The following is a 72,089-nucleotide window of genomic DNA, read 5'->3' on the forward strand; positions in this document are numbered from 1 at the left end:
GTCCATAGCTAGTAGCTAGATGGCTTCTTCTCTCTCTTTGGATCTCAATACAAATTTCACCTCAATTCTCTTGGAGATCTATTCGATGTAATCTTCTTTTGCGGTGTGTTTGTCGAGATCCGATGAATCGTGGGTTTATGATCTAGATTATCTATGAACAATATTTGATTCTTCTCTGAATTCTTTTATGTATGATTAGTTTATCTTTGCAAGTCTCTTCGAATTATTAGTTTGGTTCGGCCTACTAGATTGATCTTTCTTGCAATGGGAGAAGTGCTTAGCTTTGGGTTCAATCTTGCAGTGCTCGATCCCCGTGACAGAAAGGGAAATGACACGTATTGTATTGTTGCCATCGAGGACAAAAAGATGGGGTTTATATCATATTGCATGAGTTTATCCCTCTACATCATGTCATCTTGCTTAAGGCGTTACTCTGTTCTTATGAACTTAATACTCTAGATGCATGCTGGATAGCGGTCGGTGTGTGGAGTAATAGTAGTAGATGCAGAATCGTTTCGGTCTACTTGTCACGGACGTGATGCCTATATACATGATCATGCCTAGATATTCTCATAATTATTCGCTTTTCTATTAATTGCTCGACAGTAATTCATTTACCCACCATAATACTTATGCTCTTGAGAGAAGCCACTAGTGAAACCTATTGCCCCGAGGTCTATCTTCCATCCTATTAATCTTCCAACACTTAGCTATTTCTATTGCCGTTTATTTTACTTTGCATCTTTATTTCTCTTTATCATAAAAATACCAAAAATATTATCTTATCATATGTATTAGATCTCACTCTCGTAAGTGACTGTGAAGGGATTGACAACCCCTTTATCGTGTTGGTTGCGAGGTTCTTATTTGTTCGTATAGGTGCGTGGGACTCGAGCGTGATCTCCTACGGGATTGATACCTTGGTTCTCAAAAACTGAGGGAAATACTTACGCTACTTTACTACATCACCCTTTCCTCTTCAAGGGAAAACCAACACGGTGCTCAAGAGGTAGCAAACATATATTTAGGTTCAACACTAATCCTGAAGGTAGAGGGAGTACGTGATGGTGATCTTATCAACCTTGGAATCACTTCCAACACACATCGTCACCTCGCCCTCAACTAGTCTCTGTTCATTTTGTAACTCCTGTTTTGAGTTACTAATCTTAGCAACTAAACTGGTATCAAATACCCAGGGGATACTATGAACACTAGTGAAGTACACATCAATAACATATATCAAATATACCTTTTTTCACTTTGCCATCCTTCTTATCCGCCAAGTATTTGGGGCAGTTTCGCTTCTAGTGACCATCTCCTTTCCAGTAGAAGCACTCAGTTTCAGGCTTGGGTCTAGCTTTGGGTTTCTTCATGGGAGCAACAACTTGTTTGCTGTTCCTCTTGAAGTTCCCTCTCTGTCCCTTGCCCTTTTTCGTAAAACTAGTGGTTTTGTTAACCATCAACACTTGATGCTCTTTCTTGATTTCTACCTTCATCGATTTCAGCATCACGAAGAGCTTGGGAATTGTTTTCGTCATCCCTTGCATATTATAGTTCATCACGAAGTTCGAGTAGCTTGGTGATAGTGACTAGAAAACTCTATCAATCACTATCTTATCTGGAAGATTAACTCCCACTTGATTCAAGCAATTGTAGTACCCAGACATTCTGAGTACATGCTCACTGGCTGAGATATTCTCCTCCATCTTGTAGGCAAAGTACTTGTCAGAGGTCTCATACCTCTCGACATGGGCATGAGTCTGAAATACCAATTTCAACTCTTGGAACATCTCATATGCTCTGTGGCGTTCAAAACGTTTTTGAAGTCCCGGTTCTAAGCTGTAAAGCATGGTGCACTAACCTATCAAGTAGTCACCATACCGAGCTTGCCAAACGTTCATAATGTCTGCATCTGCTCCTGCAATAGGTATGTCATCTAGCGGTGCATCAAGGACATAATTCTTCTGTGCAGCAATGAGGATAATCCTCAGATCACGGACCTAGTCTGCATCATTGCTACTATCATCTTTCAACTTTTCTCTAGGAACATATCAAAAATATATAAGAGCTATATCATGAGCTATTGATCTACAACATAGATATGCAAATACTATCAGGACTAAGTTCATGATATATTAAGTTCAATTAATCAAATTACTTAAGAACTCCCACTTAGATAGACATCCCTCAAGTCATCTAAATGATACGTGATCCAAATCAACTAAACCATGTCCGATCATCACATGAGATGGAGTAGTCATCAATGGTGAACATCTCTATGTTGATCATATCTACTATATGATTTAGGTTTGACCTTTCGGTCTCCAGTGTTCCGAGGCCATGTCTATACATGCCAGGCTCATCAAGTTTAACCCGAGTATTCCACATGTGCAAAACTGTCTTGCACCCGTTGTATATGAACGTAGAGTCTATCACACCCGATCATCACGTGGTGTGTCTCAACACGACGAACTATAGCAACGGTGCATACTCAGGGAGAACACTTATACCTTGAAATTTTAGTTAAGGGATCATCTTATAATGCTACCACCGTACTAAGCAAAATAAGATGCATAAAAGATAAACATCACATGCAATCAAAAATATGTGACATGATACGTCTCCGTCGTATCTACTTTTCCAAACACTTTTGCCCTTGTTTTGGACTCTAACTTGCATGATTTGAATGGAACTAACCCAGACTGACGTTATTTTCAGTAGAATTGCCATGGTGTTATTTATGTGCAGAAACAAAAGTTCTCGGAATGACCTGAAACTTCACGGAACGTCTATTTGGAAATAATAAAAAATCCTTGCAAAAGATGAATACCAGGGGGCCACACCCTAGCCACGAGGGTGGGGGGGCGTCCCCCTACCTCGTGGGCCCCCTGGAGCTCCTCCGGCCTCAACTCCAACTCTATATATTTGGTTTCAGAGAGAGAAAAATCAGAGAGAAGGATTCATCACGTTTTATGATACAGAGCCGCCGCCAAGCCCTAAAACCTCTCGGGAGGGCTGATCTGGAGTCCGTTCGGGGCTCCGGAGAGGGGAATCCGTCGCCATCGTCATCATCAACCTTCCTCCATCACCAATTTCATGATGCTCACCGCCGTGCGTGAGTAATTCCATCGTAGGCTTGCTGGACGGTGATGGGTTGGATGAGATTTATCATGTAATCGAGTTAGTTTTGTTAGGGTTTGATCCCTAGTATCCACTGTGTTCTGAGATTGATGTTGCTATGACTTTGCTATGCTTAATGCTTGTCACTATGGCCCGAGTGCCATGATTTCAGATCTGAACCTATTATGTTTTCATCAATAAATGAGTGTTCTTGATCCTATCTTGCAAGTCTATAGTCACATATTATGTGCTATGATCCGTTAACCCCGAAGTGATAATAATCGGGATACTTACCGGTGATGACCGTAGTTTGAGGAGTTCATGTATTCACTATGTGTTAATGCTTTGGTCCGGTACTCTATTAAAAGGAGGTCTTAATATCCCTTAGTTTCCATTAGGACCCCGCTGCCACGGGAGGGTAGGACAAAAGATGTAATGCAAGTTCTTTTCCATAAGCATGTATGACTATATTCGGAATACATGCCTACATTACATTGATGAATTGGAGCTAGTTCTGTGTCACCCTAGGTTATGACTGTTACATGATGAACCGCATCCGGCATAATTCTCTATCACCGATCCATTGCCTACGAGTTTTCCATACATTGTTCTTCGCTTATTTACTTTTCCGTTGCTATTGCTATCATCACTACAAAATACCAAAAACATTACTTTTGCTATCATAACCTTTTGCTACCGTTACCACTATTATCATATTACTTTGCTACTAAATACTTTGTTGCAGATATTAACTTTCCAGGTGTGGTTGAATTGACAACTCAGCTGCTAATACTTGAGAATATTCTTTGGCTCCCCTTGTGTCGAATCAATAAATTTGGGTTGAATACTCTACCCTTGAAAACTGTTGCGACCCCCTATACTTATGGGTTATCAAGACTATTTTCTGGCACCGTTGCCGGGGATCATAGCTCTATTCTTTGAGTCACTTGGGATTTATATCTGCTTATCATTATGAAGAACTTGAGAGATCCAAAAACCAAGATTTATCCCTCAACTACGAGGGGAGGTAAGGAACTGCCATCTAGCTCTACACTTGATTCACCTTCTGTTTTGACTAAGCTTGCGACACCCAAACCTGCTTCTGCTATTCGTTCTGATATGTCGCATGTTATTGATGATGCCACTTCTGCTATGCATGATACTTATGATGAAACTACTTCTATGCTTGATACTCATGTGCCACTTGGTGAATTTCTTGATGAACAACTTGCTAGGGTTAGAGAGAATGAAAATATTGAATCTGATAATATTGATGAAAGTGATGATGAAGATTCTCCCTCTAATGAATATGAATCACCTATTATTCCTGAGGGTTATGTTTTTGAAAAAGAAGTTGCTTTAGCTATTTTAGCTTGCAAAGATAGATATGAACTCAAGAGGTTATTAGCTAAATGGAAGCGGCAATCTCTTAATGCTAGAATGAAATCTGGCCCTGCTTTTGCTACTTCACCTATCTGTGCTACTGATAAGGATTATGAACTCTCTGTTGATCCTGATATAGTTACTTTGGTTGAATCTGATCCTTTTCATGGCTATGAATCCGAAACTGTTGTGGCACATCTTACTAAATTAAATGATATAGCCACCCTGTTCACTAATGACGAGAGAACTCGCTACTTTTATATCCTTAAAATATTTCCGTTCTCATTGAAGGGTGATGCTAAGATATGGTTTAATTCTCTTGATCCTAGTTGTGTGCGTAGTCCCCAGTATATGATTTATTACTTCTCTGCTAAATATTTCCCTGCTCATAAGAAACAAGTTGCTTTAAGGGATATATATATAATTTTGTGCAAATTGAAGAAGAGAGTCTCCCACAAGCTTGGGGGAGGCTTCTCCAATTACTTAATGCTTTGCCTGATCATCCTCTTAAGAAAAATGAAATGCTTGATATCTTTTATAATGGACTAACCGATGCTTCCAGAGATTACCAGGATAGTTGTGCTGGTTCTGTTTTCAGGGAAAGAACACCGGATGAAGCTGAAATTCTATTGAATAATATGTTGACAAATGAAAATAATTGGACACTTCCTGAGCCAGCTCCTGAGCCTATTCCTAAACCAACTCCGAAGAAGAGGGGTATCCTATTTCTCAGTCCTGAAGATATGCAAGAGGCAAAGAAATCTATGAAAGAAAAAGGTATTAAAGCTGAAGATGTTAAGAATTTACCTCCTATTGAAGAAATACATGGTCTTAATTTACCGCCTGTTGAAGAAACATATGATCTTAATCCATTACCTATTGAAGAAATTCATGGTCTTGATAACCCTACACAGGTAGTAAAGGTAAATTCTCTCTATAGATATGATAAAGCTGAAATTCCATTTACTAAATTTGCTAGCCCATGCTTAGATGAGTTTGATAAATTTATGGCTAAGCAAGAAGACTTCAATGCTTATTTTGGTAGAGAATTAAAACGCAGTGCTGATATGCGTGAACACTTGGGTGATTATATGGCTAATGTCAAAGGTGAACTTAAACTTATTAGTAAACATGCTTCTATGGTTACTACTCAAGTAGAACAAGTACTTAAAGCTCAAAATGATTTGCTCAATGAGTTGAATAGTAAGAATAATGATAATGCTATTAGAGTTATGACTAGAGGTGGTAGAATGACTCAGGAACCTCTGTATCCTGAAGGCCACCCTAAGAGAATTGAGCAAGATTCTCAGATAAATAATATAGATGCACCTAGTCCTTCTAAAAGGAAGAAAAAAATGATAGGACTTTGCATGCTTCTAGTGAACCTATTACTGAAACACCTGAGAATCCAAATGATATTTCTATTTCTGATGCTGAAACACAATTTGGTAATGAACCTGAAACTAATGATAATGTTAATGATAATGTTCATGTTGATGCTCAACCTAGCAATGATAATGATATAGAAATTGAACCTGTTGTTGATCTTGATAACCCACAATCAAAGAATCAATGTTATGATAAGAAAGACTTTGTTGCTAGGAAACATGGTAAAGAAAGAGAACCATGGGTTCAGAAACCCATGCCTTTTTCCTCCCAAACCATCCAAGAAAAAGGATGATGAGGATTTTGAGCGTTTTGCTGAAATGATTAGACCTATCTTTTTGCATATGCGATTAACTGATATGCTTAAAATGAATCCTTATGCTAAGTACATGAAAGATATTGTTACAAATAAAATAAACATACCGGAAGCTGAAATTTCCACCATGCTTGCTAATTATACTTTTAAAGGTGGAATACCTAAGAAACTAGGAGATCCAGGAGTACCCACTATACCATGCTCCATTAAAAGAAACTATCTTAAAACTGCTTTATGTGATCTTGGAGCCGGTGTTAGTGTTATGCCTCTCTCTTTATATCATAGACTTGATTTGAATAAGTTGACACCTACTGAAATATCTTTGCAAATGGCTGGTAAATCAACTGCTATACCTGTCGGTATTTGTGAGGATGTGCCTGTTGTAGTTGCAAACTTTACTATTTTAACGTACTTTGTTATTCTTGATATTCCCGAGGACGATAGTATGTCTATTATTCTTGGAAGACCCTTTTTGAATACTGCAGGGGCTGTTATTGATTGCAACAAAGGCAATGTCACTTTTCATGTTAATGGTAATGAGCATACGGTACACTTTCCGAGGAAACAACCTCAAGTTCATAGTATCAACTCTATTGGAAAAATTCCATCGATTATTATTGGAGATTTTGAATTTCCTCTACCTACTGTAAAAAAGAAGTATGATATTCTTATTATTGGGGATGTGCATATCCCCTTTGAGGTAACATAGTGTTATTCGAAATTTCTCTGGTTCCATGTTATTCAGAATGAGTTCGTTAACAAGACTTGATCAACCTTGTTAATGGATTCCTTTTGATGAGCATGAGATGGATGAAACTAGAAGGCACAACCTTCTGTACCCTCCTTTTACTTTCTATTATTTATATTAAATAAAATAAAAATAATTATTATTTTTGTCTGTTATCTGATTATCAGTGCAATATAAAAATACCCCGAAAATAAAAGTTCTCCAAATGCCCTGAAATTTAAATATGATTTTTTCTAGAATATTTGAGAATATTTGGCACTGAGAACATAGCAGGGGGGTCATCCACCTGGCCACGAGGGTGGAGGGCGTGCCCCCTGCCCGTGGGCCCACGGTGGACCTCCTCCACTTATTCCTGCACCCACACACTTCTTCTTCCTCCCACAAACACGAATATCTAGTTCATACCCGAGTCCAAGCTCATTTTGCTGCCATTTTCGATCTCCTTGCTCAAAGCACTTCTCACAAAACTACTTGGGGGGGCTGTTCCTTGGTATGTGACCCATTGGTCTAATTAGTTTTTGTTCTAGTGTTTTATTCATTGCAAATTTATGCTGCCTAGGTGACCATGTTCTCGAGCTTGCATGTCAAATTTATATGGTTCCAAGTAGTTTTGATGCATGATATAGGCTCTAGGCACTTGTAGGAGTAGTTGCTATCAATATTATTGAGCTTTGTTCACTTTTATTTTGAAGTTACTAAAAAATTTAGAATTTTTCAGAAAATAATGAAGAGATTTTTGAGGGGCTCATCGAGCCGAAGCTCGAAGGAAAAGGCACAGAAGCCCAAATATAATCTGCTCGTGTGAATGGCCTTCTGATGATTTCTTGAGAGCAGCCGGGATTTATGAAGATTTTTATGAATTGGCTGAGAATGCAGGCCTCACCGCCTTCCTCCACGACCGGCGCGAATAGTATCTCTTACTCACCAATATTTTTGTGCAAAACTTTCATTTCCATGCTAGGAGCTCACCACTTGCGGTGGAATTTTATTTATATGATGAGCATAAGGAGATGTCACTTTATGATTTTTGTCGGGTTTGTTTGATCCTTTTCAATGGCAGCATAGAGAAACCACATCGTGACGATGTGGATGGGTTTATTGATACCATCACTGTAGGGGAAACGAGGAAGGTTTCCGATGCACGAATCACTAGCATACATTTTCCTGTTTTATGCTACTTTGCAATATTTGCTAGTCGTTGCTTAATTGGTCGCGGAAACTATGGAAACCTTAGTATTCCTGATATTATTATTTTGTTCCATGGTTTATTCGGTGATAACTCTATTAGTATGGGCGGAAGTATTGCTAAACGGTTAAGTCTGAACCGTACCAAGGGGCCCATCTTTGGAGGCATTTATGCTTCATGCCTAGCTGCACATTTCAACATACCTATTAGGCATTATGAGAAGGAAGAAAAATTGCTACCCACTGTTTATTTAGATTATAAGAGTATGGTGGCACATGATTTTATTGTTAAGAATAGGGAAGGAGAGCTTAAATACAAAGTGTTCTCTGATAAACATCATCCTGAGACTATTACCCTGCCTGCTCCTTCCTTGTTTGATTTATCTGCAGGTAAGTACCTTGTTCCGTTAGAGGCTATTTACGCCTATCGGAACCCTACATCAGCCACAGAGCCAGAGTCGGAACCACAAGTTGATCCTCCACGACAGTCTAATTACCATTGGGATCCAGAAATGATTGCCAACTAGTGGCAGTTAGAGTCTTCTTACGACCCCAACTATTACTATGGATATCCGCTAGGCTAGCCGTGGCCATAGACCAACTTAGGCCAAGAGCCTAAGCTTGAGGGATTACGTATTTCCCACCGACATTACATTCATGTTCACACACTCATTGCTAGATGTCGGTGCTCATACTTTTTCATTGTATTATCCATGCTAGTTTACTTTCCTTTTATGCTTTCTTCTTGTGTGTTTAATAAACCTTAAGAAAAACCAAAAAAATTACTTGTAGCTTTTAATTAGTTTACTTTCCATGCTTGTAGTAGTAATTAAAAAGAAAACCCAAAAAGATTTCATGTTCTTCTTTTGCTTGTTGGGAGCTTTCCCGTGTAAATAGTTTTATTTCTTTTCTTTTCTTTGGGGGTCGATAGGAGAAGACCATGATTAAATTGTTGAAGTGGCTCTTATATGCATTATTGTTGATCTGACAAAAGAGTCCATATTGCCTTGTCTTCTCCTGTTTATTGAATGCTTGTAGATTCCATCTTAGTCCAATGCACGTACACTGTTATTATTATTCACATCATTCGATCGTGCAAGTGAAAGGCAATTATGACGATATATGATGAACTGATTGAGATGAGAAAAGCTGGTATGAACTCGACCTCTCTTATTTTTGTAAATATGATTAGTCCATCGTTTCTGATTCGGCCTATTATGAATAAACATGTTTGCAATGACAACTAGAGATCATAGTTTCTTGTGCCATGCTTGATTAGCCAGGAGCTTATAATGGTTTGCCTTGCGTGCCAACATGCTATTAAAATGGTTGTGATGTGGTATGATAGGGTGGTATCCTCCTCTGAATGATTTAAGTGACTTGACTTGGCGCATGTTCACACATGTAGTTGAAACAAAATCAACATAGCCTTCACGATATTTATGTTCATGGTGGATTATATCCTACTCATGCTTGCATTCGGTGTTGATTAATTTTAATGCATGTTCATGACTGTTGTCGCTCTCTAGCTGGTCGCTTCCCAGTCTTTTTCTAGCCTTCACCTGTACTAAGCGGGAATACTGCTTGTGCATCCAACTCCATAAACCCCAAAGTTATTCCATATGAGTCCACCATACCTACCTATATACGGTATCTACCTGCCGTTCCAAGTAAATTTGTATGTGCCAAACTCTAAACCTTCAAATAAATATCATGTTTTGTATGCTCGGATAGCTCATGTATCAACTAGGGCTGTCCGTATCTTCCATGTTAGGCGGGTTATTCTCAAGAGGAGTGGACTCCGCTCCTCACTCATGAGAAAAATGGCTGGTCACCGGGATGCCCAGTCCCATGCTTTATGCAAACTAAATCAAAATAATTACAAACAAAACTACCCTGGGACTCTTGTTAGTTGGAGGCACTCGTTGTTTCGAGCAAGCCATGGATTGATGCTTATTGGTGGAAGGGGGAGTATAAACTTTACCATTCTGTTTGGGAACCGCTTATAATGTGTGTAGTATGGAAGATATCGCCATATCTTGGTTGTTATGTTGACAATGAAAGTATACCGCTCAAAATATTATTCACCTCTATTTCAAAACCGAGCTCTGGCACCTCTACAAATCCCTGCTTCCCTCTGTGAAGGGCCTATATATTTACTTTTATGTTGAGTCATCATCCTCTTATTAAAAAGCACCAGTTGGAGAGCACCGCTGTCATTTGCATTCATTACTATTAGTTTACATTGAGTATGACTTGACTGGATCTTTTTTACCATGAATTACAATGTCTAGTCAGTCCTTGATCTTTAAAGGTGCTCTGCATTTATGTTTTGCGGTCTCAGAAAGGGCTAGCGAGATACCATCTTGTTATATCATATTATTATTGTTTTGAGAAAGTGTTGTCATCCGAGATTTATTATTATTGCTCGCTAGTTGATTATGCCATTGATATGAGTAAACATGAGACCTATGCGTTATCGTGAATATGGTTAGTTCATAATCTTTGCTGAAAACTTGAATGCTGGCTTTACATATTTACAACAACAAGAGCAAACAGAGTTTGTAAAGGTTTTTCTCTATCACTTTCAGTTTGTCAACTGAATTGCTTGAGGATAAGCAAAGGTTTAAGCTTGGGGGAGTTGATACGTCTCTGTTGTATCTACTTTTCCAAACACTTTTGCCCTTGTTTTGGACTCTAATTTGCATGGTTTGAATGGAACTAACCCGGACTGATGTTGTTTTCAGCAGAATTGCCATGGTGTTATTTATGTGTAGAAACAAAAGTTCTCGGAATGACCTGAAACTTCACTGAACGTCCATTTGGAAATAACAAAAAATCCTTGCAAAAGATGAAGACCAGGGGGGCCACACCCTAGCCACGAGGGTGGGGGCGCGCCTACCCCCCTAGGGCGCGCCCCCTACCTCGTGGGCCCCCTGGAGCTCCTCCGACCTCAACTCCAACTCTATATAATTGGTTTCGGAGAGAAAAAAATCAGAGAGAAGGATTCATCGTGTTTTATGATACAGAGCCGCCGCCAAGTCCTAAAACCTCTCGGGAGGGCTGATCTGGAGTCTGTTCGGGGCTCCGGAGAGGGGAATCCGTTGCCATCGTCATCATCAACCTTCCTCCATCACCAATTTCATGATGCTCACCGCCGTGCGTGAGTAATTCCATTGTAGGCTTGCTGGACGGTGATGGGTTGGATGAGATTTATCATGTAATCGAGTTAGTTTTGTTAGGGTTTGATCCCTAGTATCCACTATGTTCTGAGATTGATGTTGCTATGACTTTGCTATGCTTAATACTTGTCACTAGGGCCCGAGTGCCATGATTTCAGATCTGAACCTATTATGTTTTCATCAATATATGAGTGTTCTTGATCATATCTTGCAAGTCTATAGTCACCTATTATGTGTTATGATCCGTTAACCCCGAAGTGACAATAATCGGGATACTTACCGGTGATGACTATAGTTTGAGGAGTTCATGTATTCACTATGTGTTAATGCTTTGGTCCGGTACTCTATTAAAAGGAGGCCTTAATATCCCTTAGTTTCCATTAGGACCCCGCTGCCACGGGAGGGTAGGACAAAAGATGTAATGCAAGTTCTTTTCCATAAGCACGTATGACTATATTCGGAATACATGCCTACATTACATTGATGAATTGGAGCTAGTTCTGTGTCACCCTAGGTTATGACTGTTACATGATGAACCGCATCCGGCATAATTCTCTATCACCGATCCATTGCCTACGAGTTTTCCATATATTGTTCTTCGCTTATTTACTTTTCCTTTGCTATTGCTATCATCACTACAAAAGACCAAAAACATTACTTTTGCTATCATTACCCTTTGCTACCGTTACCACTACTATCATATTACTTTGCTACTAAATACTTTGCTGCAGATATTAAGTTTCCAGGTGTGGTTGAATTGACAACTCAGCTGTTAATACTTGAGAATATTCTTTGGCTCCCCTTGTGTCGAATCAATAAATTTGGGTTGAATACTCTACCCCCGAAAACTGTTGCGATCCCCTATACTTGTGGGTTATCATGACATGATATGGCCATCACCATCTTGTGCTTTTGATCTCCATCTCCAAAGCATCATCTTGATCTCCAGCGTCACCGGCTCGACACCTTGATCTCCATCGTTGCGTCGTAGTCGTCTCGCCAACTATTGCTTCCACAACTATCGCTAACGCATAGTGATAAAGTAAAGCAATTACATGGCGTTAGCATTTCATACAATAAAGAGACAACCATAAGGCTCCTGCCGGTTGGCGATAACTTCTACAAAACATGATCATCTCATACAATAACATATATCACATCACATCATGTCTTGACCATATCACATCACAACATGCCCTACAAAAACAAGTTAGACGTCCTCTACTTTGTAGTGGCAAGTTTTACGTGGCTCTACGGGCTTCTAGCAAGAACCATTCTTACCTACGCATCAAACCACAATGGTGTTTCATCAAGTTTGTTGCTTTAACCTTCTTCAAGGACCGGCCACAGTAAAATTTGATTCAAATAAGGTAGGAGAAACACACATCTGCCAGCCACCTTTATGCAAAACTAGTTGCATGTCTGTCGGTGGAATCGGTCTCATGTGCGTGGACATGTAAGGTTGGTCTGAGCCGCTTCATCCCACAATACCGTCGAATCAAAATAAGACATTGGTGGTAAGCAGTATGACTATCACCGCCCAAAACTCTTTGTGTCCTACTCGTGCATATCATCTACGCATAGACCTAGCTCATGATGCCACTGTTGGGAAACATTGCATGGAAAACAAAAAAATTCTGCACGCACGCAATGACCTATCCATGGAGATGCATAGCAATGCTACCTCTTGAGCACTGCGTTGGTTTTCCCTTGAAGAGGAAAAGGTGATGCAGCAAAGTAACGTAAGTATTTCCCTCAGTTTTTGATAACCAAGGTATCAATCTAGTAGGAGGCCACGCACGAGTCCCTCGCACCTACACAAACAAATAAATCCTCGCAACCAATGCGATAAGGGGTTGTCAATCCCTACACGATCACTTACAAGAGTGAGATCTGATAGATATGATAAGATAATATTTTTGGTATTTTTTTATGATAAAGATGCAAAGTAAAATAAAAGGAAAAATAACTAAGTGTTGCAGATTAATATGATGGAAAATAGACCCGGGGGCCATAGGTTTCACTAGTGGCTTCTCTCAAGAGCATAAGTATTCACGATGGGTAAACAAATTGTTGTTGAGCAATTGACAGAATTGAGCATAGTTATGAGAATATCTAGGTATGATCATGTATATAGGCATCACGTCCGAGACAAGTAGACCGACTCCTGCCTGCGTCTACTACTATTACTCCACACATCGACCGCTATCCAGCATGCATCTAGAGTATTAAGTTCAAAAGAACAGAGTAATGCTTTAAGCAAGATGACATGATGTAGAGGGATAAACTCATGCAATATGATATAAACCCTATCTTGTTATCCTCGATGGCAACAATACAATACGTGCCTTGCTGCCCCTACTGTCACTGGGAAAGGACACCGCAAGATTGAACCCAAAGCTAAGCACTTCTCCCATTGCAAGAAAGATCAATCTAGTAGGCCAAACCAAACTAATAATTCGAAGAGACTAGCAAAGATAACCAATCATACATAAAAGAATTCAGAGAAGATTCAAATGTTGTTCATAGATAAACTTGATCATAAACCCACAATTCATTGGTCTCAACAAACACACCGCAAAAGAAGATTACATTGAATAGATCTCCACAAGAGAGGGGGAGAACTTTGTATTGAGATCCAAAAAGAGAGAAGAAGCCATCTAGCTAATAACTATGGACCCGAAGGTCTGAGGTAAACTACTCACACTTCATCGGAGGGGCTATGGTGTTGATGTAGAAGCCCTCCGTGATCGATGCCCCCTCCGGCGGAGCTCCGGAAAAGGCCCCAAGATGGGATCTCATGGATACAAAAAGTTATAGCGGTGGAATTGGGGTTTTGGCTCTGTATCTGGTAGTTTGGGGGTACGTAGGTATATATAGGACGAAGGAGTACGTCGGTGGAGCAACAAGGGGCCCACGAGGGTGGAGGGCGCGCCCAGGGGGGTAGGCGCGCCCCCTACCTCATGGCCTCCTGGTTGATGTCTTGATGTAGGGTCCAAGTCCTCTGGATCACGTTCGTTCTGAAAATCACGTTCCCGAAGGTTTCGTTCCGTTTGGACTCCGTTTGATATTCTTTTTCTGTGAAACTCTGAAATAGGCAAAAAAACAACAATTCTGGGCTGGGCCTCCAGTTAATAGGTTAGTCCCAAAAATAATATAAAAGTGTATAATAAAGCCCAATAATGTCCAAAACAGAATATAATAGCATGGAACAATCAAAAATTATAGATATGTTGGAGACATATCAAGCATCCCGAAGCTTAATTCATGCTCGTCCTCGGGTAGGTAAATGATAAAAACGGAATTCTTGATGTGGAATGCTACTTGGCATACTTTCAATGTAATACTTCTTAATTGTGGTATGAATATTCATATCCGAAAGATTCAAGATAAAAGTTCAATATTGACATAAAAATAATAATACTTAAAGCATACTAACTAAGCAATTATGTCCTCTCAAAATAACATGGCCAAAGAAAGTTCATCCCTACAAAATCATATAGTTTAGTCATGCTCCATTTTCGTCACACAAGAATGCTCTCATCATGCACAACCCCGATGACAAGCGAAGCAATTGTTTCATACTTTAGTAATCTCAAACTTTTTCAACCTTTACGCAATACATGAGCGTGAGCCATGGATATAGCACTATGGGTGGAATAGAATATAATGATGGGGGTTATGTGGAGAAGACAAAAAGGGAGGAAGTCTCACATCAACGAGGCTAATCAATGAGCTATGGAGATGCCCATCAATTGATGTTAATGCAAGGAGTAGGGATAGCCATGCAACAGATGCACTAGAGCTATAAATATATGAAAGCTCAACAAAAGAAACTAAGTGGGTGTGCATCCAACTTGCTTGCTCACGAAGACCTAGGGCATTTAAGGAAGCCCATCGTTGGAATATACAAGACAAGTTATATAATGAAAAGTTTCCACTAGTATATGAAAGTGACAAAACAAAAGACTCTCTATCATGAAGATTATGGTGCTACTTTGAAGCACAAGTGTGGTAAAAAGGATAGTAACATTGTCCCTTCTCTCTTTTTCTCTCATTTTTTGGGCCTTCTCTTTTTTATGGACTTTCTCCTTTTTTTCCTCACTTGGGACAATGCTCTAGACAATGATGATCATCACACTTCTATTTATTTACAACTCAATGAGTTACAACTCGATACTAGAACAAAGTATGACTCTATATGAATGCCTCCGGCGGTGTACCGAGATATGCAATGAACCAAGAGTTACATGTATGAAAGGATTATTAATGGTGGCTTTGACACAAATACTATGTCAACTACATGATCATGCAAAGCAATATGACAATGATGAACGTGTCATGATAAACGGAATGGTGGAAAGTTGCATGGCAATATATCTCGGAATGGCTATGGGAATGCCATAATAGGAGGTGGCTGTTTTGAGGAAGATATAAGGAGGTTTATGTGTGAAAGAGCGTATCATATCACGGGGTTTGGATGCACCGGCGAAGTTTGCACCAACTCTCAATGTGAGAAAGGGCAATGCATGGTACCGAAGAGGCTAGCAATGATGGAAAGGTGAGAGTGCGTATAATCCATGGACTCCACATTAGTCATAAAGAACTCACATACTTATTGCAAAAATCTACAATTCATCAAAAACCAAGCACTACGTGCATGCTCCTAGGGGGATAGATTGGTAGGAAAAGACCATCGCTCGTCCCCGACCGCCACTCATAAGGAGGACAATCAAAGAACACCTCATGTTTCAAATTTGTTACATAACGTTTACCATACGTGCATGCTATGGGACTTGCAAACTTCACCACAAGTATTTTTCAAATTCACAACTACTCAACTAGCACAACTTTGATATCACTACCTCCATGTCTCAAAACAATCATCAAGCATCAAACTTCTCTTAGTATTCAACACACTCATAAGAAAGTTTTTACTAGTCTTGAATACCTAGCATATTAGGATTATTTAAGTAAATTACCATGCTATTTAAGACTCTCAAAATAATCTAAGTGAAGCATGAGAGAATAATAGTTTCTATAAAACAAATCCACCGACGTGCTCTAAAAGATATAAGTGAAGTACTGGAGCAAAAACTATATAACTCAAAAGATATAAGTGAAGCACATAGAGTATTCTAATAATTTCCGAATCATGTGTGTCTCTCTCAAAAGGTGTGTACAGCAAGGATGATTTTGGTAAACTAAAAAGCAAAGTCTCAAATCATACAATACGCTCCAAGCAAAACACATATCATGTGGTGAATAAAAATATAGCTCCAAGTAAAGTTACCGACGGAAGTAGACGAAAGAGGGGATGCCTTCCGGGGCATCCCCAAGCTTTGGCTTTTAGGTGTCCTTAGATTATCTTGGGGTTCCATGGGCATCCCCAAGCTTAGGCTTGCCACTCCTTATTCCATAATCCATCAAATCTTTCACCCAAAACTTGAAAACTTCACAACACAAAACTTAAAGTAGAAAATCTCGTGAGCTCCGTTATGGAAAAAAAAACAAAACACCACTTCAAGGTACTGTAATGAAATCATTCTTTATTTATATTGGTGTTAAACCTACTGTATTCCAACTTCCCTATGGTTTCTAAACTATTTTACCAGCCATAGATTCATTAAAATAAGCAAACAACACACGAAAAACAGAATTTGTCAAAAATAGAACAGTATGTAGTAATCTGTAGCTAACGCAAGATCTGGAACCCCAAAAATTCTAAAATAAATTGATGGACGTGAGGAATTTATTTATTAGTAATATGCAAAAATAATTAACTAAATATCACTTTGCAAATAAAAATGGCAGCAATTCTCATGAGCGCTAAAGTTTCTGTTTTTTACAGCAAGATTAAAAAGACGTCCCCAAGTCTTCCCAATGGTTCTACTTGGCACAAACACTAATTAAACACAACAAAACATAGGCTAGATAAATTATCTATTACTAAACAGGAGCAAAAATCAAGGAATAAGAATAAAATTGGGTTGCCTCCCAACAAGCGCTATCGTTTAACGCCCCTAGCTAGGCATAAAAAGCAAGGATAGATCTAGGTATTGACATCTTTGGTAGGCAATTCTTCAATGAGGCATCTATCATCCTTAAGAGTTTCTTTCTTTTTATTAATTATCAAACTTTTAGGCACAAGATCGAAAAATTCATTTGTAACAATTCGTTCCTTAATGATAGCAAAAAGATTGCGATGAATACTTATAGATTTGAGATCCGCAGTTTCCTTACTAGAGGATTCACCCTTATTTTTTAGGAACATACATAAGCTTGGCAATTTTAGTTGGAGGACTTGGAGCATTCTTTACGAAGGAAAAAGTGGTTCCCAAGTTGGTAATGATATTCTCAAGTTTATCGATTCTAGTGGAATCCTGATTTATTTTCTCATTAACTATGGGTTCCTTCTCCTTAATAATTTTCAAAGTGACTCCTACTTTAGATCCATATTGAGTGATTCGGTTGTGGATCTTTTTATCCAAATTTTCAATTAGCTCTACGGTAGCAACTTTATTTTCAATTATTTCAAGTCTTTGCATTACATGCTCCAAAGTTAACATAGTTCCATTAATCATAAGAGGGGGTGAGCCAAACAAATCTATCATAGCATTATAAGAATCAAAAGTATGACTACCCAAGAAATTCCCTCCAGTAATGGTATCAAGGATATATCTGTACCAAGGAGTAGTGCCTACGTAAAAATTGCGGAGAAGAACGGAAGTGGATTGCTTCCTGGTAGATCTATTTTGAGCATTGCAAATCCTATACCAAGCGTCTTTTAAATTTTCTCCTTCCCTTTGTTTAAAATTAAGAACTTCATTCTCGGGAGATAACAAAGAAGATAGAGGACAAGCCATAACAACAAGCAAGCGAAAAAGAGGCGAACGGAAAAGAGAGGGCGAATAAAACGGCAAGGGTGAAGGCGGGGAGAGGAAAACAAGAGGCAAATGGCAAATAATGTAATGCAGGAGATAAGGGTTTGTGATGGGTACTTGGTGTGTTGACTTTTGTGTAGACCTCCCCGGCAACAGCGCCAGAAATCCTTCTTGCTACCTCTTGAGCACTGCGTTGGTTTTCCCTTGAAGAGGAAAGGGTGATGCACCAAAGTAGCATAAGTATTTCCCTCAGTTTTTGAGAACCAAGGTATCAATCTAGTAGGAGTCCATGCACGAGTCCCTCGCACCTACACAAACAAATAAATCCTTGCAACCAACGCGATAAGGGGTTATCAATCCCTACAGGTCACTTACGAGAGTGAGATCTGATAGATATGATAAGATAATATTTTTGGTATTTTTTATGATAAAGATGCAAAGTAAAATAAAAGGCAAAATAACTAAGTGTTGGAAGATTAATATGATGGAAAATAGACCCGGGGGCCATAGGTTTCACAAGTGGCTTCTCTCAAGAGCATAAGTATTCATGGTGGGTAAACAAATTACTGTTGAGCAATTGACAGAATTGAGCATAGTTATGAGAATATCTAGGTATGATGTAACGCCCCGGATACAACTTTCCATATTTGTACTCCGACTCTTGCCTTTTCCGGAGATGTGATATGAGTTTCCCTTCGTGGTTGGGCTTTCGTCTTCGTTTTTCATTTTGTTCGTGTCATGCATTTCATATCATGTCATCATGTGCATCGCATTTGCATACGTGTTCGTCTCATGCATCCGAGCATTTTCCCCGTTGTCCGTTTTGCATTCCGGCACTCCTACGTCCTCTGGCGCCCCCTTTTGCCTCTTTTCGTGTGCGGGTGTTAGACTTTCTCGGATTGGACCGAGATTTGCCAAGCGTCCTTGGTATACCACCGGTAGACCGCCTGTCAAGTTTCGTGCCATTTGGAGTCCGTTTGATACTCCAACGGTTAACCGGGGAACCGTAAAGGCCTCGTGTGTGTTGCAGCCCAACACCCCTCCAAAGTGGCCCAATAACCCATCCAAACCCCCTCCTTCCTCTCAGTCGTTCGATCACGATCGCGTGGCCAAAAACCGCACCCCATTTGGACTCTCCTAGCTCCCTCTAGCTATAAAAATGTCTCCTCCTCCATTCCCGGACAAAACCCTAAATTTCGCCTCCGCGCTGCCGGACACGTCCGGCGACGCCAGACAAATTCCCGCCGCCGCGCCCGCACCTATCGCAGCGTGCCACATGGCGCTCCGCCGCCTCCATCGCCGCCGGCCCGCCAGGCCCGCGCAGGGCCCTTCCCGGCCCGCGCGCCCGCCGCCCACACGTTCGTCGTGCCCCGCGCCGCTCTACCGCGGGTAGCCGCCTCTGCTGCTGCGCCGCGACTTCAGTAGCCGCACCACCCACGCCACCTCGCCGGTCGCCGCGCCCTCCGCCGCCTCGCCTTCCCGCGCGCCGCCAAGCTCGCGTCCGGCGATCCCGCGCCAGGATCCGGCCGGATCCGCCTCGGATCTACCTCATCGCCCCCCCCCCCCGGCACTCTCCGGCGACTCCTCCAGCCACGCCTCCGACGAACCTCGTAAACCGCGTCGACGAACCCTAGATCTATTTCGGAGAGGTCCATTTTCCACTAAGTCTTTGTCATCTGTTATATTTTCTAGCTCTGTTCTACATGCCATAACTCCTCATCTATAGCTCTGTTTTGCATGCATCATATATCAAAATGTTCATCTGGATGTGCTCTTCATTTTGTTCCATTGTGCCATGCTTGTTTGATTCCATATTGATGCCCAAATTGTTGATGCAAGAGGGCTATAAAATGTTAGGTGCTGATTCTTAACAGATCATGAGCATTTGTCATTTTTGCCATGATTTTTGTGTGTTGCATATGGGCATGAGCTCTACATGTGTTTTGGGCTATGCCATGCCATCTTTACAGGGGTGTATTCCATGTATTTGTTTGATCAATGTGGTGACTAGCACATGCATGCAAAGTATCTCTCGTAATATTGCTGATTTCAAGGACTTAGAATTTCAGTCTTTGCTCTGCTGTTATTTTTATGCCATGTGTTCATGTTGCTACAGAGAGATCCATGCTTTTTTGAGTATGTTCAGTAAGGATGAGTTGGACATATGGTTATGCTTTATCCATCCATGCCCCTGTTTGCAATTATGGAGTACCCTAACATGACTCAATCTTGCTCTACTTTTGCTATAAAATGTTCCTGGCAGATTGTTTACGTGTTAATCAATTTTGCCAAGGTTGTTGTAGTTGATCCATGCATGCTATGAGATTGTTCTTGCTTTGGTTAGCCTCATGATCATGTCTTATTGCTGGTAGTATGCTTAGTTTGTCATGCAATGCCTTGTGTTGAGTGAATCGAGCTCGTAAAGAGGCCTTCATAATTCTGTTTTTGCCGTGTCCAGTTTTCTGTTAAGTCTGAATCTGTTAATGAAACTTGCTATGTTTACATGGATGCCATCATGTCTTCTGATCCTTTTTGGCTTATGGTCAGTAAGGAACTTTTGTTATATGCTTTGAGTAGATTCATGCCATGCCTTGTATTGCTATGTTCTGTTCCTGTAGCATCTTGTTTACGTGCTCTAAACATTGCTTCCTGATGTTAATTCCTGACATGTTGTTATTTTCACCAAGTCTGTGATGCTGATATCTTTTGCACTTTTGCCATGCTTGTTTTAAACTTCTCTTGTGTGATTTAGACATAGCTCAGTGTTCATCTTTTGTCAAGCATCTTGAGTAGAACACTGCTGAAAGATCGTGGATGTCGCCTAGAGGGGGTGAATAGGTGTTTTAAAAAAATTACGGTTTAGGCTTGAACAAATGCGGAATAAACCTAGCGGTTAATTTGCCAAGCACAAAGCCTAAAACAACTAGGCTCACCTATGTGCACCAACAACTTATGCTAAGAAAGATAAGCAACTATGTGATAGCAAGATATATGACAAGAAACAATATGGCTATCACAAAGTAAAGTGCATAAGTAAAGGGCTCGGGTAAGAGATAACCGAGGCATGAGGAGACAACGATGTATCCCGAAGTTCACACCCTTGCGGATGCTAATCTCCGTTTGGAGCGGTGTGGAGGCACAATGCTCCCCAAGAAGCCACTAGGGCCACCGTAATCTCCTCACGCTCTCGCACAATGCAAGATGCCGTGATTCCACTAAGGGACCCTTGAGGGCGGTCACCGAACCCGTACAAATGGCAACCCTTGGGGGCGGTCACCGAACCCGTACACTTTGGCAACCCTTGGGGCGGTCACCGGTACCCGTCAAATTGCTCGGGGCGATCTCCACAACCTAATTGGAGACCCCGACACTTACCCGCAGCTTTGCACCACAATGATTGAGCTCCGAACACCAACAACCGTCTAGGGCGCCCAAGCACCCAAGAGGAACAAGCTCAAGGGTACCAAGCACCCAAGAGTAATAAGCTTCTCAACTTGTAACTTCCACGTATCACGTGGAGAACTCAAACCGATGCACCAAATGCAATGGCAAGGGCACACGGAGTGCCCAAGTCCTTCTCTCTCAAATCCCAGCGAAGCAACTAATGCTAGGGAGGAAAATGAGAGGAAGAACAAGAAAGAGAACACCAAGAACTCCAAGATCTAGATCCAAGGGATTCCCCGCACATAGAGGAGAAAGTGATTGGTGGAAATGTGGATCTAGATCTCCTCTCTCTTTTCCCTCAAAAACTAGCAAGAATCCATGGAGGGATTGAGAGTTAGCAAGCTCGAAGAAGGTCAACAATGGGGGAAGAACATGAGCTCGAAGGATAAGGTTCAAAGGGGAAGAAGACCCCCTTTTATAGGAGGGGGAAAATCCAACCGTTATCCCCCACTCAGCCCCGCAGAGAGCGGTACTACCGCGGAGGCAGGGCGGTACTACCGCCCATAAGCGGTACTACCGCTCCCCTTCAGCGGTACTGCCGCGCCAGAAGAAAAGGGGCTGGGGCTGGGACCCAGAGCGATACTACCGTGGAGGCGGGGCGGTACTACCGCTATAAGCGGTACTACTGCCACTACTACCGCAGAAAGTGCTGCAAAACCCGACACAAGAAAAAGCGCACTCGAGTCGAGGCGGTAGGAGCACGGAGCCGCAATGGTACTACTGCTGAGACCATCAAGCGGTACTACCGCTCCGAGGAGCGGTACTACCGCTGTGGCCCGCGGTACTACCGCTACGGAGCGGTACTGCCACTTGTGACTCCTCAGCGGTACTACCGCTGGGTACCACGGTACTACCGCTGGGACCCTGGCAAAAACCACACTCAAGAAAATCAGAACTGCCATAACTTCTGCATATGAGCTCCGAATTGAGCAAACTCAAGCTTGTTGAAAACAAGACGATGAGTAGCATCAAAACAGCGACTGGTTATAGTAAGAAGAGGAAGGGGAGGAATGCCAACAAATAGAGGAGTGAAACCTCCAATCGAGAAGAACCGGCAAAACCTCCAACATCGAAAACATCATAGAAGAAGCATGCGAACTCCGTTTTCGATGAACTCAAGCTTGTCATCAAGATGACCATAAGCTCTAAGACTCACAAAGAGAACCAAACAAGAACCAAGAAAGATGATGCAAGGATGCAATGGTTTGAGCTCTCTACGAACGATACGATCAAGCTACTCATCGAGAGCCCCCCTTGATAGTACGGCAATCGATCCTATAACCCGGTCTCCCAACTACCATCATGAGACCGGTAACATAGAAAACCTATCAAGGGCAAACCTTTGCCTTGCACATGGTCCACTTGAGCTAGATGATGACGATCTTGACTTCCTCAAGTTGGACCACCTTTCTTGATTGTGTTGGCACGATGAAGACTAGATGATTGCTCCCCCATAGACCACTATGGGTGAGCCACTCTTCGGCACATCTTCACAAGTCCATTGTCACCACAATGGCCGGCAAGCTTCAAGCACTTGATCTCTTCGCGATGATCCACTTGAACTTGCACACGGCAATCTTGATGACGATCACCACTTGATGTCATCCTCTCCATGGGTTGAGAGATATCTTCCTCTTGACACAAGCCCATGAACATGTACCTAACCCCACGTAGAACTCTCACATCGACCATGGGTTAGTACACAAAGCACAATGGACAATGCTTACCAAACCATGGGATCACTTGATCCCTCTCGGTACATCTTCTATGCTTTGTGAGTTGATCAACTTGATTCACTCTTGACATAGTCTTGATCAACCTTGAATCTTTCCAACTCTCTTCGTTTGGATGATGTCTTGAAGGTAAACATGAATGATCACACAATCTTCTTCTTCAAGACATGCTTGCAATAAGCTCAACTCTCAAATGACCAATCTTTGGATAATTCCTTGAATAGCACCTTGGTCGACACAAACTTTTCTTGAAACCAACACATGTACTCCAAGAAAAGCCTATGGACAAAACCTTCAAATATAACTCAAGGCAACCATTAGTCCATAGAGATTGTCATCAATTTCCAAAACCAAACATGGGGGCACCGCATGTTCTTTCAACTGCCATGTACTTTTTTGCTATGTTAGAGTGCAGTAGCTTAGTTTCTTGTTGCATTTTAGATGGCATCGTGTTGTTAATCACAGAATTGTGCCATTCTTGTTTTGCTTACCATTTGCAAACCGTGCATCCGATTCCGGTGATCTTTATATCGATTTCGACCGAAATCAACTCATATTTCTAGCGGCACTCTTGGTTTGCCAAGTTGAGGCCTGGTTCCATCTTTCCCTTTTGGAGCACGCATATGCATTGCATATCACATCCCGCATATCATGCCATATTTTGCATCATATTGCTTGCGCATTGCATCATGGTTGATTGTTGTTTCCTTTGCTTGTGTTCTTGCCTTGGGTAGAGCCGAGAGAAGAGTTCGTGATCGAGGAACCCGTTGAGTACGCTATCGAGGATCAAGCTTACGTCAACTCAGAGAACTTTGCAGGCAAGATGACCATATCCTCGAAATCACTTCTATCTTTGCTCGCTAGTTGCTCGCTCTATTGCTATGCCGCGATACCTACCACTTGCTATATCATGCCTCCCATATTGCCATGTCAAGCCTCTAACCCACCTTTCCTAGCAAACCGTTGTTTGGCTATGTTACCGCTTTGCTCAGCCCCTCTTATAGCGTTGCTAGTTGCAGGTGAAGATGGAGTTTGTTCCTTGTTGGACATGTTTATTGTTGGGATGTCATTATTATATCTTGTTTACTTTAATGCACCTATATACTTGGTAAAGGGTGGAAGGCTCGTCCTTATGCCTGGTGTTTTGTTCCACTCTTGCCGCCCTGGTTTCTGTCATACCGGTGTTATGTTCCTTGATTTTGCGTTCCTTACGCGGTTGGGTTATGATGGGAACCCCTTGACAGTTCGCCTTGAATAAAACTCCTCCAGCAAGGCCCAACCTTGGTTTTACCATTTTCCACCTAAGCCTTTTTCCCTTGGGTTTCGCGGACTCAAGGGTCATCTTTATTTTAAACCCCCGGGCCAGTGCTCCTCTGAGTGTTGGTCCAACCTGTTAGCAACCTGGCAACTCTGGCTGGCCTACCGGAATCTTGGACAATCCGGTGTGCCCTGAGAACGAGATATGTGCAGCTCCTATCGGGATTTGTCGGCACATTCGGGCGGCTTTGCTGGTCTTGTTTTACCATCGTCGGAATGTCTTGTAACCGGGATTCCGAGTCTGATCGGGTCTTCCTGGGAGAAGGAATATCCTTCGTTGACCGTGAGAGCTTGTGATGGGCTAAGTTGGGATACCCCTACAGGGTTTTGAACTTTCGAAAGTCGCGCCCGCGATTATGGGCAGATGGGAATTTGCTAATATCCGGTTGTAGAAAACCTGAAACTTAATTTAATTAAAATGAATCAACCGCGTGTGTAGCCGTGATGGTCTCTTTTCGGCGGAGTCCGGGAAGAGAACACGGTCTCGTGTTATGCTTGAATGTAAGTAGTTTTAGGATCACTTCTTGATCATTATAGCTTCTCGCCCGTGCTTTGCTTCTCTTCTCGCTCTCATTTGCGTAAGTTAGCCTCCGCATATGCTAGTGCTTGATGCAGCTCCACCTCACTACCTTTCCTATCCATAAGCTTAAATAGTCTTGATCGCGAGGGTGTGAGATTGCTGAGTCCCCGTGACTCACATATTACTTCCAAACCAGATGCAGGTGCCGATGATTCCAGTGCAGGGGACGCGACCGAACTCAAGTGGGAGTTCAACGAGGATTTAGAACGTTACTATGTTTCCTTTCCGGATGATCAGTAGAGGAGCCCAGTTGGGGCGATCGGGGATCTTTTGCATTAGGGGTTGTCTTTCTTTATTTGGTTTCGTAGTCGGACCTTGATTGTATCTGGATGATGTAATGCTATATTTATGTATTGTGTGAAGTGGCGATTATAAGCCAACTCTTTATCCCTTTCTTATTCAGTACATGTGATGTGTAAAGATTACCCCTCTTACGACATGCCTACTACGCGGTTATGCCTCTAAGTCGTGCTCCAACACGTGGGAGATATAGCCGCATCGTGGGTGTTACATATGATCATGTATATAGGCATCACGTCCGAGACAAGTAGACCGACTCTGCCTACATCTACTACTATTACTCCACACATCGACCGCTATCCAGCATGCATCTAGAGTATTAAGTTCAAAAGAACAGAGTAACGCTTTAAGCAAGATGACATGATGCGGAGGGATAAACTCATGCAATGTGATATAAACTCCATCTTGCTATCCTTGATGGCAACAATACAATACGTGCCTTGCTGCCCCTACTGTCACTGGGAAAGGACACCGCAAGATTGAACCCAAAACTAAGCACTTCTCCCATTGCAAGAAAGATCAATCTAGTAGGCCAAACCAAACTGATAATTCGAAGAGACTTGCAAAGATAACCAATCATACATAAAAGAATTCGGAGAAGATTCAAATATTGTTCATAGATAAACTTGATCATAAAACCACAATTCATCGGTCTCAACAAACACACCGCAAAAGAAGATTACATTGAATAGATCTCCACAAGAGAGGGGGAGAACTTTGTATTGAGATCCAAAAAGAGAGAAGAAGCCATCTAGCTAATAACTATGGACCCGAAGGTCTGAGGTAAACTACTCACACTTCATCGGAGGGGCTATGGTGTTGATGTAGAAGCCCTCCGTGATCGATGCCCCCTCCGGTGGAGCTCCGGAAAAGGCCCCAAGATGGGATCTCGTGGATACAGAAATTTACGGTGGTGGAATTAGGATTTTGGCTCTGTATCTGGTAGTTTTGGGGTACGTAAGTATATATAGGAGGAAGGAGTACGTCGGTGGAGCAACAGGGGGCCCACGAGGGTGGAGGGCGCGCCTAGGGGGGTAGGCGCGCCCCCCTACCTCGTGGCCTCCTGGTTGATGTCTTGACGCAGGGTCCAAGTCCTCTGGATCATGTTCGTTCCGAAAATCACGTTCCCGAAGGTTTCATTCCGTTTGGACTCTGTTTGATATTCTTTTTCTGCGAAACTCTGAAATAGGCAAAAAAACAGCAATTCTGGGCTGGGCCTCCGGTTAATAGGTTAGTCCCAAAAATAATATAAAAGTGTATAATAAAGCCCAATAATGTCCAAAACAAAATATAATATAGCATGGATCAATAAAAATATATAGATACGTTGGAGACGTATCAAGCAATGAGGGGAGAGTGTGTCTACGTACCCTCGTAGACCGTAAACGGAAGCGTTTCACAACGCGGTTGATGTAGTCGAACTTTCTTCGCGCTCCACCGAGTACCGAATGTACGGCACCTCTGAGTTCTGCACACGTTCAACTCGGTGACATCCCTCGCCTTCTCGATCCTGCAAGGTGTCAAGGTTGTAGATGAGTTCCATCAGCATGACGACGTGGTGATAGTGATGGTGAAGTGATCCGCGCAGGGCTTCGCCTAAGCACCGCGAGAATATGACTGGGGTGTAAACTGTGGAGGGGGGCGCCACACACTGCTACCAATTGATGTTGTGTGTTCTAGGCGCCCCCTTCCCCACATATATATAGGTGGGAGGGGAGAAGAGGCAGCCAGGGGGCGCCCCAAGTAGGATCAGAATCCTACTTTGGGTTTCCCCAAGTACCCCCCCCCCCCCTTTCCTTTTTCCACCCAAGAAGAAAGGAAGGGGGCGAACCCCCCTTTTTCCTTCTCCAATTCAGCCACATGCCAAGGGGGGTGAGCCACCCCTTGTGGGCTAGTGTGCTCCCCTCTTATGGCCCATATGGCCCATATACCTCCCCCGGGGGTTCCAGTAACCCCTCTGGTACTCCGATAAATACCCGATACGCTCTAAAACACTTCCGATGTCTGAATACTATCGTCCTATATATCAATCTTTACCTCTCGATCATTTCGAGGCTCCTCGTGATGCCCGTGACCCATCCGGGATTTCGAATAACATCCGGTCAACAAATCACATAACTCATATAATACGATATCGTCACCGAACATTAAGCGTGCGGACCCTACGGGTTCGAGAACTATGTAGACATGACCGAGGCACCTCTCCGGTCAATAACCAATAGTGGAACCTGGATGCTCATATTGGATCCTACATATTCTACGGATATCTTTATCGGTCGAAGCATTATAACAACATACGTAATTCCCTTTGTCATCGGTATGTTACTTGCCCGAGATTCGATCGTCGGTATCTTCATACCTAGTTCAATCTCGTTATCGAAAAGTCTCTTTACTTGTTCCGTAATACATCATCCTACAACTAACTCATTAGTCACTTTGCTTGCAAGGCTTCTTATGATGTGTATTACTAAGAGGCCCCAGAGATACCTCTTCGATACTCGGAGTGACACATCCTAATCTCAATCTATGCCAACCCAACAAACACCTTTAGAGATACCTGTAGAGCATCTTTATAATCACCCAGTTATGTTGTGACGTTTGATAGCACACAAGGTATTCCTCCGGTATTCGGGAGTTGCATAATCTCATAGTCGAAGGAATATGTATTTGACATGAAGAAGCAATAGCAATAAAACTGAACGATCATTGTGCTAAGCTAACGGATGAGTCTTGTCCATCACATCATTCTCCTAATGATGTGATCCCGTTTATCAAATGTCAACTCATGTCCATGGTTAGGGAACCTTAACCGTCTTTGATCAATGAGCTAGTCTACTAGAGGCTCACTAGGGAAGCGATGTTTGTTTATGTATTCACACATGTATTAAGGTTTCCGATCAATACAATTCTAGCATCAATAATAAACCTTTATCATGAATAAGGAAATATAAAATAATAACTTTATTATTGCCTCTAGGGCATATTTCCTTCAGTAGGTTCACTGACCGATGTCAGGAATTTCTTCCAAAACATGGTTACTGATGGAACTTCATTTACTGATTGGATTTGATATTTATGTGTTTTTAAAAATTTATTCAACACAGTACATCCACATTGATGGAGACATCAACCCACAGAGGGTAACTGTTGTGAGAGTCCACGGAGGGCTCCACCCATGACGGGTCCACGAAGAATCACCCTTGTCTATTAAATCATGACTTCCGCCCACGAAGGGCTAGCCTCACTCGGGGTAGATCTTCACAAAGTAGGCGATCTCCTTGCCCTTTACAAACTCCTTGGTTCAACTCCATAAGATTTGGTGGCTCTTAAGTGACACCTAACCAATCTAGAAGACACCACTCTCTCAAAAGGTAATAGATGTTGTTGTTGATGTTGAACTCCTTGCTCTTGTGCTTTAAAAGATAGCCTCCTCAACACTCAATCGCTCTCTCACAGATTTGCCATGGTGGTGGGAGAAGGATTGGAGTGGAAAGTAACTTAAGGGGGCTAGAAATCAAGGATCAAATGGTTGGAGTGGAATCGCTTGATCTCAACACAAGTGTAGGTGGTTCTCTCTCAAAAAATGGATATGGGAAGTGGTGGCTTCGTCCTGGTTGCTCTCTTTGAGAGTAAGTGGTGTGGGTGGGGTATATATAGCCATCACCAAAGATCTAGCCTTTACACACCTTTATGCACAACTCAGCGAGAGTGGGTGAAAAACTCGGAGGCACCGACTAGTGTAAAAGGTTTGAACTTCAAACGCTTCGGTGAGACCGGATGGATCCACTCGGTGTGACCGGTTTGTGCTGACTTAAGCACTGTCAGTGTTTTGGTAATTCCGAATGGTTTCACTCAGTAATTTCGAAAAATGAAGTCGATGGGTTACAGAAAGTTTGCATGTGCACTTCGGTGGGATCGAATGCCATCTCGGTGAGACCGAGTTTCTAGGGTTTAGGCAGTGGCTCTCTCTAATGTATCTCGGTGGGTCTGGTTGAATATGTTTCGGTGGGACCGAGAATAACTTTAGGGTTTTGGACATATTGGATTGTGAGAGTGTGGTTGAGGTTTTTGGAGCAATATCTTCAAGCACTTGAGCAAACGACTCATGATCAAAACCTCATCCCTTTTAATAGTATTGGCTTTTCTATGGACTCAGTGTGATACTAGATCACTGAACCAAAAATGAAGAGTCTTGAAGCTTTTCCAATGCTTGTCCTTTGTAGCTTGAGGGCTCCACTTCTCCATCCATCTATTTGCCTAGGTTGAACTTTTCTTGAAATAAACTTAAGAAAAACATTAGTCCAACAACATGTATGTTGACATACATCGGTCCGAGCCCAAGCCGGGCCTAAAAAGTAGCTCCGCCCGAACACCGTGCTTCAGCCTACACACGTGAAAGCTCGGCTCGGAAATCAGGAAAACGAAAGCCCAAGCCCGACCCGAATACTCTTTTGGGTTGTAAAGTGAAACCCAAGCCTGGCTTCAAAGGCAATCCCCGACCCGGTTGTTTATGGGCACCGGGACAGTCCACGACCAGGTTTACGCGTATCACACGTTTCAACCGCCACCGCATGAATTTATGGAATAAATGTGAGATATCTATATTTGGCATCGCAAGGATTTATACCAAAGATATGCATATCAATACGTTTCAATCGCCAGCTCATAGCGAATATTCGATATTTATATTCCAGTCGCAAACGTAAAATGTGGTGGAGTAAGGGGCATCCAAGGACAAAGTCAGGGGTGTGCAAGCTGGAGCCAACCACCCCCAACTTTTTCTCAAAAAGCACTCCTAGATCACGAAATTTATATGTTTGCCCCCTCCAACCTTTTACTTCTTCCATTGCCATCCCCCTTGTATGAGATTACTAGCCCCGTCTCTGGGGCATCAATGTGAACACAAACTGTATGAAATGAAAAAATCTCACAAGAACTCGTTAGTTGCATACAAATTTACTTAAAGTTTTTTCACGGTCTTTTATTTTTCACCATCTTTTATTTTTAAAAAGCATAGTAAAAAATTAGAAATTTGGATTGTGTCCTCTGCAAAAAAAGTGAATTACACTATCCACAAAAAGCAAAGAGAAATTAGCTCATGATGTGGCTATCTTGCTCTAAAATGAATTACACCGTGCTTGAGATCATCGGTTGCACGCTCTTCACCTAAAAAGAAAAAGTTGCTAGGCTGCATGAATATCCTCAGCAGCAAGGGTTGTTTCGGTGTTTCAGGCAGCAAATCGCCAGGGCATAGCAAATATTTGATATTTATGTTCCAGTCGAAACGTAAATGCGGTGGAGTAAGGGCATCCAAGGATGGAGCCAGGAGTGTGCAAGCTGGAGCCAGCCCCCCTCACCTAAAAAGAAAAAGTTGCTGGGCTGCGTGAATATCCTCAGCAACAAGGGTTGTTTCGGTGTTTCGGGCAGTAAATCGCCAGCGCATAGCAAATATTCGATATTTATATTCCAATCGAAACGTAAATGCGATGGAGTAAGGGCATCCAAGGATGGAGCTAGGGGTGTGCAAGCTGGAGCCAGCCCCCCTCACCTAAAAAGAAAAAGTTGCTGGGCTGCGTGAATATCCTCAGCAGTAAGGGTTGTTTCGGTGTTTCGGGCAGCAAATCGCCAGCGTATAGCAAATATTCGATATTTATATTCCAGTCGAAACGTAAATGCGGTGGAGTAAGGGCATCCAAGGATGGAGCCAGGGATGTGAAAGCTGGAGCCAGCCCCCTCCCCCCCTCCCCCTCGGCCTAACTTTTTCCCAAAAAGCACCCCTAGATCATTAGCACAAAGTGCTTGAAATTTATATGTTTGCCCCCCTCCAACCTTTTATTTCTTCCATTGCCCCCTTGTATGTGATTACTAGCCCCGTCTCTAGTGCATCAGTGTGAACTATATATAACACCATGAAATAATAAAAATCACACAAGAACCCACTAGTTGTATACAAAGTTACTTATAGTTTTTTTCACCGTATTTTATTTAGAAAAACATAGTATAAACCCAGAAATTTGAATTGCACTCTACGCAAAAAAAGAAGTCAATTACACTCTCCCCAAAAAGCAAAGAAAAACGAGTCTGTGATGTGGCCATCTTGCTCTAAAATGAACTACGCCATGCTTGAGATCACCGGTTGCAGGTTCTTCAACTAAAAAGGAAAAAATGCAGGTTCTAAACTGCGTGATTATGCTCAGCAACGAGGGTTTCAGGCGGCAATTTCGAAAGCCCACAGTAGCAGCCGCTCAAAACCGGCTAACCTTTACGATTAGCATATCAACCCCTTAGAACCAATATAAACTTTATAACAGCCCTTGTCAGAAGTTCTTAAGCACCACGAGGAGCTGCACGGAATAACCTCCTACCACAGGGGCCCGGTCGTCAATCTCCTCGTCTATAAAATCCCCACCAACCCGAGCCCCAGCCCCCGCACCAAGCAGAAAAAAAATCTCTCTCCGCTCCCCGCTCCGAGTCGCGTCGCGTGAGGAGAAAGGAAGGGAAGCCAGAAAGGTAAGGGTCTGCCCGCGAATCCCACCGGAACTCCACCAATTTCCCCCGCGATTTATCCATCCGGGCCGCGGGATCCGCCCGATTCCTCCCCCGATCTGCGCTGATTCGCCGCCCGACCCGTCGGATTCGGTCCTCCGTTTGTGCAGGGTTCTCGCCGAGGCGGAAGGAGGAGATGGCCGGGAAGGGAGGCAAGGGCCTGCTCGCGGCCAAGACGACGGCCGCCAAGACCGCCGAGAAGGACAAGGGGAAGAAGGCCCCCATCTCCCGCTCGTCCCGCGCGGGGCTGCAGGTGAGCGAGCTCGCACGCACTTGCTCTGCTTTACTTTCTCCGTAGGCGGGCTTAGATTTGCTTCGAATTCGAAGCGTCGCGCGCGCTGGCGTGCTGGCCGTGGTATCCGAGGGGTTTCCCGGCGCGTGCGCTCTAGGGCACGCCTCCAGGAAGCTGTAGGGAGGTGATTGCGTGCTGTTCCTGTTGTTTATACTCGGCATGGGTTAGGTTCTTCGGTGAATTGGTTGCGCGGAAGCTAAGCGGAGTTTTAGAGATTCGGTAGGTTGTAGCGTCTTGCAGAATTTTTGTAGATCTGGAGAAGCATTTGCTCTCTCAGGATTTGGTTCGTGATATGCGTTGAGGTTTTGTAGATTTCATTGATAGAATTCATTGTGCATTGGTATATAGATAGGTGGTGAGTCCAAAGTTGTCCGAAGCGCGGAACGATGCCGCGGCCCCTCTTCCGGGGTGGTTCGGCTGGATCTAGGGTTTGGGATTGAGGTGCGGGACAACATGAGTCGATGGCGGGGACGCGACCCGTTCACACGGAATGATGCCGCGGCCCCTTTTCGGGGGTGGTCCGCCTGGATCTAGGGTTGGGATTGAGGTGCGGGACGACACAAGTCGACGGCGGGGACGTGACCCATTCATGCGGAACGATGCCGCGGCCCCTTTTGGGGGGGGGGTCCGCCTGGATCTAGGGTTGGGATTGAGGTGCGGGACGACAGGAGTCGACGGCGGGGACATGACCCGTTCACGCGGAATGATGCTACAGCCTCTTTTTCCGGGTGGTCCGCCTGGATCTAGGGTTGGGATTGAGGTGTGGGACGACACGAGTCGACGGCGGGGACGGGACCCATTCACGTGGAACGATACCGCGACCCCTTTTCCGGGGTGGTTCGCCTGGATCTAGGGTTGGGATTGTGGTGCGGGACGACACGAGTCGACGGCGGGGACGCGACCCATTCACGCGGAACGATGCCGTGGCCCCTTTTTTGGGGTGGTTAACCTGGATCTAGGGTTGGGATTGAGGTGCAGGGCAACACTTGTCACACTAGTCGACGGTGGGGACATGACCCATTCACGCGGAACAATGTCGCGGCCCCTTTTTCGGGGTGGTTGACCTCGATCTACGGTTGGGATTGAGGTGCGGGGCGACACGAGTCGACGACAGGGATGCGACCCATTCATGGCGAACGATGCCGCGGCCCCTTTTTCGGGGTGGTTCGCCTGGATCTAGAGTTGGGATTGAGGTGCAGGATGACACGAGTCGACGGCGGGGACGCGACCCATTCGCGCGGAACGATGCCGTGGCCCCTTTTCCGGGGTGGTTTGCCTGGATCTACGGTTGGGATTGAGGTGTGGGACGACATGAGTTGACGGCGGGGACGCGACCCATTCACACGGAACGAAGCCACGGCCCCTTTTCCGGGGTGGTTGACCTGGATCTAGGGTTGGGATTGAGGTGTGGGACGGCATGAGTAGACGGCGGGGACGCGACCCATTCGTGACCCCAGTTCATGAACGGGGTCTTACCTGGCGTCGGTGGCATCCGCCAGACCACGCAGCTGTGTCGTTGGAAGCCGGTAGTGGAGCTGCACCGCCGGAGGCCTCCAAGGTCACTTTATCCTAAGCGTGGATATGGTGGCCGGGGCCTGGTCGCCGCACCCAGTAGCCAGGTAAGCCTAGGGCGCCGGGCTGGGTCGTTGAGGCAGCGCAGGGGTATGTTGCTGCTTCACCTGCCTTGATGCAAATCCGGTTGGATGCAGATTGGGATTTAGATTACATTGTTTCCTTTTTTTTCTTATTTCCATATATAGCTCATGTAGATAAAGACTGTTTCTTAATTATCACTAGAATTAAGGCATGTAATTAGGCAACTAATTAATTAGATTATAGTTGTAGGGCCTAACAGGATTTTTGTAGATCTGGGTAAGCATTTGCTCTGTCTAGTTGTGTTAAGTGGACTGGTTACCATCACGATCTGTTTGTTCGATTGGAGCGTGGACACATCTATCGGGTTATAAGTTTTGTATGGTTTGAGGCTGGTTGCCTTAACAGAGGATTCGGTTCGTGATATGCATCGAGGTTTTGTAGATTTCATGATGATAGAATTCCTTGTGCATTGGTCTATAGATAGGTGGTGAGTCCATAGTTGTCTGAAGCGTGGAACAATGCTGCGGCCCCATTTCGGTAGATGCAAATCGGGTTGGATGCAGATCAGGATGTAGATAAAATTATCACTAGAATCAATGCATGTAATTAGGCAACTAATTAATTAGTTAACCAACCACAGTATGCCTTGTCCCATCGTTGTTCTTGGGTCATCGTCCTGAGACTTTTGGTTGTGTTTTGATCCCTATGTTTGGCCACCGGTGATGCTTGACCCTCGTCCCGTCCCTCGATCCTGTAGACCTAGGAAAGGCAACTATTGATGAGACTGCAGTGGTGTTATGGTCATAATAGTGAAAGATGGGCAATTGGGGAATACTGATGGAGATCATATCACATTAGCTTTGGTCTGAGCGCTGTTTACTAGTTAGAGAGGAAGGTTGTGATTCTGTAATTTGCCCCTTTGGGAATGCATGTGGTGAGCTATGCTGGGAGACACAAATGATTGAATGAGGCTATTGTGGCTTTTCCCCCCTTAACTTCTTGCAAGTCATGAAGTAATCGACACGTCCTAGTTTTATTGTGTGTATGATATACTGTTGTCACATCAATCTCACTAGTCATGCTGAATCTTTCTTGGTATCATGTACTGTACTAAACAAGTGATAGTTTGTTAGCATACGCTGATCTGTGATACCGACTTGTGTACGTGCTTTCTGCTTTCACATCTGTTTCACACTCCACTTCAAATATGTGATTGCCAATTGGTCCATGGTTTTCAAATTTATGCATATATATTATTTATTTGGCCTTGCACTTTGCAGCATGGGTGCCTAAGTTGGTATGTCCGTATAGTCGGATGTTTTGACGAAATCCTGCTAAGACACTTGATTTTCGGTGTTTGCATCTTTCGATTTGATGTTACTGTTATGCAATTTTCGTGTAGGTCTCTTTTATTGTGAGGCATGCTCTGTGTACTAATTCTTGGCTATGTGATGTTTCAGTTCCCTGTGGGCCGTATCCATCGTCAGCTGAAGCAAAGGACTCAGGCCAATGGCCGTGTTGGTGCTACTGCGGCGGTCTACTCTGCTGCTATCCTGGAGTACCTGACAGCTGAGGTTCTGGAGCTGGCTGGGAACGCCAGCAAGGATCTCAAGGTCAAGCGTATCACCCCTCGTCACCTCCAACTGGCCATCCGTGGAGACGAGGAGCTCGACACCCTCATCAAGGGCACCATTGCTGGTGGAGGTGTGATCCCGCACATCCACAAGTCCCTGATCAACAAGTCCTCCAAAGAGTGAACAGAAAAAATAGCAAAGGAGCATCTCTAGCTTGAACTGGACATTTTCTCAGTCGTCTGTCAGATAAGTTTATCGTCGTGTCATTTAGTGTTTAGCTGTGCTCCTTCCAGATCGAAGTCGTTGTCTGTCTGTGTAATGTTTACCTGGTACTGATTCAGTCATTTGGACATGGTGTTTATGTTCGTTCGTTGACTCTGTGATTGGACTCTGAATGCAAAAACCTTTTAAACATGTTCTGAGTATTTGTTGTTTGTCTCCATCAGCGTCCTCTGGTAGCTGTTTTTGTTCTGGTTTTTTCTTGAGTTGGTTTTTGTTATCGGTTTTTTCAAGTTGGTTTTTATTCTTGTTTTGTCAGTATAGCCCAGTGGAAGGGGCTCAAGTCTAGAGCAGACAAATTAGGGATGCAAATCTGTGACCCTGGAGGGTACCCATTTGGGCCCTTAATTCTAGGCTGCAGATATTTATTTTGTCGGTCTACAACCGTTGAATGATTGATTCTGCTGCAGCAGTGTGCTGCTGTGTGTTCAGTATGCATGGCTGATCCTAACCAGATGCAGTAATCATCGGTGACGCACAAGTGCTGTTCGCTTGAGTAGCTCTTGGGTGACTAGACAAGACCCATACTTAAACAATTTATTTACATTGTTGTTGATCCAGCTTGTGTATGAAGAAGTCGTCAGTGCTGATTGTTTTATTAATGGCCGACTAAGTTCAAGTTACCAAACATGTTACTTTTCTAAGTCGTAGCTGCCCACTTCAAAGTTTATCCAGCCCGTCTGAAGCTACACCTGTTATGTTTTTTCCCTAGTCCTATGGACAGTGGCACACTCCAGGTGCGTAGCTGCAGTAGAGCAAGCAGTAGAGTTGCAACTTCTTCACTCACGTTTCACCTCCATCAGTCCTGCAGTAGAGTTGCTTACCCGTACACGCTTTGCTTCCCCTGTTTGTTAAAATCCTCAATTTGCTCTTTCTGGACCAATCAGGTTTCGAATTCAAAGTTTCAGAGCCACTTTGGTATGATCAGATTCATCTCGTCTAACCGGGCTGCTGATGAAGTACAGTAGCAGGTCGTTTGGCTAAATCCTGTTATAGCTCTAGAGCTTGGGCAGTCTGGGACACTAATCCCCTTTGATTTTTATCTCATCTCTATATTCATAAACGATGAAGATGAGGCCCGGCACAGAGGTGGAGTACTTCCCACTTGTGCAAGAGGTCCTGGTTTCGACACGGCCTCTCTAAATTACAGTGCGGTGATAAAATTTGCCTCGTATAGTCTTTTCCCAGACCTCACCTACCATCCTTCCTCTGTCCCTGAATGCAACGAAAACAAAAGGCAGAATGTATATACGATTCATCAGCTCTTGGATGAGATCGGGACTGCTCTTGTGGTCGCTGTCGCGAGCACACCGCGGGGGAATGGCAGGGAAAGTGCAGGAAATGGCCGGGAAAACCAGGAGACCCAGCGCCAAGTTTTTCCACAAGCCGCGCCGCCCAGCGTCCACAGCGTGGCTAGCGCGTGTGCGTCCCTGTCGGTCTCCGAGCACACCGAGTGTGAGACCCAACCGAGGTCAGGTCATCTTTATTTATCTCTACCCGGCCCCTTTTCTCCCATGGCCATTGGCATTGGCATTGCAGGATACTTCCACCCAGCTTCCTTCCTCTCCTCTCCTCTCCCCCATATAGTTCTTCTTGCTAGCCACTGCTTGCTTCTTCTCCTTCTCGCTCCATTGAACATTGATCCAGAGGCTGCGGCGTGCGCATGGAACAGGCGCTGACGGGCGAGCAGATGGTGGCGTTCCAGGAGGCCTTCTCCCTCTTCGACAAGAACGGCGATGGTCCGTCTGCTTTCTGCTTTCCCCTCCCATCCCCTCTCCTTGATCGCTTTGCTTATTTTCAGTGCTTGTTCCTACTCTCTTGTTGCTCATAGCTGGCCTTTACAAGCAATGCTATTGTTTTACTTCCGTTCCATCTTTTTTTTTGCGGGTCTTTCGTCTTTTCTAGTATCTGTCGTGGACTACTAGATAGAAATCAACAAGGCTTTTGTAGCAACACAAAGCTCCGTATAGACGCAAAAACTCCTCAAATGCTTTGCGCAAAAAAAAAAAAACTCCTCAAATGCAGAACTGGCAGTCCTAACCTGAATGAACCATAAATAAGACGGGCTCATGGTTTTCTAACGCGTCGCCGCTTGTCCAACTCTGTCTGCTCTAGAGAAAGCAGTATATGACTAATTTCAGATATTATAGCCTGTTTTTAGTTCCTCTCTCGAACGATGCTAGAGTAGTGGATTCAACCCTGCAATTCAAAGAATTTTTGTACAGAACAAACATGTAGGGTCCGTCTCATTCATATGAAACCCCCCTACTGCAGAGACCTGTTGTGCCAAACAAGCACTTGGTTTAGTCAAAGAACCCTTTAGCTTGTCACAACAAGTGCTTTGCAGTCCACCTGCTTTCTTCAGAATTTTTTTTATCTCTGCAGTCCACCTACTTTCTACACACAAAAAATGCCCATACATGGCTCGCTAATCTAATGCCCAAGTTCCTCAAGTAATTTTTAGACAGAAAGTTCCTTAAGCAATCCATGACATTCCCTTCAAGAATCAAAACTGTTTTCTGATGGCTGTGGTGATATTACTTGTCACACACTTCTCTACTCGTATACATTTAACTAGTACTCCAGTTTATCATATCCTTTGCCTCCTCAAACCTCTATCTTTTGCCAAAATCTTTGACCGTGCTTTGCACGTGGTGTTGTCTTGGCCTCTCCGGGATCGGGAATTCAGGATAAGTATGAGCTAAATTGAACAATAATTATTTTTTGATTCTGATTGACATGTGAGATATTGGGACATTAATTTGTCACATGAAGGATGCATCAGCTTGGAAGAGCTGGCCGCGGTGACTCGCTCCCTCGGCCTCGATCCGACCAACCAAGAGCTCAATGACATGATGCGTGAAGTCGACATGGATGGAAATGGCACCATTGATTTCCAGGAGTTCTTGAGCCTCATTGCCAGGAAGATGCAGGTGAAGCTCTGCAATCAGATGAAATAATCAACTGTTTGATTTGATTCTACTAGCTTGAACGTGCTGTTACTTTTGATTTCCACGTGAATTGTAGGATGGAGATGGAGATGAAGAGCTCAAGGAAGCTTTCGAGGTCCTGGACAAGGATCGGAATGGTTTTATCTCCCCTGTTGAGGTGAGTATATTGGCACCCTCTTCTCAAGTTCAGATAATTCCCAAGCTCATTTGAGGCACTCCTGAATTTCATGTTGCCCATGTGAAATGCAGCTGAGGACGGTGATGATCAATCTCGGGGAGAAGATGACCGACGAGGAGGTTGAGCAGATGATCAGGGAGGCGGACACTGATGGCGACGGGCAGGTGAACTACGACGAATTCGTGCTCATGATGAAGAATGCCGAGCGCAAGATAACTGGGTGAACAAAATTAAATATGCTGTTTGCTCTAAAAATATATATGCTGGCGATAGATGTGAAACCACTGGTTCTCAGATTGGATGCACTGTCTCCGTTGTAAATTCGCTGCTTGTGGTACTGTTATTTTCTGAAGCCACTGTAAGCTTGTGTATTCATCTTAGAAGCTGTTTGTGCACTATATAAACGGCAATTGCCACATATATTTACACCACGTTCTTTGGTTCTTGCAAGCTATGTTAGCCGTGTTTACCTTGTTTTACAATGTCTACCGCGTGGTCAGGTGTGTACCAAATGAATGGCATTAGCTAGAACAGTCATTTTTGTCTTGGGGGGGGGGGGGGGGGGGGGGGGGTGCACAGCCGATTCCAACTGAGACTAAGATGAATGGCAGGCAGACTATGCTGGAGTTAGGGCATCTCCAAGAGCATCCCCTACTCTTCCCCTATATGTCCGTTTCGGATTAAAGGGACAAAAAGCCCTCCTCCAAGGAGAACCACTACTTCTGCCTAGCCTGCGGTGGTGGCTTGAGAAAGAAGCAGCAGAATGAGGAACACAAAAATGGATCATCCAACGGTACACACAAACTCAACTGTATTTTCTAACTCAGTCAGTCCCTAAAATAATCTCTCATGTCAATTTCATCACTTACGCTTGAATGTATCCTTTTCATTTTGCCATGATCTATATGTATATCATGTGCTCCAGTGAAAAATATAACACCATGGAACTAAAGTCATGAAGAAATTTCAATATCAAACCTAAGAAGAGATCTTAGCAAGCACATCAAGCACTAGATAAATTACCACCACACTATTATATGTCGTTATGTACAAATCCGAAGAGAATACAAAACCCATCCTTATTGGCACCACAAGCACATGATGGGCTCCAGGGGGCAACACTGCTAGCAGATATACTAGTAAGCAGTACAAACCACACGGGGAGTGCTGGGGATCATGCCCAAATGTCAAGTCTTACCACCAATACACAATCATATATCATCGGTTCATGACACGTGATACAACGATATTACTTATCCGAAGCGTCTTTCAGCTTCTACGCTGCAACTGCCTCTCGCAGTTTGCTGCTGCCTTCTGGCGGTGCCAAGCTGTCGTAGTACTCAACGAGGACCTTCCAGCCACCAGGGCACATAAAACCATCTGGTGGGCTCTCACGGTTCTTGGCAAGGCTGCGCATCTGTTTACAGAGGCAAGGGTGTCAGGGCATGGCTAACAAAATGTTGGTGCCAAAGTTAATGATGTGCCAACGACACCGAAATGAATTACCTTTGTGCCAGAGATGAACAGGAAGTCTTCTTTCCTTGATGGATCAAAGAAATTCATCTTGTTATGTTTTGTGTCATACGCAGCAACCTGATCCAAAATAAGAATCAGAAGACAGGTCAAGAAACCAAAATATGTCAAGGATATTCTATTTCAAAATTGAATAACAGTCGTTTGTGTCAAGATCAGAATGAGGTGTCTGGTCTGGAAGGATTACCCACCTTGAAAGGAAGGATATTGAGCCTCTCAAGCCCAGGAGCCATACTCAGTACTTTTTTCCCGTGATCAGCATCATAAAGGTCCCTCTTTTCGGTCGGGTGGCCCATACCAGCAGGATCCCTTCCGACAATATAGAAGTTTGCACCAGCATTAATACGAGCCTTGGCATGCCACTGCACCTCAGTTGGCCCAGCATAATGCATTGGTGAAGGGAAGATTGCAACCACAGTTGATTCTGGGTTTAGGACACCTTCCTCAAGAACCTGGCAAAATGAAGAAGAAACGTCACAACAATGCAGGAATTATCCTTTTTAATGTGTCTATCCTAGTGTAATCAAATAAAAGTTTTCACCGTAAGTTTCTATGACATACTCCCTCCATCCCAAAATAAGTGTCTCAACTTTGTACTAACTTTAGTACCAAGTTGTACTTAAGTTGAGACACTTATTTTGGGACGGAGGGAGTACTAGGAGTCTTTTTTTTCTTTAGAAAAAGGACGGTAGGATCATTATAACGCAATACCTTCTCATGCTGCTTCATTCTCACACTAAGAGGCACGTCATCTGCCTTTGTGAATCCTCCCAGTGGATGGAGAAGAAGAACAGGGTTTTTGTAGCCCATCTCAAGAAGGCGCCTCCGTGTATCAGTCATGAGCAGCGCATGCCCATTGTGCACAGGGTTACGAAGTTGAAAAGCAAATACTGCATCTGCATTGCGCCTGGCAAATTCTTCACGCAGCTGTGATGGAGACAAACGATACTGATCCAGACCATCATTATACTTGATTGGTTCTATAACCTCCAGGTCTCCACCAATCAGCCAATCACCAGCATTTGTAATGGCCTCCTCTACGTACGGCAGTCCGCGTGCAGTTGTTCCCCAAGTCCGTGCGATTCTTTCTTCCTTGTTATGCTTGTAGATCTCAATACTGAAGAAAGAAGGGGCGAGTGTTAAAAATGAGTTGCAGTTGTAGAGCATTAAGTACAGTAAAAGAAAACCACACTCCTTATCATATAAATAGGCTATGCTTGTTTCCAACACGTTGGAAGCCATGTGTAACATCTTCTCAAGACTAGAGATTCCGTCAACAGATAGCGGCGTCTTACGTCGATGTCATTATGTCACTTTAGTTATCAGGTGACTACATTTCTTGGCCAGCATCATTTTCATTTTTAGCATTCAATGTTTAAAAGAAGTCTATACTTAAATGGCAAATACAAGAGAATCACGGTGATGTAAGTACGAGGCATCGCACGTCCTAAAGTACTAGGAATGGCGGCAAAAAAACGACAAAACGGTATCTATTCAAGGAAACGATACGATAAGATATGTAATTTAATATGCCTGAAGGTATTGTCAAGTTTAATACGACCGAAGATATTACCAAGTTTACTACGACCAACGGTATTACCAAGTTGACTACGACCAAATGTATTGTCGACTTTACTAATCATCTATTGGAGGATGCATGATTGGAATACCACGGATATCTGAAGTCTGTCAACATATACAAATATACTGTTAAAAGTATGAGTGAAGTCCTCACTATCATAGCCCCATTCCACAAAAGCAGAAACTGTTACAAATTTAGTTTGACTGTCAAATAACCACTTGAGGTAGAAAATTGCGCCCGCATTCTTGGCAAAAGAAATATATACTTACACTAAGTTCACATAAGACCTAGAATTGTGTATGAAGATAAGCTATGTAGCTATTGAAATGTGCAAACCATATGTTTCAGGTTGAAGAAACCACCATTGTCAGCAGGAGCCTAAATAAGGTCACAACACAAGCCCCCAATTCCTACCAGAACATCGTAATAAATTCTACTCGTATCTTAAAATTGGCAGCTACATTCAGTCGTGACCTACCAATGCGTAATTGCACATACGGGGGCATGTGAGAAAGGAAGGATTGGCAGACATGAATCGGAGAGAGGGGGAAAAAAGAGATAGAGAAGGAAGGGGATGTGTTGTGTTCTCACTCGCTGAGCACGGCGACGGGGCGGTCGTGGGCGTCGACGAGCGCGACGGCGGTGGCGCCGTCGGCCTGGATGGCGCGGCGCTGGGCGTCGTCGAGGGCGAGGACGATGGGCACGGACATGTTGACGAGGGTGCCATCGGCGCCGCGGACGGCGTTGAAATGAAGTGCTTGGAGGAACTCGGTCTCGCGCATGAAGCCGCGCAGCGGGCTGGCCCAGCCCTCGCTGAGCACGTGCAGCCACTCGGTGTCCACGCGGCCCAGGCGCACGCGGTGCGGCAGCGCCGCCGCCTCCCGGCGCAGCGCCGCCCGCCGGCCGCCCTCCTCGGGCGCCACCAGCTCCACCAGCCTGCCCCCGTCCGGCTCGATCAGGCCGCCGGCCCGGCACCGCACCCCGCGCGCCGCCGCCCTGCCGCCCCTCACCGCGACCCCCACCCGCGCCGGCTGTCCCTGACCATGGCCCCTGCTCGGCCGCGCCAGCTGCGGGAATCTCACTGCGAAGGCGGCCTGCGTCGCCATGGCTGCTGCTGCTTCCCGTCGACGATTTGGTCTCTCTCAGATTCCACCTCCCCCCACTACTTATATCGTGTCGGGGCGTTTGTGTTTTCGTCTCGCTCTTGCCTTGTGGCTGGCGGGCGGCCTGACCTTGGTGGTGGGTGCGTGTATAAAAAATGGGGGGGAGGGCGAAGGTGAACCTGGATGGGATTGCGGGGAGGGTGCGGGGCGGAGGCCATGGGCGCGGTGAACGTGGACAAGGGGGGTGGGGGCTGCACTAATGGGGGCTGATGAGGATGATGGAGCGGGCTGGGAAGTGCCTTCCTCGCAACCTTGCTGCAGTTTCGGATTTTTTTTTTTTGAGTTACACTTGGACTTGGACTGGTGTCCCGAACGACTTTCGTGACGTCTGAACTTATGTGTCTTTTGTCGAGGTTGGATCGTCTACGCTGTGGGGGTTTATGGCCCTTCATGGCTCCTTCTTCCTTGACCCTAAAAAAACCCTCGATTACATGGGCACAAATCATAGACCACAACACACACCATTAGAGCATCTCCAACAGCCGCCCTAAATAAGCGCCGCGCAGCAAATTTAGCCATTTTAGCGTGCGCGCAACCGATAGAGTGGCTCCAGCGGGCGCGCAATAACCGCGCGCGCGGCATATGGAGTTGGGCGCGCGATCCGAATCGCCAACTCGCACTGTGTATTTGGGGCGCCCGCTTCTGCGCGCGGCACACACGAGCGCTCGCGACACACTCTCTCCTCCTCGCCACCTCGCCCCGCACGCGCCGGCGCCGGCGAACTTGACCCGATGGACGCACGCGCCGGCACCCCGCTGACCCCATCCTATAGCCACGACCCCTCCACCGCCGCAAACCCTAGCGCGGGGAGCGTTGGCCTCGCCTCCGCCGGAACTCCTTCGAGCATCGGCCTCGCGCGTGGCCTCTTCATGCCGCTGCGGATGACCTCGGCGGCGGGTGGCGTCGCGCCCCCCCCCCCCCCCCCCTCGAAGCTCCCCAATGCGGCGCGGCCGAAGAAGGGCAAGACATCCGCGAAGAAGAACAAGACAGCGGACGGCTCCGGCACCTCGAAGGCGAGGAGGAAGAAGCTTGCAGGGCGTGTGACGGGTGCGGCGGCTACCGAAGCGCCGGCAAGCTCACTCGTTGAGCCGGTGGCCGACGCGCACAACGTGTTCGACAATATGCCTCAAAGGTAAAAAAATTCCCACTTTTCTTTTCTTGTCATTTTTTGAATGCATTTATATAGATAGCTTATTTGCATTGTTCTATGTATTTTGTAGTCTCAACGATGATGTATACATGTCAACTATGGGTGTTGGCTCCAACAATTCGCATTGGTTTCAAACCAGTGACATGCATTTTGAAGACCATGAGTTCGAGGTGGACGAGGATGGTGAGGGCATTGTCGATGCGCCGAAAGGAAGAGCGGGCAATTACACCAACGCCGAAGACATCTTACTATGCAATACTTGGTTGCAAGTGTCAAGGGATCCATCCGTTGGAGGTGGTCAAAGTAGAGATGCTTATTGGGGGCGGATGAAAGAACACTTTGATGTTCACAACGTGAGTGGAATTGACCGCTCCGAGCGATCACTTCGGTCCTGGTGGTCGACAATCAACAAGGATTGCCAAAAGTGGGTGGCGGCACAAAAGGCGGTTGACAAGTTGAACCCAAGTGGCACCAATGAGGACGATAGAGTAAGTGGCATTTCATCCATGTTCATCATACTTGTTGTTGGTGTTTGAAGTTCTAACTTGCTTTGTTTTCATGTAGTACAACATTGCACAAAACTTGTTCAAAGGAGAGGAGAAGAGAACCAAGAAGGGGAAGATCAAGAAAGGAAGGATATTTACCTTGCCTCATTGCTATGAAGTGTTGAAGGATGATGAGAAATGGAAGAAGCGTGATGATTTGGATGATTTGGATTTGAGCAACAAACGCAAGCGAACAATTGAGTTGGATGATGATGATGAGGAGGAGGATGGTGCATCAAGTGACGGCAAGAGAAGCCCCACACCCAACTCGGTTTCATACTTGAAGCCAAAACGACCGGATGGGTGCAAGAAAGACGCAAAAGAAAAGAAGAAGAGGAAGGGAGATGATGAGTTCAAAAATGCTATGGAAGCTATTGTCAAGGCAAGAAGAGAAGCCAACAAGATGAGGAAAATGGCAAGGAACCAAGATGCTGCGACCGAGGAGAGGAGGTTGGCGGCCGAGGAGAGGAGGGTGGCGGCCGAGGAGAGGAAGATGGCTTTGAAGGAGAGGAAGGTGAGCAATGAGGAGCGAACTAGATTGTTGGAATGGGAGAATGTAGGATCAAAAGTTGTCTAGAGGGGAGGTGATTAGACTACTTGACCAAATAAAAATCTAGCCTTTTCCCAATCTTAGTTCTTGGAAGATTTTAGCTATCTTAGCACAAGTCAAGCAATCTCCACACAATTCAAGCAATCATGCAAAAGAGTATATGAGCAACGGAAAGTAAAGCATGCAACTTGCAAGAATATAAAGGGAAGGGTTTGGAGGATTCAAACGCAATTGGAGACACGGATGTTTTTGTCGTGGTTCCGATAGGTGGTGCTATCGTACATCCACGTTGATGGAGACTTCAACCCACGGAGGGTAACGGTTGCGCGAGTCCACGGAGTGCTCCACCCACGAAGGGTCCACGAAGAAGCAACCTTGTCTATTCCATCACGGCCGTCGCCCACGAAGGACTTGCCTCGCTAGCGGTAGATCTTCACGAAGTAGGCGATCTCCTTGCCCTTACAAACTCCTTGGTTCAACTCCACAATCTTGTCGGAGGCTCCCAAGTGACACCTAGCCAATCTAGGAGACACCACTCTCCAAGAAGTAACAAATGGTGTGTTGATGATAAACTCCTTGCTCTTGTGCTTCAAATGATAGTCTCCCCAACACTCAACTCTCTCTCATAGGATTTGGATTTGGTGGAAAGAAGATTTGAGTGGAAAGCAACTTGGGAAGGCTAGAGATCAAGATTCATATGGTTGGAATGGAATATCTTGACCTCAACACAAGTATAGGTGGTTCTCTCTCAGAAAATATGTATTGGAAGTGTAGGTATGTTCTGATGGCTTTCTCCATGAATGAAGAGTGGGTGGAGGGGTATATATAGCCTCCACACAGAATCTAACCGTTACACACAATTTGCCAAACTCGGTGGGACCGAATGGTTAAACTCGGTCGGACCGATTCAGCAAACCTAGTGACCGTTAGGATTTTTGGTGGGACTGAGATGCAACTCGGTAGGACCGATATGGTTAGGGTTAGGGCATAACGTAATCTCGGTGTGACCGATTACACAAACTCGGTGGAACCGATTTTGGTAATAAGCTAACCAGAGAGTTGGTCAGGTAAACTCGATGGGACCGATTCGCTCATCTCGGTGAGACCGAAATGTTACAAAAGGGAAACAGAGAGTTTACATTGCAATCTCGGTGGGACCGATCGCTCATCTCGGTAAGACCGAAATGTTACGAAGGGAAATAGAGAGATTACAATCCCATCTCGGTGAGACCGAGATCCCTATCGGTGAGACCGATTTGCCTAGGGTTTGTGGCAGTGGCTATGACATTTGAAACTCAGTGGCGCCGGATAGAAAGAATCGATGGGGCCGAGTTTGACTTTTGGTTTAGGTCATATGTGGATGTGGGAAGGTAGTTGAGGATTTTGGAGCATATCACTAAGCATTTTGAGCAAGCAAGCCATTAAGCAACACCTCATCCCTCCTTGATAGTATTGGCTTTTCCTATAGACTCAATGTGATCTTGGATCACTAAAATATAAAATGTAGAGTCTTGAGCTTCAAACTTGAGCCAAATTTTTTGTCCTTAGAATTTTGAGGGATCCACTTTCCTCATCCATGCCATGCCATTCATTGAGCTTTTCCTGAAATATTAATCTTGGAATAATGTTAGCTCAATGAGCTATATGTTGTTAGGAATTACCAAAACCACCCAGGGATAGTTGCACTTTCAATCTCCCCCTTTTTGGTAATTGATGACAACATATAGATCAAAGCTTCGACAAATGATAATAAGAGTGAAAAATATTGTCGCTTTGAGAAGTATGTGAAAAGCAAGAGCTCCCCCTAAATTTGTGCATATCTTAAGATTTGCTTTGGACTGCAAATGCACAATGAGTTAGGATCATGGGTTACTCTTCCATGTCACATACATCTTGGTGGAGCGCTCAAAATGATAAGAATTGAATACATGCACTCATCACCAAGCAAAGTGAATGATCATATAAGGATAAGTAAGATAATATCATCTAACAAGCATAAGTGTAGCTTATGATCAACCACATGATCATCAATGTCTCATAGATAATAGCATAGTATCTCAAGCAATCAAAAGACAAACAAAGTTCAACCACCAAAGAAAGAGAGAATAAAAAGCAACGCTCTCTCTCGAAGTCTATGATCTATACATTTTTCTCCCCCTTTGGCAACAAGTTACCAAAAAGTTCATAGAAAATGCATAGCACTAAAACGTCTCTCAGGCTTGGTCTTCAGGTGGTGGTGTCCGGAGAACTCCAAGAATGAAGGCTTCAGTCGAAGTAGATGGAGCTGCTGGGGTAGGTGCTAGAGCTGGTGGCACTGAAGCTGTAGCTGGTGCAGATGACGTGGCTCTGGTGTCTGGTACTGGCACTACAGCAGACCTCTGAGCTCTAGGCACTCTAGCAAATGCATCAGTGGTTGTCTTGCCCTTCCTCTCCTGCATATCATCTTGAAGTTGCTCCACAACAGACTGAATATCAGTTACCTTCACATCCAAGTCATAGAATTTTTGCTCCACGATTCTTTCCAAGCTCTCATGGTTTTGAGTCAGGGTGGCCAGTCCCTTCTCAATCCTCAGAGTGGATGCAATCAGGTAGCCAAGCTGATCTTGCTTGCTTTTCAAAAAGTACTCAGATGCCTCCTCTTGAGTTGGCATCTTGGTAGCCTTCTCTTTCTTTGCTTTCTCCTTCTTCTCTTGAGCTTGTATTGATGATGGTTCATTCTCATTCATCACGACTTGATTGTCCTCGAAGTTTGGGTAGATAGGCAAGTGTTCCTTATCCAACAGGTATGTGCTTGTGCCCATCTTTGAGTTTATCAACTCCTGAACTTGTGGGGCATATCCACAACTTCTTTTCTGGTCAGCTGTAGTCCTCTTGATAGTCTCAACTATAAGGCTCATGACCTTGAACTTCTGTGGCACATCAAATATATGTAGCAAGTTAATTGCATGGCCTCTGATCATTCTGTGATCACCAGACTTGGGCAAGAGAGTGTGCCTAAGGATCCAATTGATTGTAGGCAGCCCTGACAACAAGTGTTTTACTGACCCAAACTGGTGAGTCTCAAGATCATCTTCAGGAATCTCCTTGTACATGTTTGCCATAGAGTTGTGATCCATCTTCTTCTTGGCATAGACATCCAAGTCATCTTCTTCTTCCTTAGGAGCATTGATCAGATTTGCCCATTCCTCAATAGTTGAGTGGTACCTTGTACCTTCAGACATCCATACTATCCTGCCATCTGGATAGAAGTGTGCTGTGGAGTAGAATTACATTATGAGCTCCTCATTCCACTTTGTGAGCTTCTGCCCAACAAAGTCTGCAACTCCACAAGCACGGAAGCTGTCAAACACACCAGGATAGTGTTCCTCATTTTCCTTGATATACTTCCAGTCGACCCACCTCATTTCACACACTATAGGCTTCTTGTCCAACAACACTGTCTCATAGAAGTCCTGCTGTTCCTTTGTGTGGAACCTGTAATCAATAGCAGTTCTTCTTCTTGTAGCGTATGGGTCTGTCTCTCTCCATTTCCTCAACCCTGAGTCTCTCCTGATCTTCATGTTCTCAGCCACAAGATGAGCATCATTATGGTCTGGAATCTTGGGTTTGAGCTTCCTCAGGACTTGTCCTTCATCATCTTCATTAGCAGCAACTTCAGGCACTGGGGCCTTGTTCTTCTCAGCAGTTGGTATACTCCTGGTATTCCTCTTAGGTGCACTCTTGGGCTTGGAGGCTGCTTTGGGTGCTTCTTTGGGCTTTGATGAAGCATCCTCTGTCCTGATAGCATCATCCATAAGCTTCTGGGCCTTAGGTGCTGGTGCAGCAACCTCTTCTTTCTCTTCCTCTTCTTCCATCATGATTGAGGATCTCCCAAGCACTCTAGCAGTGGTCTTTTTGATCCTCTCCTTCCTCTTCTTCCCTTCTGCAGCAGCCTCTTTGGGTTCAGATCCCAAAGGGACTTGAGTAGATGCTCTGGCCTTACACATTGGAATTCTCTTTGCAGGAACCTTTTGCTTCATGCCTGGCTTGGTGGCAGCAGCAGTGCTATATTCCTTCTTAACCACTTTCTTCTTGGAAGTGGCCTCATCCTCAACTGCCACATAGTCTTCATCCTCAGACTCTGAAGTTTTCTTCTTCCTTGTTCTGGTGGCAGCTTTGGGCAAGTTGCTGGGAGTGCTCCTGCTACCATCATCTGAACTGCTCGAGGGACTAGTGCCCTCACTCAGGTGAACCTGCTCCTCTGACCTGTTCTGGCTATCACTCTGATCAGACATATTGCAAACACTGACAGCAGACCCTGTGAATAGATATAGATGAGATAGAATGGATGAGCATCACAAAATGCAGAGATTTTTGCAAAAGAATGAGTCAAAAACTTAGTTTTAGTTTTCCATAGAAAGCATTTCGGATCAACCGATTTGTAAACTCAGTGATACCGAAGCAGCTGTTGGAACCTAAACTAGTAACTTGGTTAGACCGAGTCACAGTTTGGTGGCACCGAGACTGCTAGGGTTTCACAAAGTCCTGAACTCGGTCACACCGATTTACAATTCTCGGTTAGACCGAAAATTACATGTGCAATGGCCTAAGCCGAATCGGTGGTACCGAGTTCCACAACTCGGTGGGTCCGAGATGGTTTCGGCGGAAACCTAACCCTAAATTTTCAATTCAACTCTAATGTACGGAGTGTTTTGACTGGATAGAAGCGTTTCAATCGTGGTAAGAATCATAATGAATACAATGTGCTAGGAATCGGACGGGGATAGCACTGTGATCAAGTCCATACCCTAGTTCGGCGATGAACTCGCTACGGCGGCAACGGCGGGGAAGAATTCCATTGACGGCAGCGGAGACCAGCGACAGGAGGCGGCTGGCGACGAGGAAGACGATCCGGAGACCCAGGAGGCAGAGCGAGCTATGTGCGGGCGAAGGGGTTTCGGAGAAACTTCCAAAATTTTGCCCGTGAGTATATATAGCCCGACCCTGTCGGTGTGACCGAGTGGAACAACTCGGTGGCACCGAGATTCATAACTGCAAGCAGTTACTGAAACTCAGTGTGACCGAAAGGTTCAAATCGGTTGCAACGAGATTGAAAACCTAGATTGACTTAGTGATCTCGGTATGACCGAAATGGATGAATCGGTCAGACTGAAACGCACAAAGAAGTTTTGGAAGTTTAAGTCTATGACGAATCGGGGACTCCGAGTCTCCTCACACAGAGTGGTTCGAATCTGACTTGATCAAATTTTGTGATGTAGCATGAATAGAGTTTGAGATGAGAAAAGCATAGATAGCTAGAGAGGGTTCTTAGGCATTCTTGTCCATCCACTTGGCAAAAGAAAAAAAAATCAATCAATCAAAACAACAAGTGGATGTCCTCGAATGAGTGAAATATGCAATCAACATGCTCACACAATAAAATGGCAATTGAAATATGTGGCAAAGCATGCACAACCAATTCTAGCATCTATCAAACAATTGGCGATGACTAGGTCATCTATATATGAGTATATTGACTTAGGAGTCAAATGAAAACATTTGATCATAGGTTATACTCATCGTTTAAGCACAAGTGGGGTTACCACTTTTACATAAAGCATTGTTGTGTTCACACCATTAGAGTTGCTTTAGCTCAATTCTTAGAGTAAAGCTCCCCCTAGATGTGAGATCCCCCCTAAAAGGGATAAACTAACCTTGGGTTTTGTGATGATGACTTCATGTAGATGTTGAAGATGTGGATGCTCAATGTTGATGTAGATCATTTGTAGCTATCCATTGGAGTGAGTTGCACTTTCAATACCTACACGGATTAGTCCCACAAGGAACAAACAAGGATATCCATAGACATAGAGTGATGCACACACAAGATGATGTCTATGAAAGCTTCTAGGTTACCTTGTCCCTTGTCTTACCAACAAGAGGGTTTGTGACTCCTTGAACTAGTGCAAGATGTGGAAGTTGATTGCACTTGTTCTTGCCAAGATGATAAGAGTGAAGTATGTTGGTGGAGTCACCCTCAAGAACTCTCTAGTTCTTCTTCGGGATCCACACCATCTTGATGGGAATCCTCGGTGTTGTAGTTATACTTGATGAAGTGGAACTTGAAGTAGTCTTGGGAACCCACTTGACCAAGGCCTTAGGAGCTTCTTCAAATGCATCAATTTCCTCTTGAAGCTTGTCCTTGCCTTTTTGCTTGTGGTCTTGTGGTGGAAGATCATCTTGAGCTTGTGTCCCTTTGAGAGAAGTAGGATCATACTTCTCTTGTTGAGGAACAAACTTCGTCTTGGGGTATTGATCTTCTTCCCACTCAACTCCATTGGCATTGAACTTTCGTTCAAAACCAACACCTTGATTCTTCCGGTGCCTTCCTTGCTTGCGTACAATTTCCTCGAATTGCTTACTTCTGGCAAGGCTCTTGTAAACACCTTTCTCTATAATTCCCTCCAATAAGCTATTTTCTTGCTCAAGTGTAACTTGGCTAAGAGAATCATTAGTGGAATCAAGAGAACTACTAGAAGCAACAATATTGGATTTAGCATGATTATTGTTACTACTAGAGGAAGAATCGTTCTTGTTCTTGTTACTAGACTTGACTTGAGGCATGTAAGTGGATAAGAGTAAATGCTTGGCAATGTAAGAAGAACTTTTCTTATGAAGATCATCATTGATTTCTTTTAAGAACTCATGCTCTTGCTCAAGGTTGAGTTTTTCAAAGCGCAATTTCTCATGAGTCCTTAAAAGTTCTCGATGATCTCCTAAGATAGTTTCATGAGCTAACTTAAGAGTGTTTAGTTCTTTAGTTAGAGACTCAATCTTCTCCTTATCATTGTCATTTGTTTTATCTTGATTAGCATGATTAATTGACGTTTCATCATAGTATTCATCACTAGAGTTGTCAACAAGTAAATCATCATCTCCTAATAAGTCATCTTCATCACTATTGAAATCAACATACTCGGGGTGTGATACCTTTGGGCCTTTAGCCATGAAGCATGTTCCAACTCCTTCATTTGGTGAGTCAAATATGTCGTAGGAGTTGGTTGTCACAAGTGCTAGACCGGCAACACCTTCATCTTGAGTATATTCGGAGTCGGAGTGATAGCTTCTCTCTGAGTGGTTGTCGGAGTCGGAGCCGGATACCCATTCACCAACATGAGCTTGATGTCTTCGTTTTGTGTAGCTCCTTGATGACTTGTCCTTTCTTTCCGAATCCTTGCTTCTCCGTGAGGGTCTTCGTTCATAACGATCATCTCTACTCCTTCTTTCTCTAGATGGTGATTCTTCTCTTCTACTTCTCTCTTGGGAGAATCTTCTCTTCTCTTGTAGGGGGTCGTACACTCATTGGAATAGTGTTCGGGCCTTCCACAATTGTAGCAATTTCACTCTCGACTAGAAGATCTTTTGTCATTGTAGGACCTTGACTTGGAGCTTCTCTCTTTGCTTCTACTCTTGTAGAACTTGTTGAAGTTCTTCACCATTAAGCTCAATTCTTCATTGAAGGTTTGTTTCTCACTCGATGATGTGGGGGCTTCACATGAGGCTTTGTAAGCACCACTTGATTTGTTGTGAAGTTCCTCTTTATCCTTGAGTGACATCTCATGAGCAACAATTCTTCCGATGACTTCCGTTGGCTTGAGATCTTTGTAATTGGCATCATTTGGATCAATGTGCACACGGTATCATATTTTCCATCCAAGGCTCTTAGGATCTTCTTGATGATGAATCTATCGGTCATCTCTTCACTCCCTAAGCCGGCAATCTCATTTGTGATAAGAGCAAGCCTAGAGTACATTTCAGCGAAACCTTCACCATCCTTCATTTTGAACTTGTCAAGTTGACTTTGAAGAAAATCCAATTTGGATTCCTTGACGGAGTCGGTACCTTCGTGCATATCAATCAAAGTATCCCGAATTTCCTTTGCATTCTCAAGACGGCTGATTTTGTTGAATTCTTCGGGGCACAATCCATTGAAGAGGATATCACAAGCTTGAGCATTGTATTATAGCATCTTCAACTCATCCGCGGTAGCTTCACGATTCGGTTCTCTCCCATCAAAGAATTCACCTTGCAAGCTAACACACACAATAGCCCAAACGGCGGGGTTATGTCCAAGAATATGCATTTTCATCTTATGTTTCCAACTAGCAAAATTAGTACCATCAAAGTAAGGACCTCTATGGTGATAATTTCCCTCGCTAGACGCCATACTCTCCTAGGTTGTGAAACCAAGGCTATGACCACCAAAAGCTATGGAAATCAAAGCAACTAGAGACCAATGCTCTAATACCACTTGTAGGATCGAAAGTATGTCTAGAGGGGCGGGGGTGATTAGACTACTTGACCAAATAAAAATCTAGCCTTTTCCCAATTTTAGTTCTTGGCAGATTTTAGCTATCTTAGCACAAGTCGAGCAATCTCCACACAATTCAAGCAAGCATGCAAAAGAGTATATGAGCAGCGGAAAGTAAAGCATGCAACTTGCAAGAATGTAAAGGGAAGGGTTTGGAGGATTCAAACGCAATTGGAGACACAGATGTTTTTGTCGTGGTTCCGATAGGTGGTGCTATCGTACATCCATGTTGATGGAGACTTCAACCCACGAAGGGTAACGGTTGCGCGAGTCCATGGAGGGCTCCACCCACGAAGGGTCCACGAAGAAGCAGCCTTGTCTATTCCATCATGGCCGTCGCCTACGAAGGACTTGCCTCACTAGCGGTAGATCTTCACGAAGTAGGCGATCTCCTTGCCCTTACAAACTCCTTGGTTCAACTCCACAATCTTGTCGGAGGCTCCCAAGTGACACCTAGCCAATCTAGGAGACACCACTCTCCAAGAAGTAACAAATGGTGTGTTGATGATGAACTCCTTGCTCTTGTGCTTCAAATGATAGTCTCCCCAACACTCAACTCTCTCTCACAGGATTTGGATTTGGTGGAAATAAGATTTGAGTGGAAAACAACTTGGGAAGGCTAGAGATCAAGATTCATATGGTTGGAATGGAATATCTTGACCTCAACACAAGTGTAGCTGGTTCTCTCTCAGAAAATGTGTATTGGAAGTGTAGGTATGTTCTGATGGCTTTCTCCACGAATGAAGAGTGGGTGGAGGGGTATATATAGCCTCCACACAAAATCTAACCGTTACACACAATTTTCGAAACTCGGTGGGACCGAATGGTTAAACTCGGTCGGACCGATTCAGCAAACCTAGTGACCGTTAGGATTTTCGGTGGGACTGCGATGCAACTCAGTAGGACCGATATGGTCAGGGTTAGGGCATAATGTAATCTCGGCGTGACCGATTACACAAACTCGGTGGAACCAATTTTGGTAATAAGCTAACCAGAGAGTTAGTCAGGTAAACTCGGTGGGACCGACTCGCTCATCTCGGTGAGACCGAAATGTTACAAAAGGGAAACAAAGAGTTTACATTGCAATCTCGGTGGGACCGATCGCTCATCTCGGTAAGACCGAAACGTGACGAAGGGAAACAGAGAGATTACAATCCCATCTCGGTGAGACCGAGATCCCTATCGGTGAGACCGATTTGCCTAGGGTTTGTGGCAGTGGCTATGACATTTGAAACTCGGTGGCGCCGGATAGAAAGAATCGGTGGGGCCGAGTTTGACTTTTGGTTTAGGTCATATGTGGATGTGGGAAGGTAGTTGAGGATTTTGGAGCATATCACTAAGCATTTTGAGCAAGCAAGCCATTAAGCAACACCTCATCCCTCCTTGATAGTGTTGGCTTTTCCTATAGACTCAATGTGATCTTAGATCACTAAAATATAAAATGTAGAGTCTTGAGCTTCAAGCTTGAGCCAAACTTTTTGTCCTTAGAATTTTGAGGGGTCCACTTTCCTCATCCATGCCATGCCATTCATTGAGCTTTTCCTGAAATATTAATCTTGGAATAATGTTAGCTCAATGAGCTATATGTTGTTAGGAATTACCAAAACCACCCAGGGATAGTTGCACTTTCAGAGAAGCACTCGTTCTTGTTGGACACATCTATCCTCAATGAGATGCAAAAGGAGTATGTCAATCTTGCCCTTGAAGAAGTCTTGATCCAAAAAAGAGCTATGATTCGCGCAATGGGTGGCGGTGGCCTTGGCGCAATGGGTGGTGGTGGTCTTGGCGCCATGGGTGGCTTCGGAGCTACCGTGGGTGGCTTAGGTGCCATGGATGGCTTTGGAGCTCCCATGGAGACCATGGGAGCCATGGGTGGCTTTGGAGCACCGCCCGGCGCCATGGTCGCCATGGGAGGCATCAGTTTTGCTTCTTTCATGGGAGCCATGGGTGCACCTCTGGCCGCCATGGGCGGAATGTCTTCCGGTGTGCCTCACACACCTTCTCGTGAAGATGCCGTTGAAGATCTTGCCGACACCGTCCGAGCTTCACGTGATGCGGTGCGCGACAATGATAAGGACGAGGAGGAAGAATCATCTTCAGAGGAGGAAGAATCGTCTTCCGAAGATGAGGATGAAGACGAGGACGAGGCTTGATGTGTCTTTAGTTTGTGTCGTGAACTTGATTTGCATTTTGAACTTGATTGGATGAACTTGTGGGCATGAACTTTTATTCATCAACTTGTTTGTGTGCAATTTATATACCATGTTCATTGCATTTTGAATGTTTGAAATCCATTTTGTGTCCAAAATACAACATATGGCATGAGCCGGCGGGTCGCGCGCGCTGCATTTTTGTGAACTGCTGGAGCGGCATGCGCGCGCTGCATTTTAGCGCGGCTGTTGAAGCCAGCGCTGCCGGCCACGCAAAACCAGGCGAAGGGCGCGCATGAAAGTGGTTTTTAGCGCGTGGTGCGTTGGCCGGCTGTTGGAGATGCTCTTACACACACCTGCTATGCATCTATTAGAGCAACTCCAATGGGCCGATCCAAACGGACGGCGCATTTGTCCGCTTTTTGTCCATTTGGGTCGGTCGCCCGCCCGGCGTCCGCCCAATTTAGCATTTGGGTCGGCAGTGCGCCTAACGCGCCGACTCATATGTGCCGGCATGGTGGGCTGGCCGCCCAATTGTACATTGATTTGCATTCAAGATATTATCAAATGAAAATGTTTAATCTGGCCGCCCAAATAAATAGTATAGTTCACAAGCCAAATACAAATAAAAATGTTTCACATAGTTTTGCAAACGAATAAAAGAAGATACACCTATTGGTTGCCAACATGAGCCCACATATGCTCAACTAAATCATTTTGTAGTTGCACGTGAGTTTCCCAATCACGCATGTCTTCATGAAATTGAGTGAACTGCTCAAATGTTGCCGCTACTCTATGCTCAGGCACAACATTCTCACCCTGAAACTGAAAGCCTTGATCATACAGACATTCCGGGCACTCGTCTTCTACGATCATATTGTGCATGATCACACAAGCAGTCATCACCTCCCACAGTTTCTGCGTGCTTCAAGTATTAGAAGGATACCGAACGATGCCCCATCGAGATTGCAAAACACCAAAGGCACGCTCGACATCCTTTCTAGCACTCTCTTGCTCTTGGGCAAATCTTTTCCTTTTCTCTCCGACAGGGTTGGGTATTTTCTTGACAATAGTGGTCCACTTAGGATAGATATCGTCACCGAGATAGTACCCTTTGTCGTAGTTATGGCTGTTGACAGTAAAGTTCACCGGTGAGATGTTGCCTTCGGCAAGCCTAGCAAACACCGGCGAGCGCTGAAGCACACTGATATCATTGTGTGATCCAGCCATGCCAAAGAAAGAGTGCCAGATCCAGAGATCTTGAGACGCCACGGCCTCTAGTATGACAGTGCAAGCCCTGACATGTCCCTTATACTGCCCTTGCCAAGCAGAAGAGCAGTTCTTCCAATCCCAGTGCATGCAGTCTATGCTGCCAAGCATCCCCGAGAAGCCCCTGCTAGCATTCATCGCCAACAAATGGGTTGTATCTTCAGCTGTCGACTCTCTCAAGTACTCAGGGCCAAACACAACACTAACAGCCTTGCAGAACTTATACAGGGACTCTAGGCATGTAGACTCGCTCATACGGACGTACTCGTCAATGAGATCACTGGGCACTCCATATGCAAGCATTCGGATGGCGGCAGTGCATTTCTGATAAGAGGAGAAACCAATCTTGCCGACGACATCCTCTTTGAACTCAAAGTAGTCATCATAGCCGACCACTCCCTCTCTAATACGTTGAAAACATGCCTACTCATACGGAACCGCCGGCGGAATTTGTGATGTTTGAACAACAGGTTTGTTGTATCAAAGTAGTCCTTCCAGAGAAGGAAATGCCCGCTCTCTCGGTTGAACGCCGGAAGGTGCGCCACGGAACAACGGCCGCTAGCTGTTGAGGTGGTGATGGACCAACACGGCAGCCAATATCTTCTCCTCGTCGTCGGACGACGAATCGTCAGAGTCGCAAAGGAAGTTTTGGAAAAAGAACTCGTCGGCGGAGTGCATTTCGTACCTTGGCAAACTGTCGAACAGCTTGCGGGCATCGACGAAGGAGACGGCCGGTGAGGGGAGTCGTGGCGCCCGCAGACCAGCTAGCTGTCCTGCTGGCGTCCGACGAGTGTGCCGATCGGCTGTGGCAGGGGCGGCGAGGCGGCTTCTTGGTCACGGGCGGCTGTGTGGTGGGGGAAGCGGCGGTGGGAAGCAGTTTGCTCCCCGGCGGCAAAACGGTGGTGGAGGGCGACGGGGGGGGGGGGCAGCGTTGCTGGGCGGATGTGGAGGCGGCAGCAGCTGGAAGAGTCACCGGAAAAATGGGCGGCGACGGCGGCGGAGGAAGCGGGTGTTGGCCGGGGGGTGAGACGGGAGGGCAATGTGCCACAGACCAGCTGGCCCGGGGATAGGAGTAGGCGAGCGCACGCATCCGTCGCGTGTCCGCGATGACGCAAATCCAGTTCAAAATGGGCCGGGAATGGGTCGCCCGCGGACGAAAAACGGATGCGCGTCCATTTGGGTCGGCGCGTTGGGCCGCCTTTTGTGTCCGCGCTGACCCAAACGGACGGCCGCGGACGAAATGGGTCGCCCCATTGAAGTTGCTCTTAAGATACAATCTATACACATGTGACGCGCCTCGAGAAACTTTCAAAGCCGTTCGGCTCTGTGAACAGTATAAGCAAGGTTGCGAGGAAGTGTGAGATACCCGCAAGGGGAAAATATCCTGGGTGAGACACCCACATCGGTCTAGGGACGATCTTGGACGGGTTGGGTAGCCACCGCCATGACAAACCGTCGAGCCACGGACTCGTCCTCTGCGTGGCCCCTTCTTGATTCAGTTGATACAAGATTATTCCTCTTTTCTTCTAATAAGGTGAAGAAGATTATTCCTCTTTTCTTCTGCGCCATCATGAATTATAGTGTATGATTTACTCTTTGGTTTTGATGCATTTATCCCTAATGGTTAATCGGTTTTACTATTTCTTAGGCAATAGAGAAATAACTACTATGTTTTCTCCCATACGATCCAAAAAATGGACCGGGTTCCACTATCAGGAGATAGAGGAACAGAGTGAACACAGAATAACTATGTTTAATCATGTATGTGCGTGTGGGCCGGAGGTGGTGAGCAATGTTGGTTTTCATGGCATGGCATCCCATTTCATTGGCAGTTTGGCATAGCTCGATGGAATTACACTAGTGCAGAACCGGGCAATAGCACCGGTTTGTAAGGCCCTTTAGTGCCGGTTTGGTAACCGGCGCTAAAGTGTAGGCACTAAAGGCCCCCCTTTAGTACTGGTTCAGCACGAACCGGTGCTAAAGGGCAACCACGTGGCACGAGCCAGCTTCGGGGGCAAGGAGCCCTTTAGTACCGGTTGGTGTCACCAACCGGTATTAAAAGGTTGGGGGGTTTTGGGTTTATGATTTCTTTTTCATTTAATTTTGTGTTTTCCATTTAATTCTTTTTCGTTTGCTGGTATTTTACAATACTACATATTGTACACGTTATGCATATATATAAATAGAATTTCTAGTAGAACCGATCATAATATATATATATATACCATCGAATGTCTCACAACCATCATTAATTAATGCACACATATATACACACATGTATATATATATATATATTATATATATACAATTTCTCCTAATTGGTGCATTCGGAGCCAGTGGCATTAGCCTAATTGGTGCCTTCGGAGCACGATAACAATTGGAAGTGGTTCATGGGGGCGGTAGCGGGTAATAGTATTCTCCTTTGGGATCTATGACCTGGTCGAGCAAAAATCCCGCTATTTCCTCTTGAATTGCTTCTATGCGGTCCTCTGTTAGGAGCTTCTCCCGCACCTCTTTGAACTGTTAAGAAGAAAATCAATATGCATGTGTATTAGTTATGTGACTAGATATCGATAATGGTGTAAAAATTGTGAATAGTGTTCTGACAAACGTACCCACTCCTGTCTTTGAGATCTGCTCCTTTCGGACGCCATCATGCGAATGTTCTCGCAAACGTAGTATGCACACAGATTATTCTCCGGCGCCTGCTTCAGGGCCTTTACGAGAATGGAGTTTGATCAGATAATAATTAATCAAGCATGATAATTAAAGAGATGGCAGCTAGCTAGTACTACTTAATTACTTACCTAGGGTCGATACCATTTCAGATTTTGTTTCCATGGGCCTGGAGTGGCCCTGATGAACTTTGCCCAAGCCCTGCCCGCCGACAAAGAAAATGAATAAATGGGTTATTAAATAGTTGTTATCAGGAAATGGCGAACTAATTAAATAGGCCGAGATATAGTTAATAATGATTGAAATTACCTGTTGACTATCCCCTTCATGATGGTGTAGTCACTTGCTTTCTTAAGTAGTGAGTCTAGTACTTCAACTGTTCCTTCATCAACTTTAATGATTAACAAGATCCAGTGAAATCTGCATGCACACACGTTTGCATGTCTTAATTAAGCGGGCATATGTAAGCAAAAACATGTAGCTAGCTAGTAGGCAAAAACAGAATTTGTAGTACAAGACAGTGTGACTCACTCAAAGTTGTAAGGAAGTAGTATATCTTCATTGTATTTGAGGCGCTTGAAGAACTCTAGCATGCTTTCCTCTACACTTTTTTCGTAATATGGATCTAATTTCCATGTGTATTCATTAATGGTATTTGGGTCAACGAACCCAATGCCATAGCGTCCATCTTTTTTCATTTCATAAATCTTCATCCTGCATAATACCACAGAAAAGAATATAGTGAGGATAATTACAGGTAATGATTGATCAAAATGATCACTACAGCTAGCTTGAGACTTAAATTACAGAAATAAATCACTTACAGACAATAGAAACTGACAATAGATTTGTCGAGTGCGTCTTGATTGTATAGCTGAAATAGTTCTGAATACTCAACGGTCACAGCTTTCTCATGGTAGTAATGATCCTTCTTGACATTCACCATGAGGGACTCTTGATTGGAAATCTTGGTAATGTCCATGTACCATTGATGCAATTCATACATTCTCGTTGGGAGGTTCTTGACCTCGTCTGGCTCGACCAAAGGTTGGCCCCGGACATATTTCCGTTTTATTTCCTCCTCTCTAGTCGGAGACATGGACTCGATATCGAGGAGTTGTCCAACAGTGATCATGAGCGTTTCAGCCTGCTCAATATGCTTCTCGGTTATTACCATATTGCCCAGCCCGGGAACGTTAACGGTTTGCCCACAATAATATTGGGCGCGCCTACTCTCATGTGTTGTTGGCACAACAAGCGGGGGGATATTGCGCCGCCTGTTCTCCCAGCTGGGGAATGATTTTACCGCTCCTTTTGCCAACTGATTTGCTCGAGCTCGAGCTCGCCTCTTTCTGTAGACGTGCTCGATTCAACTTCTTGATGTGGCACTCATAGTCTGTGTCAACAGGCTTGGGAGCTGGTGCTCTAGCCATATGAATGAAGTGGTCAATCTTTTCCACAGGCACTTTCTCCCTTGGCAGCGGTGGTGGTTTCGGTGCAAAATGGGCTTCCACCTCGGCCTTCGATATGGCTACGTTTTCCTCCTCGGACTTGTCGTAAGGCCTCTGCGGAAGAGGCGCGAGGCTTGGACCATATTGAAATCGCTTGCCTCCGCCTGTACCTCCAGTACTACCTCGACTTGTACCGCTACGCACCATAGCTGAGGCGGCTCTCTTCCATGATTGCTGAGGCGGCGAAGACGGCTGACGTGGCTGAGTTGGAGGAGGAGGAGTGACCTGAAGCTGTGCCGGACTTGGAGGAGGAGTGGCCTGAATCTGTGCCGGACTTGGAGGAGGAGTGGCCTGATGCTTTGCCGGACTTGGAGGAGGAGGAGTGGCCTGAAGTTGTGCCGGACTTGGAGGAGGAGTGGCCTGACGCATTGGTGGACTTGGAGGAGCGGGAGTCTGCTGACTCGGTGGCGGACTTCGACGAGGAGTCGGATGACGCGGTGTCGGTGGCCTTTGAAAGATGATGCAATCCTTTCTCCATAGGATGATACGATGGTTGGCCTCTCCCAGTGTGTGCTCATCGTCACCTCCAGGAATGTCAAGCTCTAGCCACCTCATCAACCAAGACATGAGCATAGCCCACTAGAATCGGGTTGCAATGGAAGGTTGCCTCGGGGGGATTTGTAAAAGCAAGAGCGTCCGCCACCTTCATGGATATGTTCTTCATTTTGAAGTGTAGCTCGCAGTTAGTGTTCTCCATGATGTCATCCACTTGGTAGCTATCCAGCAATGCGTCGCCTGGGGCGGAACCCACGCTGCTTCTCGGCATGAATGGGACGGTGCTATCCAATGGTGGATCATCCGCTAGCTGCTGAGACCCCCTTTGCTGGCTAAGTGAGTCAATCTGCTCCTGCTGCTGCTGGAATTTGACTGCCAAGTCTGCGTGCGCTGATTCTAGGCCTTGAAGGCGTTCATAGTCTAGCTTCCTCTACTCCTCCTCTATCTTCCTCTTCTTCTCCTCCGCAATCTTCTTTCTCGCACGGGTTCTGTAGTCGGCGTTCCAGTCCGAAAACCCCTCATACCACGGAATAGCGCCCATGCCTCGTGTTCTTCCCGGGTGTTCAGGATTTCCCAGGGCACGCGTAATCTCGTCGTTCTCTCTGTTGGGCTCGAACACCCCCGATCGAGCCACTTCTATTGCAACAAGTAGCTTATCTTCGGGTTCGTCCAGACATGCCTTCTTCGAAACTTTGCCTGTCTTCGGGTCCAACTCCCCCCCATGCGCATAGAACCAAGTCCTGCACCTGGGGGGCCAGCTCAATGTTTCTGGAGTGACACCTGCATCCTCCATCTCTTTCTCGGACTTATCCCACTTAGGCATTCCCACCGCATAGCCACCTGGCCCCAGCTTATGGAACTTATCCTTTTTTGCGGCATTGGCCTTGTTTATTCTCGACCGTTCCTTAGATAATTCCAAATCCTTGAATTTCACGAAATCGTCCCAATGAGCACTTTGCTTCTCTAGTGTTCCCTCGAATACTGGAGTCTTCCTTCCTCCCTTGACGTACTTGGCCCATTCACGATTCTTGTGGTTCTTGAATGCAACCGCCATCTTCCTAGGAGCAGCGTCCTTGACTTTCTCCACATCTGCATCTGTGAAATGATCTGGTAGGGTGAAATGTTCCATGAGCATTTCCCAAAGCAGAAGTTTTTGTCTGTCATCGACAAAAGAACTCCTGGACGTGGCTTTGCTGGCTCTCTCCATTCTTGAAGGGAGATCGGGAGTTGGTCCTTCACAAGAACTCCGCACTGACGAATGAACTTGTCCGCAATCTTCTTAGGCGCTAATGGTTCGCCATTAGGTTTGATGGCCTCGATATTGTACTTTACGCCCTCCTTCAACTTTTTGTTCGGGCCTCGTTTCCTGTTGCCTGAAGATTTGCTCAATCCGGATGGCTGGAAGAAGAAAGATCGATTCGTTAATATATCTTCAAGTCATTTAAAACATGTGATGATCACCAGATGCCTGCTTATATAAATATATATACCTCACCGGTCTTTGTTGTTTCAAGATCAACATTTTCTTCGTCATGTTCATAGTTCATGACTTCATCAATTCGGTCGTCGCGATCGAATATCATATCACCCTCCTCGGTGTTGTTTAGATATTCGGAGCCGTCATAATCTTATTCATTCTGATCATCATCTGGCCCGCGAGGATTGCGTATGATATTGAACAGGGCCTCTTCTCCCTCTCTGTCGGTATTGTCCGCCATAGGTTTTGTTTAACTAATCCAAAAGAAATATATTCAAATTACAATGCATGGATGCAATCAATTAATAAGGAAAAACTGAAACAATCATAGTACATAATAAGCATCACCAAATATAATCTCGAATACGTCGTCTCGAATAATAGACATAATCTCGAATACATCGTCTCGAATAATATATATAATCTTGAATAAATCATCTCAAATATTATATATTGAATACATCACTAGCTAGCTAGCTAGCTAATAAAGATCGAATACTAGAGAGTAATTTAGGCGGTGGACAACCAAAGTGAAGGAACCATCACTGGATCATAGCTCGGGTGATCTCCTCAAAGAACCTGCCAGGTATTAGAGAACCTGACGTCCATAGCAGCCATGTAGCGATGGACGTGCTCGTCCTCCTCCCTGACACAGCGACGTACCACCTCCGGCGGGGCCGGCTCCCTCCGCACCGAAAGTGGCCCACGCGAACGCCACCAAAGGAGATGAGGGTCGACGACGGGACCCGGGGCCGGGTTCCTCACCAAGCGTCGCGCCCCTGAAGGTAGCACCTCCCAGTGCCAGCCCGGCGGAGCCCAGTCCCGGACATGGGTCCTCTGAAGTAGGATGTCGTCGCGAACGGGTCGACGGCGAGGATGCGGGCCGGGCATCGTCGACAACAAATACTATATGCCACAAAAGTAAAGTAACATTTTTTAAATGATGGATTGTGATTTCATATATGCAAATTCTAAATTTTATAATTAAAAATATAAGAAACAGAAAAAACATCAATCATCGTCTAACAATTTGAAATTAATCTAATTCATCTAGCTAAAACTAACATTTCCAAAATTTCTAACATTTCTATATAACTAACATTTCTATAACATTTGTATAAAAAACAGAAAAAACCTTTGACATTATATATATTATAACTAACATTTCTATATACTATTTGACATTAATCTAATCTAATTAATTAATTCATCTAAAACTTTGTATGAAAAACAGAAAAACAGAAAAAAAAACTAAAAACTAAAAACAGAAAAATTGTGTGTGTGTGCGCGTGTAGTGTGTGTGTGTGCATGTAGTGTGTGTGTGTGTGCGCGCGCGTGTGTGTGTGCGCTACGGCCAGCGTCGGCGCGCGGTGGCTTTGATCGATTGGAGGGAGGAGAGGGGCCGGGGGAGGGGCTCACAGCGCGCGCGGGCGAGGTCGAGGCGACGACGATGGCGAGGCGAGGTCGCGATCCAAGGCGACGGCAGCGAGGCGAGGGGACGGCGACGGGCCGGTGCAGCGACCGGGACAGGCCGGCGATGGGGGCGCCGCGGAGTCGACAGGGACGATGCGACGAGGACGGGGGCGTCGCGCAGTCGACGGGGACGGCACGACAGGGGCGGCGACGGCGCGGGACGGGGCGGCGACAGAGAGAAGTGGGAGATGAGAAACTGAAATTTTTCAAAGTGTTTTCTTATATAGGGGACACCTTTAGTACCGGTTGGGGCCACCAACCGGTACTAAAGGTCTGTTTTGGCCAGGCGAAGCGGCGGGAACTGCACACCCTTTAGTACCGGGTCGTGGCACCAACCGGTACTAAAGGCCCCCCTTTAGTACCGGTTGGAGCCACGACCCGGTAGTAAAGGGTGTGCGCTATCAGGCGAGGGGCGCAGAAGTTTAGTCCCACCTCGCTAGCCGAGGGGCACTCGCACATGCTTATAAGCCCCGCCGTCATTGCTGTCTCGAGCTCCTCTCTTAAGCAGGCCTTCTGGGCCTACCTCTGCTGCGATGCCCTGTTGGGCCTACTGGGCTAGCGGGCCTGCATCCTGGCCCAACTAGAATTTGGGTTTCTAGTTGTATGCAGGCCGCTGTGGCCCAGTAGATGGGCTTATTTTTCTTATTTTTTTGCTTTATTTATTTTTGTTTTATTTATTTTTGAGTTGTTTTTTTGCTGTATTTAGAGTTTCTTTGTGAATATTTTTGCTTTAGGTACAAAAAATTACAAACTTTCTGTTAGTACTGGTAGTTTACAAATTTGAATAGTTTAAATTTTGAATTATTTGAAATTTGTGTGAATCACTAGTTTGTGAATAACTTAACTTTGAAAATAGATTTTTCAGTGATTCTTCTTTCTTATGTTTAATATTAGTGTGTTTTATCATTATATTCAATTTGGTAATGCTTAGATTATTTAAAAAATGAAATGCCTTTGTAACGGATGAGTTTTTGTCTGAAACCTTGATACTTCGAAAGAGATTGTCCATTTTGTACACGAAGTGCATCCAGTTTTTGCGGTAACCCTCTCTACTTTTTTGCACATGCTATGTGGGTGAAATTATGATACCATGCCAACTTTCAACCTTTTTTGAGTTCATTTGAAATGCTTTTCAATTTTAGGGTCATTTAGCTGGAAAAAATCAGTAAATGCATGAAAGAATTTGCTTGCACATAAAATTTCTTCGCGTTTCAAATGCCAAAACACATAACTAGCTACCCTAACTATTACAGAGATTCCCTCCTGGGTGTGAAACACAGAAGAAAGTGATGATAGTGAAGCCGATCACATCCCAGATCTTTGGGTGTGAAACTTTTTCTTCGCGTGTGTCCCTTTGCGCCGTAGCCATGGAAAATCTTCATCATTTAACTGGATGCTCGGGTCAATATTCATTGTGAATGGAGCAATTTCATCAAACTTTTCATAATCTCCTGACATGTCTGTCTTGTCATCCACTCCCACGATGTTTCTCTTCCCAGAAAGAACTATGTGCCGCTTTGGCTCATCGTACGATGCATTCGCTTCCTTATCTTTTCTTTTTCTTGGCTTGGTAGACATGTCCTTCACATAGAAAACATGTGCCACATCATTGGCTAGGACGAATGGTTCGTCTGCATACGCAAGATTGTTGAGATCCACTGTTGTCATTCCGTACTGCAGGTCTTCCGTTACCCTGCCTCGTGTCATATTGACCCAGTTGCACCGAAATAAAGGGACCTTCAAACCACGTCGATAGTCAAGTTCCCATATGTCCTGTATATAACCATAATATGTTTCCTTTCCCGTCTTGGTTTCGACATCAAAGAGGACACCACTGTTTTGGTTGGTGCTCTTCTTATCTTGGGCGATCATGTAAAATGTATTACCATTTATCTCGTAACCTTTGAAAGTCATTATATTCGAAGATGGTAACTGGGACAGCAAGTACAGGTCATGTTCAATAGAGGCGTCATGCATGGTACGTGTCTGCAACCAGCTGGCGAAACTCCTGGTTTGTTCACGTGTAATCCAGTCATCAGACCGCTCCGGGTGTTTGGAGCATAGCAAATTCTTGTGTTCATCCATATACGGAGCCACCAAGGCGGAATTTTGTAGAACTGTGTAGTGTGCTTCAGTGAGAGAATGTCCGTCCATACATATTATTTGTTCCCTTCCTAGCGTGCCTTTTCCATCCAGTCTTCCCTTATGCCGTGATTTAGGAACACCAATCGGCTTAAGGTAAGGAATAAAGTCAATACAAAACTCAATGACCTCCTCATTTTCATGGCCCTTGGAGATGCTTCCTTCTGGCCTAGCATGGTTATGAACATATTTCTTTAAGACTCCCATGAACCTCTCAAAGGGGAACATATTGTGTAGAAATACAGGACCCAAAACGTTAATCTCTTCACATAGGTGAACTAGGACGTGCGTCATGATGTTGAAGAAGGATGGTGGGAACACCAACTCGAAACTGACAAGACATTGCACCAAATCATTCTCTAACCTTGGTATGATTTCTGGATTGATTACCTTCTGAGAGATTGCATTGAGGAATGCACATAGCTTCACAATGGCTAATCGAACGTTTTTCGATAGAAGCCCCCTCAATGCAACTGGAAGCAGTTGCGTCATAATCACGTGGCAGTCATGAGACTTTAGGTTCTAGAACTTTTTCTCTGCCATGTTTATTATTCCCTTTATATTCGATGAGAAGCCAGACGGTACCTTAATACTGAGAAGGCATTCAAAGAAGATATCCTTCTCTTCTTTGGTAAGAGCGTAGCTTGCATGACCCTGATGTATGTCGTCTTTTCCGTGCATACGTTGCTGGTCCTCCCGTGCCTCAGGTGTATCTTTTGTCTTCCCATACACATCCAAGAAGCCAAGCAGGGTCACACAAAGATTCTTCGTCACGTGCATCACGTCGATTGCGGAACGGACCTCTAGGTCTTTCCAATAGGGCAGGTCCCAAAATATAGATTTTGTTCTTCCACATGGGTGCGCGTCCGTCAGCGTCATTCGGAACAGGTTGTCCACCAGGACCCTTTCCAAAGACCACCTTCAAATCCTTGACCATATCATGTACATCAGCACCAGTACGGTGGCGAGGCTTCGTCCGGTGATCTGCCTCACCTTTGAAATTCTTGCCTTTCTTTCTTACGGGATGCCTGCTCGAAAGAAATCGACGATGTCCCAGGTACACATTCTTCTTACAATTAGCCAAATATATACTGTCGGTATCGTCCAAACAGTGTGTGCATGCGCGGTATCCCTTGTTTGTCTATCCTGAAAGGTTACTGAGAGCAGGCCAATCATTGATGGTCACGAACAACAACGCCTTTAGGTCAAATTCTTCCCCCATGTGCTCATCCCACGCACGTACACCTGTTCCATTCCACAGTTGTAAGAGTTCTTCAACTAATGGCCTTAGGTACACATCAATGTCGGTGCCGGGTTGCTTAGGGCCTTGGATGAGCACTGGCACCATAATGAACTTCCGCTTCATGCACAACCAAGGAGGAAGGTTATACAAACATAGAGTCACAGGCCAGGTGCTATGGTTGCTGCTCTGCTCCCCAAAAGGATTAATGCCATCTGTGCTTAGACCAAACCATACGTTCCTTGCGTCATCTGCAAACTCCTTCCCGTACTTTTTTTCGATTTTTCTCCATTGCGACCCGTCAGCTTTCTTACAGTCTTCTCTGTGCCATCGCATCGCCTTGGCATCCTCTTTGTTTTGGAACAAACATTTCAACCGTGGTATTATAGGAGCATACCACATCACCTTGGCAGGAATCTTCTTCTTGGGGCGCTCGCCCTCGACATCACCAGTGTCATCGCGGCTGATCTTATAGCGCAATGCACCGCATACTGGGAAAGCGTTCAAATCCTTGTACTCACTGCGGTAGAGGATGCAATCATTAGGGCATGCATGTATCTTCTGCACCTCTAACCCTAGAGGGCAGACAGCCTTCTTTGCTTCGTACGTACTGTTGAGGAACGTATTAATTTCAAAAATTTCCTACGCACATGCAAGATCATGGTGATGTATAGCAACGAGAGGGAGAGTGTTGTCTACATACCCTCGTAGACCGAAAGCGGAAGCGTTATGACAACGCGGTTGATGTAGTCATACGTCTTCACGGCCCGACCAATCAAGCACCGAAACTATGGCACCTCCGAGTTCTAGCACACGTTCAGCTCGATGATGATCCCCGGAATCCAATCCAGCAAAGTGCCGGGGAAGAGTTCCGTCAGCACGACGGCGTGATGACGATCTTGATGTTCTAGTGTCGCAGGGCTTCGCCTAAGCACCACTACAATATTATCGAGGACTATGGTGGAGGGGGGCACCGCACACGGCTAAGAGAACGATCTTGAAGATCAACTTGTGTGTCTAGAGGTGCCCCCCTGCCCCCGTATATAAAGGAGCAAGGGGGGTGCGGCTGGCCCTAGGAGGAGGCACGCAGGAGGAGTCCTACTCCTACCGGGAGTAGGACTCCCCCTTTCCCTAGTTGGATTAGGACTTGGGGGGAAGGAGGAGAGGGAAGAAAGGAAAGGGGGGGCGCCGCCCCCCCTCCTTGTCCAATTTGCACTTGGGGGGGAAGGGGTGCGCGGCAGCCCCTAGGCCTCCTCTCCTCTTCCTCCACTAGGCCCATTAGGTTACCGGGGGGTTCCGGTAACCTCCCAGTACTCTAGTAAAATGCCGATTTCACCCGGAACACTTCCGATGTCCAAACATAGGCTTCCAATATATCAATCTTTATGTCTCGACCATTTCGAGACTCCTCATCATGTCCGTGATCACATCCGGGACTCCGAACAAACTTCAGTACATCAAAATATATAAACTCATAATGAAATTGTCATCGTAACGTTAAGCGTGCGGACCCTACGGGTTCGAGAACAATGTAGACATGACCGAGACATGTCTCCGGTCAATAAACAATAGCAGAACCTGGATGCTCATATTGGCTCCTACATATTCTACGAAGATCTTTATCGGTCAGACCGCATAACAACATACGTTGTTCCCTTTGTCATTGGTATGTTACTTGCCCGAGATTCGATTGTCGGTATCTAGTTCAATCGCGTTACTGGCAAGTTCTTTACTCGTTTCATAATACATCATCTCGCAACTAACTCATTAGTTGCAATGCTTGCAAGGCTTATGTGATGTGCATTACCGAGAGGTCCCAGAGATACCTCTCCGACAATCGGAGTGACAAATTCTAATCTCGAAATACGCCAACCCAACATGTACCTTTGGAGACACCTGTAGAGCTCCTTTATAATCACCCAGTTATGTTGTGACATTTTGTAGCACACAAAGTGTTCCTCCGGCAAACGGGAGTTGCATAATCTCATAGTCATAGGAACATGTATAAGTCATGAAGAAAGCAATAGCAACATACTAAACAATCGGGTGCTAAGCTAATGGAATGGGTCATGTCAATCATATCATTCTCCTAATGATGTGATCCCGTTAATCAAATGACAACACATGTCTATGGTTAGGAAACATAACCATCTTTGATTAATGAGCTAGTCAAGTAGAGGCACACTAGTGACGTTTAGTTTGTCTATGTATTCACACAAGTATTATGTTTCCGGATAATACAATTCTAGCATGAATAATAAACATTTATCATGATATAAGGAAATAAATAATAACTTTATTATTGCCTCTAGGGCATATTTGCTTCAGTCTCCCACTTGCACTGGAGTCAATAATCTAGATTACACAGTAATGATTCTAACACCCATGGAGCTTTGGTGCTGATCATGTTTTGCTCGTGGAAGAGGCTTAGTCAACGGGTCCGCTACATTCAGATCTATATGTATCTTGCAAATCTCTATGTCTCCCACCTGGACTAGATCCCGGATGGAATTGAAGCGTCTCTTGATGTGCTTGGTTCTCTTATGAAATCTCGATTCCTTTGCCAAGGCAATTGCACCAGTATTGTCACAAAAGATTTTCATTGGATCCGATGCACTAGGTATGACACCTAAATCGGATATGAAGTCCTTCATCCAGACTCCTTCGTTTGCTGCTTCCGAAGCAGCTATGTACTCTGCTTCACATGTAGATCCCGCCACAACGCTTTGTTTAGAACTGCAGCAACTGACAGCTCCACCGTTTAATGTAAACATGTATCCGGTTTGCGATTTAGAATCGTCCGGATCAGTGTCAAAGCTTGCATCAACGTAACCATTTACGATGAGCTCTTTGTCACCTCCATATACGAGAAACATAACCTTAGTCCTTTTCAGGTATTTCAGGATGTTCTTGACCGTTGTCCAGTGATCCACTCCTGGATTACTTTGGTACCTCCCTGCTAGACTTATAGCAAGACACACATCAGGTCTGGTACACAACATTGCATACATGATAGAGCCTATGGCTGAAGCATAGGGAACATCTTTCATTTTCTCTCTATCTTCTGCAGTGGTCGGGCATTGAGTCTTACTCAATTTCACACCTTGTAACATAGGCAAGAATCCTTTCTTTGCTTGATCCATTTTGAACTTCTTCAAAACTTTGTCAAGGTATGTGCTTTGTGAAAGTCCAATTAAGTGTCTTGATCTATCTCTATAGATCTTAATGCCCAATATGTAAGCAGCTTCACAGAGGTCTTTCATTGAAAAACTCTTATTCAAGTATCCCTTTATGCTATCCAGAAATTCTATATCATTTCCGATTAGTAATATGTCATCTACATATAGTATCAGAAATGCTACAGAGCTCCCCCTCACTTTCTTGTAAACACAGGCTTCTCCAAAAGTCTGTACAAAACCAAATGCTTTGATTACACTATCAAAGCGTTTGTTCCAACTCCGAGAGGCTTGCACCAGTCCATAAATGGATCGCTAGAGCTTGCACACTTTGTTAGCTCCTTTTGGATCGACAAAACCTTCTGGCTGCATCATATACAACTCTTCTTCTAGAAATCCATTCAGGAATGCAGTTTTGACATCCATCTACCAAATTTCATAATCATAAAATGCGGCAATTGCTAACATGATTCGGACAGACTTAAGCATCACTACGGGTGGGAAGGTCTCATCGTAGTCAATCCCTTGAACTTGTCGAAAACTTTTTGCGACAAGTCGAGCTTTGTAGACAGTTACATACCGTCAGCGTCAGTCTTCTTCTTGAAGATCCATT

General features: G+C 44.8%; 3 protein-coding genes across 3 annotated transcripts; 2 read left to right on the forward strand and 1 right to left on the reverse strand.

Moving 5' to 3' along the window:
• Positions 1 to 31,939: 31,939 nt before the first annotated feature.
• On the forward strand, positions 31,940 to 36,000 carry LOC123104983 (probable histone H2A variant 3). The gene is made up of 3 exons (XM_044526943.1): positions 31,940 to 32,088; positions 32,235 to 32,377; positions 35,473 to 36,000. The coding sequence occupies exons 2-3, from the start codon at positions 32,261 to 32,263 to the stop codon at positions 35,767 to 35,769; spliced, it is 414 nt and encodes a 137-aa protein (XP_044382878.1). The 5' UTR covers positions 31,940 to 32,088; positions 32,235 to 32,260; the 3' UTR covers positions 35,770 to 36,000.
• A 1,374-nt stretch (positions 36,001 to 37,374) lies between these two features.
• On the forward strand, positions 37,375 to 39,439 carry LOC123104984 (calmodulin-like protein 4). The gene is made up of 4 exons (XM_044526944.1): positions 37,375 to 37,604; positions 38,641 to 38,798; positions 38,893 to 38,973; positions 39,066 to 39,439. The coding sequence occupies exons 1-4, from the start codon at positions 37,529 to 37,531 to the stop codon at positions 39,216 to 39,218; spliced, it is 468 nt and encodes a 155-aa protein (XP_044382879.1). The 5' UTR covers positions 37,375 to 37,528; the 3' UTR covers positions 39,219 to 39,439.
• Positions 39,440 to 39,985: 546 nt separating this feature from the next.
• LOC123104987 (ATP sulfurylase 4, chloroplastic) lies at positions 39,986 to 43,387 on the reverse strand. The gene is made up of 5 exons (XM_044526945.1): positions 42,701 to 43,387; positions 41,239 to 41,644; positions 40,719 to 40,979; positions 40,501 to 40,587; positions 39,986 to 40,411 (listed from the first exon to the last, which is right to left on the reverse strand). Exons 1-5 carry the CDS (start codon positions 43,213 to 43,215, stop codon positions 40,271 to 40,273), a joined length of 1,410 nt encoding a protein of 469 aa, XP_044382880.1. The 5' UTR covers positions 43,216 to 43,387; the 3' UTR covers positions 39,986 to 40,270.
• Between the last annotated feature and the right edge of the window lie 28,702 nt (positions 43,388 to 72,089).

Source organism: Triticum aestivum, chromosome 5A, assembly GCF_018294505.1.
Source record: "Triticum aestivum cultivar Chinese Spring chromosome 5A, IWGSC CS RefSeq v2.1, whole genome shotgun sequence".
Taxonomy (NCBI): Eukaryota; Viridiplantae; Streptophyta; class Magnoliopsida; order Poales; family Poaceae; genus Triticum; species Triticum aestivum.

What these genes read in the sequence shown, in the direction of transcription:
- LOC123104983 (XM_044526943.1), top strand. Translation starts at nt 32,261, where the DNA reads ATGGCCGGGAAGGGAGGCAAGGGCCTGCTCGCGGCCAAGACGACGGCC. An exon ending in CGTCCCGCGCGGGGCTGCAG is followed by an intron (nt 32,378 to 35,472) that starts GTGAGCGAGCTC and finishes GTGATGTTTCAG; the next exon opens with TTCCCTGTGGGCCGTATCCA.
- LOC123104984 (XM_044526944.1), top strand. Translation starts at nt 37,529, where the DNA reads ATGGAACAGGCGCTGACGGGCGAGCAGATGGTGGCGTTCCAGGAGGCC. An exon ending in CTTCGACAAGAACGGCGATG is followed by an intron (nt 37,605 to 38,640) that starts GTCCGTCTGCTT and finishes TGTCACATGAAG; the next exon opens with GATGCATCAGCTTGGAAGAG. An exon ending in TCATTGCCAGGAAGATGCAG is followed by an intron (nt 38,799 to 38,892) that starts GTGAAGCTCTGC and finishes CGTGAATTGTAG; the next exon opens with GATGGAGATGGAGATGAAGA.
- LOC123104987 (XM_044526945.1), bottom strand. Translation starts at nt 43,215, where the DNA reads ATGGCGACGCAGGCCGCCTTCGCAGTGAGATTCCCGCAGCTGGCGCGG. An exon ending in TCAATATCCTTCCTTTCAAG is followed by an intron (nt 40,588 to 40,718) that starts GTGGGTAATCCT and finishes ATTTTGGATCAG; the next exon opens with GTTGCTGCGTATGACACAAA. An exon ending in TGTTCATCTCTGGCACAAAG is followed by an intron (nt 40,412 to 40,500) that starts GTAATTCATTTC and finishes CTCTGTAAACAG; the next exon opens with ATGCGCAGCCTTGCCAAGAA.